Source organism: Hypomesus nipponensis, chromosome 2 (genome assembly GCF_054491055.1).
Source record: "Hypomesus nipponensis isolate SF chromosome 2, ASM5449105v1, whole genome shotgun sequence".
NCBI lineage: Eukaryota > Metazoa > Chordata > Actinopteri > Osmeriformes > Osmeridae > Hypomesus > Hypomesus nipponensis.
In genome coordinates, this window is record NC_140362.1 from 20,210,856 (window position 1) to 20,277,728 (window position 66,873).

Consider the following 66,873-nt stretch of genomic DNA (forward strand, 5'->3'; position numbering starts at 1 on the left):
TGTCAAACGCCGCCACTGAACCCCGCGCTGCTCCGCGCCATTATGAGTACAATGGGAGATCCCTGGCCCTATGGGCCCTCGCACAATCCCCCCCACAGCCAGGCCCACTCCCCTATTGTCCCCGCAACACACACACACACACACACACACACACACAGAGGAAAGCCTACGCACACACAGGCTCACACACACAAGCAAGCCCAAGCACACACACACACACACACAATGGATACTCCAGAGCTGGAGGTCCCACCAGCCACCCCCATACAAAAGACACACACTAGTCCTTATCCCATCAGAGAGGACCAGGCGGAGGACAGAGAGAGGACAGAAATAGAGGGAGCCAGAGAGGGAAAGTGAGGGAAAGGGAGTGATGGAGGCAAAGAGGGAGGTAGAGGGTGACGGGGGAAGATAACGACCAGAGATGTGGGGAGATTGAGAGAGGAAGGGCAGGGAAACTTGCCTACCACATAATTGCACATTATCAAGAGTGAGTGTGTGTGTGTGTGTGTGTGTAGAGCCTGTGTCCATATCACTGGAGGCTAATCAATCATTAGCACAACCTTTGATCTGGACATGGCGGGCTGAGACACAAGCAAGCCTGCTATGGGCCTTGTCAACAGGTCAGTACCAGCTACACTGGGCCTTCGGGCTCATTTCCTTCAATCGCCAGGCCTTCATCTGGGGAACTGTTCTAGAATTAACCTTCTGTTTCTTGTATGGCCTGCTGGGCAGTTATGATCCCAGACTCGAGCCATGCGAAATCGAGAGAAAACAGTGAACTTCCGTACCTTTGCGTACACCTGTCCTCTTTCTGCTCATTCTATAAAAACGCTGAGCTATTCAGACCCCCGCTTGTCTAGCGACGCATGTCGCAACCCTCACCCTCCTCTTCCTCCGGCTGACGCGCGTTCACGAAGAACACGAATCGTTGGAAAGCAGAGATCAGAGGAAGTCTCCGATAATGGAGGAAACACAGAAAATTATACAGGCAGAATAATAATCCTAACAGTGCGCCTCTCAGGAATTAAGTCTTTATGTAACCTATAAATATCACGCATCTACATCCGATTTATGTCCGTTCTCATTCCGTAAATGTGCCCCATCTTGGATTGCCCCACCCTAGAGGTTATCACCTAGGTAACCGGGGGTTAAAGGCAGTCATGGTCTGGTTGAAAGCCCCTAAGCAGGGGCAACGGCAGACATGAGATGAGAGATCACAACCGAGGTCGGGATTAAAGTCTTTCAATAAAGCTACTATTTATAGACTCTCGTCATTAGGTCGGCTTTTCTGTTAGATAATGACCATGTGAATGCGGACCAGTGTTTGTCAACACAGTAAAAACACGGAGAACACACACACGCACATTCAGGTATTCTGCACAGCTTTGGCTACACACACACACACACACTAGTCCAAACACACACCGGCGTCAAGCAGCAAGAGTTTTTCGTAAAAGGGCCACTTGTGGCAGGGTGTGTGTGATGTCACAGACCCCCCCCTCTTCCAAGGATCTGTTGCTCTGGGGAGGGGTGCGCTGGAATGTGGCAGGGGGGACGGGTGGGGGAGGGGTGTAGCCCCGGGGTGAGAAACGTCTGGCGGTCTGTCGGTCTGTCTGCGTGTCAGTCGCTAAGTACTAGCCTGCCGAAGAGCAGCGTTCCTGCTCAAGCAAGGAAAAGAGAAGAGAACGGCTTCAGTCACTGCTACCCCCTTACCTGAGCAACAATATGGTGTTTTAGGGTGTTTGCACAGATATTGTTTTAAAATTTATAGTGCCCCCCCCCCTAATTATTATTATTTTTTTTTTTACTTCCTAGTTTTTGGGGGGAGGGGGGCATTACTTCACAAGTGGTTGGTGTGGACGGGTTGATGTTTAAGTATTTCAGAAACGTGAGTGCGAAGTGTGCACAGCCTCCACCAGCTGACTCCTGACTTTTCAACCAATAGGAAAGACTCCTGACTTTTCAACCAATAGCACACACTCCTGGCTTCCCCTCCCTGACGGAAACATACCTGACGCATCAAAAACCAGCAGCTAACCTACTTCTTTACCAAATCACATAAACACCAGGTGAGGGGTGGTCAAGTAAGGGCATGTTTGCACCCCCCCCCTCTCTCTCTCTCGCTCATATTCATTTAGCAGGCACGTTTTCATCACAGATGCACCAACAAAACCGACAAGTGTCATATTACTCTGCTACCAAACCAGAATAATTGATATTCCTAAATCTCACAGCCTAATATAATGTTTCTATTGTGATTGGAGGGGGGGGGGGGCACACAAACACAACTCTCTGTTACTCACTTCCTCTACCCGTGGTGTACAGTACAACATCCTTGCACCAGATTTGCATTTCTGGTTCCAATTTACCCAGAAAAGTCAGGTGTTGTGCATTGAGTTTAAACCACAATGAACGAGAGGCAGAGCACTGTCTGAGATAGAAAGTCTCACCAGTCGATGGGTTCTCATTCAGAGGCAGCATTTGGACACTGATTGAGTCACTACAAAGTAGATGGAGACATTTACATGTCAATTATGCTGCAAGTGGGTGTGAATCGGCGCCAGGTGTGGGAGCAGTATTGGAAACAAAAGACAAACCTACCATTTACTTTCCAGTTATGCTAAGACAAGTGTTAATGGACAATGTTGGGCTCTCATTGCAAAACGGGGACAGGCATACCAATATAAATATATATGCTGTTAGAAAACGGTTAGGGTAGATGTCAGTATGGAGTCCGTAACATTCCGTGCAGGCCCGTGCTCAGCCTTTTTTTTGAGAACTTCCTGAAGCACGAGACATAGGGAGCACACGTTTTGAAACTTGGGACCGATTTCAGCACAACTCCAGCCTATAACAAAGAGAGGCTGATAGTTTGATGAAATATTTTCATCTGACATAAATGGGGTATTCCTGTGACCCAATAGCACTGATCATGGACCTAGCTATGACGTTCTAAGAACAGAACAAAAAAAAGTTAAGCGCGGTACACTGAACGTTCAAATCAGACCACAGTTCTCACATGTGTGCAACAGGTTTGGAAGTCTAATTCGCAAAATGTATTGGGCAGTGATTACTATTTTCAATGGTCAATGCGTAAGTGTGTAGTTACACGAGATGCCCAAGGTACAGCTCCATCCACCCCAGCCATGACGTTGCTTTGGCCACTACAGGCGTCCAAAACACGCGGACCCGTAATCAAAGTAAAGACATGTTGCTACACCGTTGGATTTCATCAAATCTAAATATTTTTGGTTTATATTTTAAAACAGCTATAGGTCGCTAATTTGAATATGTTAGCAAGCTACGGTTAAAGCATAGCCAACTTAACTCATTCCGACAACAGGTCACATCCCGTCTGTGACAGAAAACCTACACCTAAACCTAGCTAGCCTAGTTAACTTTTGACTGACTAATTAGTAAACATTGGGCCACAGCGAGCAAGCTGATTAACAAGCATTCTGGACGCTAGTTAACTTTACCTCAACCGCAATAGTTTGACAACATGTCAGACTTGTTCTGCTTGCGTGCTGGCGAGAACTTTCACTTCTCAGCTAAATAATTGACGTTAGCTAACGTTAACCGGAGAATATTTTATAATAAACAGCGGCCAACTACTTATCGGCCTGTAGTTTGCTACTTTTGCACAAACTTACCATTGTCTCCGGGAGTTTTCATTTTGATTGTTGCTTATTGTCTATCCAGCCAGATAAACTTCTCAAGTCGATTGTTGAAAGGAAGAAAAGTCTGATATTTCAGCCTTTCCCAGGCTTTGCTTTGGAATGGAAACAACGAGGGTGGAAATTCGGTAGCGAAAAACTTTCCGTTGTTATACCATTCAGGGGTCCTCCGTTTTCTTGTGATCCGAAACTAAAACAACCCGTTTCCAAATTCAACCAACCGGGGATCGAGCACAATTTCCCGAACCCCACCGTTCGCTGAGCTTGCCGATTGTTGCTCGTCCCGCGGCAACGTCGAACCGTTCAGCTCGAGTTGCAGGGGAACACCGTCAACCGTCCCGACTCAAGCCGAAAAACCTCCCCCTCTGCCTCTCTTTCCTTGTTTACAAATAAGTACTTTCACGAACTGTCCCGCTGTTGTTTACTCCGTCTCAATAGCATCTTCCTTGTTTTTGGACATCTCGTCACCAAAAGAAGCTTGATTTGCGGTAAACGCTGTGTCGACCTCTCTTTACAGACTTTTTTTTCTATTCCTCCACTCTCACTCACTCTCCGCACTCTGTGGCTACTCTCCTCCCCCAGTTCGTCTCCTCTAGCTAGGGTGTCGTGTTTCGCTCTCTTCTGCACGGGGCCGCCCACACGGACGGTAGAAGGGGGGGCTAAAGGGCGGGTCACGCCTACTCACCACGAGCCGGGGCCCGCGTCACTGCAGCAAGCGGCGTTGCCTAGGAGACCGCCACAGACACACTGCCGTAGTGACATCATATCCGCGTCCTACGATTATCTAAAAGCGCGAGAGGTAGTGAGAATGGTATTGTCATCTCCTTTTACGTCAATCACAAGGATTTTTCTTAGTATCTTTCTCAATTAATGGCAATTAGATGACTACCCACGTCCTCTTAGATAAGTTAGTTGAAACTAAGGTTGGCTGGTGTGAGGAATAACAATTTATTCATTTACGCTTTTATCCAAAGTGACGCACAGCAGGACTACAGGGGAGATTTGAACCTGCAACCTTTTGATCTGTTGTCAAATCCTCTACCGCTGAGCTATACCCAACCCCAGGCATCAGTTTGTTGATGAAAATATGTCCAAATCGGAATATGCCGTTACTATTTTGCTGCTTCCATGAACCGTGAAGCTTCTTTCGTTTCCTCTGAGCCCAACAACTGGTGTGTTTTGCTTTCTCACACACGTCCACTCTCTCATGCGCGTGCACTTAGTCATAGGGGACAAACCTCAATCAGCCAACTCCAGGAGCGACTGTCCTAGAAATGTGATTATTATTATATTACTTTATCAGATGCCTGGACTCTTAGAAGCCAAAGGTGGTGCCAACTGAGTAATTACATATAAATCCTTGTGTCCTGTCAGTTAGCGTGTGTGTGTGTGTGTGTGTGTGTGTGAGGCACCGATGCAGAGCTATGGACAACATGTGAGTGTGTCGTCAGACTTGGCAGATGAACTGTGTCTCCTCTTCTGGCTTCTTTTTACAACCACACCTGCCCATATGGCAAGGGGCATTCATTCACAGGTCAACAGGGAGGAAGTGTGTGTGTGTGCGCGTGTTCTTTGCATTATAAGTAGGTGTCTGCATACTTGTGTGTTTGTGTGCCATTTGCACCAAGGCCCAGCCATGTCAACAGGATAACAGAGTGTTGAAAAACAAAGTAAACAGTCTCCCCAGACACTGGTGTGCGTCCCTGCGGTGTGATTTACTAACAGGATCTCTCTCCTCTTCACTGACCATTCTTCTGTTGCCTCAGGAAACACTCTCTGCTGGCCCAGATAAGCATCGGGGTGCCAGGAGAGAGAGAGAGAGAAGGGAGAGAGAGCTTCTGTCTGGGAGGCGGAATCCTCCGATCCAGGAAACGTAAAGCGCCGTTCCGTCCTGGTTTCCCCTCGGCAAGAAAAGCAGAACCGTGGTCCGGCCGCCCTGGTTTTTCCCACGCCTGGAACGATATTCCTGTGTGAAAGTGGAACATTGAGGATGGTCCCGCCGTCGTCTGCTGTCTCTCTCTCCCTCTCCCTCTCCCTATCTCTCTTTATGTCACTCTCTCCATCTATCTTTCTCTCGCCCCCCACCCCGTCCTTTCTATGCAACTCTTTGTACGTCTCCTCTAAGATTTTCGACATGACACCTTTGACCGGCCAATATACTTTTATTTCAAATATATCTTTATCATTTTTTTCATGTTTTTGTCTCTCTTACTTACTCTGTCAGTCTCCGTCATATTCTTCTGTTTCCACTCCTCAGCCATCCACCTCTTCCCCTCTCTATCTCCACACTCTTTCAATTGAAGAGCTCTTCAACATCCCCCAAGCTCTTCACAAAGGAAGTATGGTTGGAGAGAGGAGAGGGAGTGGGAGAGAGGAAGCAAGCGATAGAGACCTTCACATAGATGGAAGGTGAAGTTGGGGAAAAGGGAACAGGATGATGGATGTTGAGGAAGTGATGAAACAATGACATTAAATCGAGATTACAAGTTGGGTTCCTTCTCTTTTTTGCATATCATTGTGTATCAGTGTGTGTGTGTGTGTGTTCTTTCTTTTCTGTGACCCCCAACACCCTCTCTCAAAAGGTGCTCTAGTGTTACCCAAGTGGCCGTGAAGATTCAGAAAAATCGACAGCAAAGAACATTCTGAACACTGATAAACATAGTTCTTCCCTCACACCCTCCCGCATCCCTCCTCCTCCCTCTCTCCGTCTGTCCCTCTCCTGTTCATCCACCTCTCTCCTTTTCTCTTGATCTCACTCCCGTGCCCCCCCCCCTCTCTCTTTCTCTCTCTCTCTCTCTCTCTCTCTGTCTCTCTGTCTCTCTCTCTCTCTCTCTCTCTCTCTCTCTCTCTCTCTCTCTCTCTCTCACTCTGCCACCCTCTGTTGCCATCCTCCCTGCTTTTCTACGCCTCCTTCTCCTCCGAGCATTCTATTATTTACTGCCTCTCACTTGCCTACCACTTGCTCCCTTTGTCTCTCTCTCCCTCATTGTTTTTTCAGCCACACAATGCTCTCAAGGATGGGTGCAGAAGTACTTCAATGACATTAAGAACTTTATTAAATTCGGTCTGTCTCAAGTCTGATTTGACAACAAACCTAAACTTTTATTCAATGTATGTCATCATTACAATATTCACAAAAAGATTTTGTCAGGTGCAATGTCATGAAATGTGAACATATGCAAGACAATACTCACCGCCTGCACGGCCCAGCCAGGCTCTGTGGTGGCTCTAGCATCATGTGGGTGATGTTAACTGGCTGGCTGGAACTGGTCTAGCGGAGGTGTTTAACAGGAAAAGTAACTTGTAACTTCAAGAACATCTTTTTGCCTTGCTTCAGGTTTGTCGAGCGGTCTCACTATCTCTCCCTCTTTTTCCCGCCCCTCTCTTTTTATCATCTTCTGTTCTCTGTCTTTGTGTGCCGCGCCCCATCCCTAATCGGAGTGACAGACAGACGCTCTGGAGAGAAAGACGGAGAGAAAGAAAAGAGAAGGAGAGATTTGTGGCAGCAGGGGGGGGTGGGGGGTGGATGGAGCGCTCTCATGCACCCCAGCCCCCCCCGGACACCCCCTTCTCGACCAGGCCTGCATCCTCCCCATCCCACCGACACATCCCATCTCTTCCACTCCCCCTATCCCCCTTTCCCCCTCAATTCCCCCCCCCCCCAACCTACCACAACCCCTCGACCATAAACATTGCTCTGTGAACCACAGAGGTCAGAGACGATCCCACGTTTTCCCGCACCTACCGCGTCACCAGGCCTGATGAGAGATCAAGAGCTCGTAGATCAGACCTCATGAGATCCTACCACCACGCTCCTTGTCCTGTGACTAGCATACACAGACCCTTACAACAAAAATACAATGACATAGTACACAGTTAACATAACATGATCTGAGACGAAATTATAAACATCATATTATTGGATTTACACTCCTCGGCCATCCAATCTCCCGACAGTGCCAACGCTCAGCGACCTCTTCTATACCTTGATTACATTTAGTCATTTAGCGGAAGTTCTTATCCAGAGCGACTTACAGGGCAGGGACATTCCCCAAGGACACAACGTCTTTTGTCACTGCCAGGAATCGAACCGGCAACCTTCTGATTAATAGTCCGATTCCCAAACCACTCAGCCACCTGACCCTGGATTAGTCGAATCGGTCATGTCAGCAGCCTCTGGTATTCTGGTCCGCTAGGTCCGGGTTCCCTGTAAGGCCTACCCAGCCTTTGCAGGTTTCCCCGAGTCCAGATTGAGACACAGTGGTCCTCCAGTTGATCCTAATGCATCCCAGCTTCCCCTGTTCTCTCCCAGTACCACACAGATGGCTCCCGTCAGTGTAATTACCATGGACAATGGGTGTGGTATCTCACTCGCCAGGCATACACACACACACCTGAAGACACACACACGTACACACACACACCTCCAGACGTGAGCACCTATCCCCAAAACACACATACACAAAGAGAATTAAACAACCAGCGGAAACCCAGGATGGAATAAGTAGAATGCCTGGGTTTGGGAGATACAAGACAGAGAGGTACGGTACACACAAGGTGTTTGATGACGTGAAACATGCTTGTACACTCTCACACAGACTCACAGACACACACAGCTGAGTGTGTCAACCTTGATTTCTTTAGTCACGAACATTAACCGTGATAAAGCTTACAATGTCAAGCGCTGAACGGTTGCCAACACTTGGAGTTCTTTTACTGTACTTTCCAATCATTCATTTGCGCAAAAAAAAAAACAAGGTTTGGTTTCTGATGAAAAACGTAAAATGGCGAGGATTGGGTGGACTTAACAGACCACAGGAGAAGTGAGACTAAAAGAATGAAAGAGTTTGACAGTTGAAAGGAAAACTAGCTACTGGAGTGTGTTAGGGTGGCAGTTGATGGCCCAGTAGGAAAAAAAGGAAAATAAATTGCGTAAGGAGAAAAAAAAGAGAGAGAGAGAGGCAAAGCACACAGAGAGAGAGAGTGAAGAGTGGGAGAGAAGGAGAGATTCAATGGGCTCTTTGTCATCAAAGAAGTTGTTTATTTTCAAGTCTGCCGCTCCAACCGTCCGAAATCACATTCACTCCATCTCTCTCGCTCCTTCTCCATCACTGTCTCCATCATTCTTTCTTTCCCTTACCCTCTCCCTTATATTATTTGATCTGGAGTCAGTTTTGGAACACCCAAATCATCTTGAACCAATTTGTCTCCTAAGTCAGTCAGTCTGTGTGTTTGTGCGTCAGTCAACATTCTCCAGAATTCCCCCTGCAGTTCCACAGGGCCCGTGGGCACGATGCTACACAGCAACTCTCTGTACGTCCCCTCTCTCTGTTTCTATCTCTGTCCCTATCTCTCTCTCTCCTTCTCTCCCTCCCTCCCTCCCTCTCCCAGCTGGTATTCGCACATGAGTAATGGGATTACCACAGCGAATGGGGGAGGAGGGGAAAAGAGGGAAAGAAGGGCAGAGTGACAGCGGGCAGAGGACAAGTGAGATGGAGGAAGAGGGGGGTCAGAGTGTGCCAAGGGATGGAGAGTGGGGAGGGGGGTGAAATTAAGGAGTTTAAATCTGAAGAATGGCATGAATGTGGGACGTTTTAATGATTGTACGTCTGGAATGTTGTTGCAGGGTCTTACATGGGGATGTCCAGAGAATGCACACACACACCCTGTTTACTCAGACTTTTAAACGTTCTTTTTAAAATAAAGGCTCCAAATTTACACCTGCGTTCTTCTTCCAGAGCAAGGTCAACTCATTGAAAGTGAGTTCCTATTTTCATCACCAGAGAGCCATCCTTTTTGATCTTTTCTTGGATTGCCATGGCAATGAGGGTGCTGATTGAGAGCAAAAGCGAAGTTTTCTGCCTGCAAAGTATGGAACAAGTTTGAGGCTTGGCCCAAAGTAGAAGGAGGTGCATGGTGTTTGTTGCAAAGATAGGCAATGTGAGAACCACAGAGAATGTGTGTTATATTAAACCAATGTCTGGCAGTGTGTCAAGGGTGTCATATATACAGAGGGGGGGGGGATCAGAGAGGGGGGAGGGGGAAAACGAAGGAGAGAATATATGTTGAGTTAGGACGTGACGACGTCATCGCGTGACACAAAGACCGAAAGAGAAGGACGATAAGACGGATAAAGTTTGTTCACGGGGAAGTTTGGAGTGCGTGAGTTGTGGAGAGAGACGGGGGAGAGAGAGAACGTGACAGAGGGTGTAAAGGAGAGCGAGGGAGGAAGGCAGAGGGAGAGAGAGAGGTATGCTTGGCCCTGTGACAGTTGCTATATTGAGCACAGTGTGTGTGTTGACAGTGTCTCCTGTATCTCACTGAGGAACAAGCTCTTCCTATTGGCACAGCTCAGAGCTTCCCCTTCCCTCCCTCCCTCCCTCCCTCCCTCCCTCCCTCCCTCCCTCCCTCCCTCCCTCCCTCCCTCCCTCCCTCCCTCCCTCCCTCCCTCCCTCCCTCCCTCCCTCCCTCCCTCCCTCCCTCCCTCCCTCCCTCCCTCCCTCCCTCCCTCCCTCCCTCCCTCTTCACCCCCGTCGAACCCCTCTGACCGAACAGATCTTTCCCTCCTTCAACGCACATTCTCCTCTCTTCCCCCCCCCCCCCCCATTCCCCTCTTTTTCCCCTTCACTAGACACTCCCTCGCTCGGTCTCATCGTCCGTCTCCTCGTCTGTCTCCTCGTCTGTCTCCTTTCCTCCTCCGTCTCTCTGCCCAGCACATGTCATGGCCGGTCCCAAATTAGACCGGACTGCGGTAAGACTCCCCCTGCTGTACGAGCGTGAAGCCTGGGTCAGGTACAGTCACAGGCCCAACCTTCCCTCCTCGCCTCCCCCAATCAGTCATCATCCTCAGGGGCTGAGGCCGGGCCCCTTACCTACTACCATATGAAGCCCCCCCCCACCCCTCCACTACCTCCAAACCTGGGCTGGATCACACTTCTAGCCTGGCCACCGAATGCCCTCCCTCCAAGAACAGGCTGTCATAGGATGCCCAGAATAGCTCCCAGCTTAGGACTCCTCTCTTCCCCCTCAGTGCCAGGTTGTCCTCAGATCACCAGGTACACGGTCCATTCATAATGTGCATACCCCAGTTTCTCAATCTTTCTCTCCCGTCTCTCTCTTGCTCCCCCCCCCCCCACACACACACACACATTAACACCAAAGCTATGATTCAAACTGTATGCCCGCCACTGACGCTCGCAGATGATGCCCAAACCCCCTCCACCCCTCCCCTCCACCCATCCCTTCCACCCCTCCCCTCCACCCCTCCCAGTCAACAGGACCCAGTTGGAGGGAGTGTCTGCCTGGTTTCCAGGCCGCCTGGCTCCCCAGGCCGTGGGCCCCGAAGACAGCAGGCCCGTGGGAGGTTGAGCTATGTGTCACATACAGGCCAGTGCAGGGGTGGGCTGATCTGGGGCATGTGCTGCCCTCGTCAGTTTGATGTTCCTACTGCCCTCGCCTGTGCACAACTGTGGGCGGTATTGTAATGTGTCATAACGCACAGGGCAAAACCTCTCCACATATTGTATGTTGCGTGCCTGCGTGCGGACTTGTTTGTGAAGTACTGTGTCGTGGGCTCATTGATGGTGTGGGTGTTGTAGTAATGCGTCATCTTCTTATATATTTCTTTCTTGTGCATGTGTTCCTATGTAGAGAGCAAGAGCATTGTTTTGGACTTTTTCTCCTGCCCTGTCCTTTCTGAGAAAGACACCGATGTTATTGAACACAGGCGAGTAAAAAAAGACTAAACGTGATGATTTACCTTGTTGGAGAGTTAAAGTCAAGAGTTTCCCAAAGTGTTGAGGAGAGGGTGTACAGAAGATTATCAGCTTGTGGTTAGTTGATGCTTCGAGTGTGTTTGTGTGCGACGGAAACGTGTGTGTAGGGGGGTCAGATGGCTGAGCGGTTAGAGAGTTGGGCTATTAATCAGAAGGTTGCCGGTTCGATTCCCGGCTGTGGAAAATGATGTTGTGTCCTTGGGCAAGGCACTTCACTCTACTTGCCTCAGGGGGAATGTCCCTGTACTTACTGTAAGTCGCCCCCCCCCCCCCGGTGAGGCCGCAGGTCGGAGTGTGTATGGGGAGAAGCCTCTGCACACGGTGGGTGCTGGGAGCCATGAGTCATACCTGGGTGGATGGGTGTCCCTGCTGTGTGCGTGTGTGCGTGTGTGTGTGCGTGCCCACATGAGTTGCGGGCGAACGGTTATGAAGAGGTGGCTCGAGCTGAATTGATTGGCAGGACCATAAACCAGTTTATGTCCTCGTGTGGCTCTTATTCTTTCTCTCCACACAATCCATTTTCACCTTTTTATACCACTCCTCCGCTCTCTCTCTGTGTCTCTTTCTCTCCTTACCAAGGAGAGTATTTAAGTGAATGGTAACACTACAAGCATCTTAAAGGAACATGCCAAGGCCTTTAGCATTCAGCTACCTTGTTTGCACTTACCGCGAGTTTAGCGAAAGGATGTCGCTAAGATGTTGTTGCGTCAGCTGCCCTCCTAGTAGACTGTATTGTTTGTGTGTTTCTTGAATTCCAGTGATTGCTAAATTGCTCAGAAAGACTATCCAAGTTGTTGTGAGAGGAACAAACTCTTTGAATGTTTTAAGGGAGTTTGAGTATAGCTTTGAGAGAGTTTGAGTATAGCTTTGAGGGAGTTTGAGTATAGCTTTGTGGGAGTTTGAGTATAGCTTTGTGGGAGTTTGAGTATAGCTTTGTGGGAGTTTGAGTATAGCTTTGTGGGAGTTTGAGTATAGCTTTGAGGGAGTTTGAGTATAGCTTTGAGGGAGTTTGAGTATAGCTTTGAGGGAGTTTGAGTATAGCTTTGAGGGAGTTTGAGTATAGCTTTGAGGGAGTTTGAGTATAGCTTTGAGGGAGTTTGAGTATAGCTTTGAGGGAGTTTGAGTATAGCTTTGAGGGAGTTTGAGTATAGCTTTGAGGGAGTTTGAGTATAGCTTTGAGGGAGTTTGAGTATAGCTTTGAGGGAGTTTGAGTATAGCTTTGAGGGAGTTTGAGTATAGCTTTGAGGGAGTTTGAGTATAGCTTTGAGGGAGTTTGAGTATAGCTTTGAGGGAGTTTGAGTATAGCTTTGAGGGAGAGTAATGACTGGAGAACCAGAGGTGGAAGCTCACCTGTAAGTCGCTTTGGATTAAACACATTATTTAGTCACATTTTGAATGCGATTTACTTAGTGCCGGGTAGCATAAGCTATTGTGCCAACACAGATTGCAGAAACATCTCCATTATTCTGTCCTGCTAAGAAGTGACTAAGCAGCGATATATTTCAAATCCTGCCCCTTAAACACACCCCAATCAGCCACTCATTGGCTACATTTCGTACAAAGACATGCACACCTTACACTGACGCATGCACACACACACACACACACACACACACACACACACACCTCACATGGCAACACTGGTGCTGTGGGAAACCAGATCTAGTCTGTATCACTCCATTGCTGGCACTGTCTGCTGCAAGCACACACACGCACACACAGACACACATAGACACACACACACAGACACACACTTGGACCGACTTTGGTGAAACCCTGACAGCTGGCGGTATGTGTACCACTAATATATTGTAGCCGTAACTTAGCCAATTCCACCAGATCTAATGCCATGGTGGTTACTGGTACTCAGCAGACCATGCAGTAAGTTAGCTGGGTCTCAAGTAACAGTCGTGAGTATTGAGCCGTCATGAGTATGTGACTCAGACACACAGACACCATTTCCCCATCCACACCGGCTGCATGATAATGCTAGGCCCACGATGCGACATCCAACTGACAACTACCTTCCTATCATCGAGAAGCATAATTGTACTTAGGTTATGTACTGTTCACTCATAAAGGATTGATGCTGTTTATCAAGTGCGTTCACCGCGGGAGACGATAGCTAACGCTATAAATACATTGTGTTTGTTTGTTCGACACGACTCTCGACAACAACATTTCATATATACCCAGACTTAACGTGTCACCGTGGTGACAGGATCGCATTCTCCCCGCGAGGAGTGAGTCAACGTGAAGGTGGGCGTCTGAAAGCTGCCGTCTCACTCACACCCTGTACTGTTATCCTCCTATACCAAACTGTACCATTACCAAACTATACGATCCTCCTCCTCTACCATCCACCTACTCTACCAAACTGGACTATTAAAGTACTATACCAAACTGTGCAATCCTCCTACCATACCACATACTGGGAGAGAGAGAGAGGGAGGGAGAGAGAGAGAGAGAGAGAGAGAGAGAGAGAGAGAGAGAGAGAGAGAGAGAGAGAGAGAGAGAGAGAGAGAGAGAGAGAGAGAGAAAGAGAATAAGAGAGAGAGAGATAGAGAGAGAGAGAGAGAGAGAGAGAGAGAGAGAGAGAGAGAGAGAGAGAGAGAGAGAGAGAGAGAGAGAATGAGAGAGGGAGACAGAAGGAGGTTAAGGCGAGAGAAAGACAAACATAGGCTTAATTAAACAGATGTCCTCTGACTCAACAGAGAGAGAGTGAACGGAGGGGAACAGAGTGTACTTCCCAGTCTGTTAAGTGTCAAGACACAGGATGGGACTCACCCATCTCATCTGTTTCCTCTAAAAGTTTACTTGCATCTACCATTTCACGCCAGGCTTTACCGATGCTCTACAACAGGTCGCAACCGAAACAATTGTGTGAGAGAAAACAAGACTGTTTTTAAAGGGTTGTCACACATAATATCGCAGATGGCTCCACCTAGTGGTAGTTTAGCAACAGGGCACATGGTCTGTGTTTAGTTGAGGTTGTTGAGTCAGCGATGAGTTTTATACAAATGTAAGGAAGTCATTTACGTAGCTGTTTCCAAAAATAATTTGGAACATGACACCAAAAAATAATCCAACCTTTTTCAACCTTTCGAAAAAAAAATATCCGAGACTTTCTTTTCACACATAACACTACACACAACGTTTAAAGTTTATTTTAAACTTTAAAAAAACATTTTTTATCGAAACTTTTTTCGTATTTTTATTTTTTTTTACCTTTCGAAACTTTTTTCACACACAGGAGAGGAGAGAGAGATCATGGCCAAACACAGATTAAAACGAGCCTGGCTTGAACATTTAAGAAGTAGAAGGTACAAATCTTTGTGTAAAAATTTAAGGAGTGAAAGTAAAGTTATATGTATAGTGAAGAAAAGTATTGCTACCAGGAAAATCTACTCAAGTACAGTAACAAAGTATTTGTACTTCATTACTTCCCATCTCTGTCAGTTTGAAAAGACACACTAGGCAAGGATCATCTGTACAGTTTTTGTCTCCTGTTTTTATTTGTATGAATGAAACACTTTCAGTTACAAAAATGACTTAAATGAACAACACTGTACAATGAACAAGCAGAATTCTTTTTCTCTTTTTTTTTGGTTTTTAAAGGTAAATACACTAAAAGGCTAACTTGCTACCACAAGGAAGAAGGGGGAGACAGAGAGAAGGGGTTTGGGAAAGGAGTGGGTTTTCACAGAATGGAAAACACAAGAGGAAGTATGTGAGGACAATGGACACACACACACACACACACACACACAAAGACATTCACTCGGACACAACCACACGCACGCATGTGCACTCACACTCTTACACACATTCACTCAGAGTGACAGTTGGAAGAGGGGGCAGTTTGCGACATGTTAGGGTCAGGGTTCACGCACAAACACCACCATGGGAGTTAGGGTGTGTTCTCAGCTCTCAGAATCCCCAATTTAACAGTCCTCAAAAACAGATAAGATCAATTCCAGAGAAAAAGGAAGGGGAGTTGGAAATTCAAGGGAAAATCCCCAACCTTAACGTCTCATAGAATTACCTCGTTCACGCTTAAACAAACACACACACACACACACACACACACACAGACAGTCATATACAGTCACACACCACACACAGTCTCTAGTGAAACATGAAACCACTGATTAGACCAATCTCTATCTCAAATCAAACAGGGATAGTGAACAGACTGACAGACCAGACAGACAGAACAGTAAACACACACACACACACACACACACAGATGTAAAGATGGACAGACAGAGGTTAGACAGAAAGACAGACCAGACAGAACTAAACAACAGGATAAACAAACTCAGAGAGGATCATGGGAGGTCAGCCGTTCTCTGGCTGCACGAGCCAATAGGACATAACTCAAGAAGGATCAGAACAGCTACAGAGATACCAAGAGAAACGTAATCGTCGCCATCATTATCTTCGCCATCAACATCATCATCATGGTCATCATAATTACGAGAAGCTTAAGGTTATTTTTCCAATGACAAATACTTAAAAATATACATTTTATCATCATCATCTTAATCGTCATCATTATTATTATTATTTCCCTTTGGATAGCTAAGGTCTATGCTTTGTAAACTGGATCACTAGGTGACAAGAGACTCAAGCAGAGAAGAGGTTGATGAAGGGGAGAGAAAGAGAAAGGGATGCAGAGGGTGTCTGTTGAAGAGAACAATATTATGGAGCTCTTTGGTTTTATTCTGTAAGATACGACTTTGCTGTCTCGCTTAAGAACCTTTGGACTGAAGCTGTATTGTAGAGAAGAAGAGGGAAAAGGGGGAGGGTGAGACAACAAGGGAGTGTGGAAGGAATTGGGTGGAGGAATACAGGTTGGGTCTGGTCTGCTCTCTTTGATGCTCTCTCTCTCTCTCTCTCTCTCTCTCTCTCTCTCTCTCTCTCCCCTCAGGTTAATTTTCGCATGCCGTGACATTTAAACCAGTTTGGGATTCTTGTAACTTGTTACTTGCACATTACTCGCTCAAAAACTAAATGAAAGGAATTCGATACTGATTTATGTCTGGCCAGCCCTTGTTTCTCGCTCGACATGCTTGTAAAGGCGCATTTCTCCAACACAATCAATGTTCTGGTCTTCAGAATGCACAAGAGATTGGGAATTAAACCAAAGTCTGAAGTCTGAAGCTGTCAGAAGCAGAGAAAGAGAGAGAGATAGACTGAACATTCCAAATGACATCATCTCTCTGACTGTGTCACTACATTCACCCAGAATGCACCAGGGGAAGTGAAGTGTCTGATTGGACACTTTGGTGGACAGCAGGGTTTAGGGAGCGTGTGGAAGGTGTCGGGTCCCGTAGTAGGGCATGTACTTTGGTATCATTCTCGAAGGGGGTATCCCTACTGACGAGGCCTACACTTTACACCTGATCCCTCGGACCCTGAAGACCAGACCGCGTTAACAGTCTTCATAGAGAGTGAGCGTGTGAGAGAAGAGAGCAGTGAAAAATAGTGACTTGAAGGAGATGGGTCTGAATAGGATTCATCTCCTTTTCCCAAGTACAACTCCCATAACCTCCACCCATGCACACACACGTTGAAGTTTGAGGGGTGTCACCTAGCGACCACAGTTTCAGCCCTTCCCTGGTGGCCCGCCCCACAGGACTACCTGCAGCACTGATGGACACACCAACCAGCCAATGAGCTCCCCCAACCAAAGGGAGTTAGCCAATCGGCCACGGCTGGTGGTCCAGGTGATAAAGCTTTTTGTTTGGGAGTTGGGTAAAAATGGCCAAGTTTTTTACATGTTTACATGAAGAGGGTCTTGGTGAAGGTTTGGATACTACTACGTTCATATTCTAAGACACTGAGAATTGTTTAGGGCATATTACCATAAGGTTTGAGATATTTACTCTTTAAGTGCCCTAGGGTTAAGACTCCCAATCTTCAAAACAGTAACAAAACAAACCATCTTGGCCTGAATGAAGCGATTCCAGACCAGTCCTTAGGGGTCCCCTCTGCCTGGGGCTGGTGTTCGGGCAGCAGGGAGGGGTCGGGGAGGCTGGGGGTGGAAGGGCTGTGTTCAAAGCTCAACACAGAGAGAGCAGGGGCTGTTTCTGGGTTAGGGACAGGGGTGTGGGTGTCTGTATGAGCGTGTGTGTGTGAGTGTGTGGACTGTGACACAAACGCAAAAAGCTGACCGTCAGATTACGCTCCCCTGACTCAAAATGCTCACATGCTGCGTTGCGGTAAAGGGCCAGCGCCGGGGTGCACTTGCTCACCAGGATGAGGCGTGGCCCACATCTCTGGTGTTGGAACCTGGGGTCCTAGTAGGACGAGGAGCGTTTGACCTTGGTTCTGACCCAGTCCTGCTTTGTGTCTTTACAGTCGCACAGTACACACATGCTGTCCACACGCCCCCCCCCCCCCCCCCTCCGCCTGGACCCCAGGCCCTACTTGAACCTCTCTCTTTTTTTTTAAAGCATTCATCTATTTGGTTTTTCATCAAAGAATATGAGGTATATGATGAACTATCTCTCTTTTCCACCCAACACACGGATGAGGAAAACAAATCAGACAAACGCAAAGACAAACCAAAAAAACGAACAAACCTAAGACTTTCAGAGCATCCAAATATCCATACTACCACAGTATTTAGTATGGTAGATACTATGCACAGACAGTGCCTTCTGTGTCGTATGGTAGTATGGCAATTGGGACGCACCATTTGCATCTTGGAGAAAGACAGAGAGGAGGAAGGTGTCAGAAGGAAGAAGATCTTCTTGGTCTCCCCTGCGCTCCTCCTCTTCCTCGCCCTGTCCCTCCATTGCATGAAAAGAAAAGAAACTATCTCTTGTTCTCACCCATGTCAATCTTCTCACATTTTTTTTTTTTTGGTTGTGTAGCTGTTTAAAGCTTTCAGTGTGTGCCTCCCCCTCCCCCCCCCCCCCCCCCCCCCCTCCTCCCCGGTGGGAAGTCAGGACAGGGGCAGCACTGTGGAGCGGCTACAGTCATGTCTAACTACGACTCACCACCCATACATTCACATCTCTTCAGTACGATAAGCAATTATCTGTTTGGGCTACAACTGACGGCACACATCACCTGAGAACAATGATTTGATCAAATTTAGAGTCACAAAGAAATGTGTATTCCTATGCATATCGCGTTTATCACGAGCCTTAACGATAACGATCCGTTCACACACAGCATGTCGATAATAATTCATGCGGTTATTCTTTAGGATGAGTCAAGTCTCGAACACAGTGCTGCCCCAGTCCCCTGAGAGAAGCGTACTTCCCCTTTAAGAGGCGAGGGTCTCGAGGAGGAAGAGATCGTGACCAAGACCAAAGGGGCCGTCAGCCATGTTCCCCAAGGCCCCGTAAGAACTCTACTTGCATTTCTCTGGTTTGATTTGGTTTGAGGATGTGAGAAAGTCCTTCAACTGAGCTTCTGGTTAAAGGCAAACCCCAACGCCATGTACAGTAAATCACAAAATACATCCTGTGAAGAAATGAATAAATAATCAAATAAATAGAAGAAATTATGAAAAAGGATAGACAAAATTAACCTAGCCCGAATAAATAGTACAATCAATGTTTAAATCATTGGACAAAGAAATAAAATCCAAAGAGAGATAGTTGAAATTTTTGGTCTAAAATCAAGTCATTATCATCAAGGTTTTTAAGATCTTTTTCTCAAAGTCTTTTTTGTAAGTTTTTTTTTCTTTCTTTTTTTTTTCTTAAATACATAGCGATAAGTAAGCATTAGAACATAGATCTTTTTTTCTACAAAATCTATAGAAGCACTAACAGGTACATTCCGTCTAAGAGTTTCTGTGGAGGAAAGTTTTGGTCTCAAGGGTGAGAAGCTCCACATCTAAGCTTTTGTTCATGAATGATTCTCATGGGTCGACTGTACTTCTGAGTCTATCAAACCAAATATTGTACTCTTTGGATGCAATAAGTTCAACTCTTCTGTCAATTTGGCCGAGGGCTATAAATGTGTGTGTCTGTGGAATGGTGTGGAACGGTGTCTTGCTTTGTGATCGCTAATAGATAAAAAATGCGATGTCCTTGCAAGACCTGATGTTCACTCCCTCTCACAGATACAAGTACATAAATACACACTCCTCGGACAGACTGACACGATCCAAGTTCTAAACCTTGATGCAGTGGCATGCAAGGCCGCAAGATCTCTCGGTATTTCACTCGATTTTTTTTTGGTATGGTTTGGTTTTCGTATTTGGTTTAGTTTTGCTTTTTCTCCTCTTGTTATTGGCTTTATGTGTCTTCCTTATCTGCCAAGACAGTCTGTTTATCTAATAAAAATCTGGAAGCGAAATTTTCACAGTATTTTTCCAACCACCTGATAAAAATCTCTAGCAAGACTACAAAAAAAATATGAAGCTCTTGTAGTAGGCGCGTACGTTATTCCAAATGAGTATAAGCACTAAAGTACAGTACATGAAACAGCATCAAGAGACACGGCAGAGATCAAACGATCAAACCCAACAAACAGAAAAAATAAAAACATATTCGGAATCAACAGTTCAGTGAGGTCATTAGAGTTAGCCCATCCAGGACCAGAGAAGAAGAGCTGAGTTTCTGGCAGGGGGGAGAAGAGGAACGCCTGTCTTTCTGTCCTGCCTGTCCATCTGTCCACACTGCTCCGTCCTGCCTGTGCTACACAGTACACGGGGTCATGAAGGCCCGCACAAGTTTAAAAGCTAAAGGTCACAGACAGCCAGACAGACAGACGCGTGTGGGCCTCTTGACTCTTTCGAAACCTCCTCCTGAACTCCCCCTCTGCCCCCTCGCTTGTGGTTCGATCCTTGGGTTGGTTTTTGGCTTTTTCAGGCGGTATTTTTGGTATCTTCTTACAAAACAAACAAAAAGTTGTGACACCTGCCTCTCACTTTCTCCCCCCCTGGCAGCCCTCCCCCGTGGCAACCCCTCTCCCCATGAGGGGGGGAGAACCGTGTCCCTTTTAAAGCTTCCCTTCTGGGCGTTGGAAGGGGGTGGGGGGGCAGTAGGGGAGGCAGGGGGGTACCGGGGCCAGGTTCTGAATCCCTGTGTGTTCCCATGTCATGACTGCAACCCCGCACTCACCGAAATCTGACGAAAGCTTTTGGTTTCCAAACGGTTTCCAGATCAGACTGGCGGTGCTGGTGGGGGTGTGTGTGTGGGGGGGGGGGTTTGTGGAATGACGTGAAATGAATCTGATGATGGGGGGGCGATGAAACGACACAGACACACCTGTAGGTTCTTTACTGATCTACGTGATGGATCAGAGAGCCACCTGTGACCAAACACACATTAACGGACTCATTTATCGCCCTTCGGCTTACATTATTACCTCTTCAAGCACAATCACGGCCCTATTTCATACTTTTTAAGAACAGGAGCCGCTGTCGACAGACAGGTAAATCGAGCGCGGCGGGCGTGCGGGTCTGTTAACAGAGCACAACACGGACACGGTCTAGGATGAACGACATTGTCAGGTGTCCTTCTGTGTCCTGGCTGTTTTGACCCTCAGAGAGAAGAACACACTTTCTCCAGGAAACATCTACATTCCGACAGACAGAAAGCAGAGGGACAAATCGTGTGAAATAAAAACGTCAATGTTGTCGAAAAAGCGTACAAAAGCGCTGAAGGAGAGAGGCTGCGGGAGGAGTATTTAGAGAGACGAGTAGGCAGAGGTAGGTCAAAGACTTACCAAACACATAAAGACATATAAACACACACCTCTGTCTCCTCAAGTGCAACCGTGACTCATTCAGTAACAATCATCAACAACAATCCAAAATGTCCCTAACAAAGGAATGGCAGACACAAACAGACATGATGACAATGATGGATGGCGGGATGGCAGATGGTAGAATGAAATTGGTTGTGGATGTGTGTGTGTGTGTGTTTGCGTTGCAGTAGCAGAGGTCTGGTCCTGGACAGGGTCACTATGTACACATCCTTTGGATAAAGCTTTTCTCTCCGTTTTTGGTTTTTGGTATTTGGGATTTTGGTACGGTTGTAATTTTTTTTTGTCATTGTGTGTTCATTTTTTCCTCTTCCTAAGATACATTTTTGGTTTAAAATCCTCCTCACTTCACCCGAAGTTCCCCAAAAATCAGTCCTCCTTTTCTGTTTGTCCTTGCCGCCATTCCCTAAAGATAGAGTCAAAGTTTGGTTTTTGTCATTTTTGGTTTTCGAAGATTCGACACACAACTCTGCCCTCTCTGACCCTTCCGGTTTCTTTGTCATTGGTTTCTTTTTCCAGAGAGGGAGAGCTGCAGTACCGACATCGCCCCAACGCTGCCTCCTCTCCATCAGTTTGGATAGATAAAGATTTTTGGTTTCAATCTTCCCCCCCCCCTTCTCCCTGTTTTGCTTCTTCCCCTCCCTCTCTCCTCTCTTTCATTCTGTGTATTTTTGGCATCGAAAGACCGGGAGAGAAAGAGAGAGTGAACGCAAACACTAAGAACTGGAAGAAGGGTTTGAGAGAGAGAGAAAGAGATAACTTTGGTTGAAAGGTCCTCGTCTCCTTCCTCCTTCCTTCCGCCTCCTCCTCTCTGATTGGCCCTTGGCGTTGTCACTCGATCTTGGCTCCTCCCAGAGAAGGTGGGCTGTGTGCCAATTCGCTGGAGGAGCAGGAGGAGGCGGGGCTTGAGCAGGGGGAGGGGGAGCAGGGGGTGGGGCTGACGCTGCTGGCGGACAGGAAAGGGGAGGACTGGGAGGCTTTGGCTACGGCGCTGCTGACCAATCCAGCGCCAGGATTCTGGCCCATGTGTAGGAGGGCAGGGTGGTTGAGGAAGATGGAGGAGGGAAGGCACCCTCCTTGTCCCCCAGTGCCCCCCATCAGCACCTTGCTGCCCCCTTCAAGACTGGAAAGGGGCAGCTGGCCACCACTGGCTGCTAGGGCTGAGAGAGAGAGAGAGAGAGAGAGAGAGAGAGAGAGACTCTTGTTAACAGCAGGGCTCTCACCACAATCTTGAACATGTGGATGAAATGAGGAGGTTAAGAAATGCACATGGGGGATGAAAGCATGAAGAGGCAGAAAACACACACACACTACCACTGAAACACACACACTACCACTGAAACACACACACACTACCACTGAAACACACACACACTACCACTGGAACACACACACACTACCACTGAAACACAAAAACTTACTCACTGCTATGGTGTGGAATGTATGGTGGTGGAATGGAACATATAGTGGTCACTAGCTAGTGTGCTTTAGTTCCTTCTTGACTTCCTGTCTGTGGTCTTACTGTACTTCCCTGTGTTTGACTGTAAGTATTACAGTCTTTTCATATCGCACTCTAGGACTTGGAGACAATCTCGGTCCTTACTCCCCGAAGGCCAGCCTTGAAATCTCCTTTCAATACCAATTTCACCATCACTTTGTGGTTCATTTTGGTCAATAATACACCCCCCCAGTCACTTGGGGTGCTTCACCATCTGTCTGTCTCTGTTTTGGTTTCTCACCTTCCTTCACCTTCTCTTCTCTCCCTTTCTCTCTCATTTTCTTGCCCCATCTCTCCTCTCCATCCCCCCCTCCCCCTCTCTATCTTGTCTTCCTCTCTACCTATCTCACACACCTTGAATAGTGGCCAGTGGGTTGTTGCCGAGGAGAGCTTGGTTCATCCCTGTGTTAACTCCCATCACAGTGTTCCTGTTGTGTTCCACACACACACACACGTGCGCAGAAAAGTGGAAACAATCGCACGTAGGGGAGAAACAGGCAAAGAAAAGACAGTTAGACAGGGGGCACGTAGAGAGATGACTGGATCGCCGCTAGAAACAGGAAGCAAGGAAACGCATTCAACGTCACGACTGAAACTCTTCACTCCTTTCACAAAAGTCAGCGTTTACTTTGGTTACTTTGGTTAAGCAGTTTGGTGTGTCAATGTGAGTGTCTGTACGTGACCACGTGTGTGTGTGTGTTTGTGTGTGTGTGTGTGTGTGTTTGTGTTCCCTCTTCACCTCAAGTTTGCAGCAAAATCGCTGATGTAGCTTGAAACATCTCCGTTCTTCTTACCCATACGCCACAAGCTGTGGACACAAGAACCACACACACACACACACACACAGGGTTAAAATGCACTGCTGCACCTGGGAGCAGGCTGGGGGATCAGTGTGTGTGTGTGTGTGTCAGCCACCTGTGTGTTCACGTTTTCACTACAGACTGCAGGTGAGTCGAGGAGGATACACAGCAGAGTGGAGGTGTGTACTTCTGTGTGTGTGTGTGTGTGTGTGTGTGTAGCCTCACCCTGTGTTGAGGTTCAGTGTGCTGTGGCTGGGAATGGCTGGGCTGGCTGTGCTGCGAGGGGGAGGGGTCACGGGGGAGGAGCTGAGGCAGGGGTGGGCGGAGCTGAGGCTGGAGCTCAAGGGGCAGGTGGAGGACATGGTGGTCACGGTTGTGCTGAGGCTGGTCACAGCCTGGGACAGCTGACTGGACAACTGTAGGGTGAGGAGAGCGAGAGAGGGAGAGAGAGGGAGAGAGAGGGAGAGAGAGAGAGAGAGAGAGAGAGAGAGAGAGAGAGAGAGAGAGAGAGAGAGAGAGAGAGAGAGAGAGATTAGGGTATATAGATATTTGGTAAGGTAAGTAAAGGGGTAGATTGTTGGGGCATAGGCTAGATGGACTGGGCCGTACCATCGACAGATTTAAAGTGGGGAGGATTAACCCTAACCCCATAATACAGTTGGTGCGGGGCCGGGCCATACCATGTGGGGGCTGTAGCAGGGGGGCTTGTGCGTCTGGGGGCCGCTGGGGGCCTGGCTGGGCAGGGGAGGGGTGGAGCTGTTGGGGTTGATGCGCTTCTCCTTCTGCCGACGGTTGCAGAACCAGACACGGATCACCTCCTTCTCCATGTTGAGCTGCTCTGCAATCATCAGGATCTCTTCTGAGGTAGGCTTCTGGTTCTGCTGGGACACACACACACACACACACGCACACACGTCAGACGCTGCAGCGTGCCACTCACACCTTACACTCACACACAGGTTGGCACACACACGTTGAACATGACACACACTGGAGGTAAAACACACACGCATACACGTCAGAGGCTAGACTCACACAGGCCCGTCAGAAGTCACACGCACATCTTACACACGTACAGACATCACGCCCACACACACACACACCGTGATGAAGGCGCGCTCCAGGGCCACGCGTACGTTGGTCTCAATGCTGGTTCTCTTTTTTCTGCGTCGGCCTGGCAACCCCTCGAAGCCCATAGAGGAAGAAGACAAGGAGCTTGGGCTGGGCAGGGTGCTGTCTATGGACATGATCTCTGTGGAACACACACACACACACACACACACACACACAGAAAGCACACATGCAAAGACAGACACACATACACACACACAGCATGTTAGTCACTTGGCAAACATGCACTTTGTATAACAGACTACACAATGCCTACGTACTGTGCAATATACGTTTGCAAATGGCGTCCACTTTGTGTTCAGACTAGACTCTAAATGCTAAATGTCTTTGTGCTGTGCCGTGAGCTTCGAAGCATCCGCTCTGTCACCTGCATCGTTCAGCCACTTCTCCAACAGGGGCTTGAGCTTGCACATGTTCTTGAAGCTCAGGTTGAGGGCCTCGAAGCGGGAGATGGTGGTCTGGCTGAAGTCATTCCCATACAGCTTCCCCATGGCCAGACCCACGTCACCCTGGAGGAGAGAGGAAGGACAGGGAGGAGGCACAGGGAGGAAAGGAGAGAGGTAGATGAGAGAGAGACGGGGAGGGAGGGAGGGAGGGAGGGAGGGAGGGAGGGAGGGAGGGAGGGAGGGAGGGAGGGAGGGAGGGAGGGAGGGAGGGAGGGAGGGAGGGAGGGAGGGAGGGAGGGAGGGAGGGAAAGAGGGAAAGAGGGAAAGAGGGAAAGAGGGAAAGAGGGAAAGAGGGAAAGAGGGAAAGAGGGAGAGACAAAGAAGGATGAAGGAGGCATCACACTCCCCTCAGAACTCTTGACACAAACACACACACACACACACACACACAAGAATGCAAACACACAGCACAGACACACACCTGTGTGAAGCCGAGCTTGATGCGCCTCTGTTTGAAGGTGCGCGCGAACTGCTCCAGCTCTTCCAGGTCGCTCGGCTCCTCGGGGTGAGAGGTCACCGAGGAGACAGTGGTCACACCCCCGCCCCCGCCAATCTCCACGCCCTTATCTCTCTAAGAAGGGACGGGACAGGCAGTTAGTTCTGGTACAAAAACCAGGAGCACGCTTCAAGGCCTGGAAGCCTGGGTCTTTCCTGAGAGGCCGTACCTGTGCTTGGAGACCCAGCCTGGTCGGAGCAGAGAGGAGGCCCCCTTGGTTCTGCTGAGGTAGTGGAATAAGATTTGGTGTAGATAGTAGTCCTGGGGGGAAAGAGGGAAAAGTGGCATGAGATTTAACATCTTTCTCCATCAGCTCGACTAGATTAAGTTGGGGGGAGGGGAACAGGAGGAAGGGACAGGAGGAGGGGAACAGGAGGAGGGGAACAGGAGGAGGGGACAGGAGGAGGGGACAGGAGGAGGGGACAGGAGGAGGGGACAGGAGGATGGGACAGGAGGAGGGGACAGGAGGAGGGGAACAAGAGGAGGGGACAGGAGGAGGGGAACAGGAGGAGGGGAACAGGAGGAGGGGACAGGAGGAGGGGGACAAGAGGAGGGGACAGGAGGAGGGGAACAGGAGGAGGGGACAGGAGGATGGGACAGGAGGAGGGAAACAGGAGGAGGGGGAACAGGAGGAGGGGACAAGAGGAGGGGACAGGAGGAGGGGGACAAGAGGAGGGGAACAGGAGGAGGGGACAGGAGGAGGGAGACAAGAGGAGGGGACAGGAGGAGGGGAACAGGAGGAGGGGGACAAGAGGAGGGGACAGGAGGAGGGGAACAGGAGGAGGGGACAGGAGGATGGGACAGGAGGAGGGAAACAGGAGGAGGGGGACAAGAGGAGGGGACAGGAGGAGGGAAACAGGAGGAGGGAAACAGGAGGAGGGGACAGGAGGATGGGACAGGAGGAGGGGACAGGAGGAGGGGGAACAGGAGGAGGGGACAGGAGGAGGGGACAGGAGGAGGGGAACAGGAGGAGGGGACAGGAGGAGGGGAACAGGAGGAGGGGGACAAGAGGAGGGGACAGGAGGAGGGGAACAGGAGGAGGGGGACAAGAGGAGGGGACAGGAGGAGGGAAACAGGAGGAGGGGGACAAGAGGAGGGGACAGGAGGAGGGAAACAGGAGGAGGGAAACAGGAGGAGGGGACAGGAGGATGGGACAGGAGGAGGGAAACAGGAGGAGGGGGAACAGGAGGAGGGGACAGGAGGAGGGGACAGGAGGAGGGGACAGGAGGAGGGGACAAGAGGAGGGGAACAGGAGGAGGGGGACAAGAGGAGGGGACAGGAGGAGGGAAACAGGAGGAGGGAAACAGGAGGAGGGGACAGGAGGATGGGACAGGAGGAGGGAAACAGGAGGAGGGGGAACAGGAGGAGGGGACAGGAGGAGGGGACAGGAGGAGGGGAACAGGAGGAGGGGACAGGAGGAGGGGAACAGGAGGAGGGGAACAGGAGGAGGGGAACAGGAGGAGGGGACAGGAGGATGGGAACAGGAGGAGGCGATACCACAAAGCACTTGATGTAGCACAGTAACTTTCCTGTTAGATAATGTCTAAGATGGAGCAGTTCTGGAGCGAGGACCCCACCTTGCTGCCCCTGCTGCGCCTGCGGGAGGAGGAACTGGGCGGGGGACTGGAGGGGGTGGCCGGGGACGAGCACCAGTTGCTGCAGCTGCAGCAGCTGCTGGATATCCTGCCAAGAGGGAGGAGAAGAAGAGAGGGGGGGGAAGAGACTGTGACCAACATGAACGTCTGGAAGCCCGGGGAAGGGGGGGACGGGACGGGGGGGGGGTGATGATGCGTTTCATGTCGTTTCATGTCGTAGGGGAGTCAGATGGCTGAGCGGTTAGGAAATCGGGCTAGTAATCTGAAGGTTGCCAGATCGATTCCCGGCCGTGCCAAATGACGATCAGTCCTTGGGCAAGGCACTTCACCCTACTTGCCTCAGGGGGAATGTCCCTGTACTTACTGTAAGTCGCTCTGGATAAGAGCGTCTGGTAAATGACTAAATGTGATGTAAATGTTATTGGAGTTGCTGCTCATTTGTCTGTGTGCCTGGCGAACATAAATAACTTTTGATTCATCTGGATGTATCATTTTTGTACGAGGAAAAATCATCATAAAATACAATCAATGCATAACCATAACATAGAAATAAACGTTTCACGGATTTGATTGTTAAAAACAGCTAGAGGGCCAATTGATCCTTCCCAGTCCTGTAGCCTCTCAACCAGGAAGCAGCCCCTGATTGGTGGTGGGTACCTGGGCGGTGAGCTGGATTGGCTGGGAGAGGGTGAGCTGAGGTGGCGGGGGCGGGACAGAGACACTTTGGCCTGTTTGTTCCTGCGTGCTCTGTCCCTGGGACTGGCTCTGCTGCCCTGTCTGGCCCGCGTGCTGCTGCTGCTGCTGCTGCTTGACCTGCTGATTGGCTGCTGCGGCTGCCTGAGCTTGCTGATTGGCCTGGGCTGCGGCGTGGGCGGCGTGGGCGGCGTGGGCGGCGCTGGACTGCTGCACGGCTGCAGCCAATAGCTGAGCCTGAGCTTGCTGGAGGAGGAGCTGCTGCTGTGCTGGCAAGAGAGCCGTCAGCTGGGAGGAAGAAGGGAGAGGAGGAGAAGAGGGGAGGAGGAGGAGGAGGAGGAGGAGGAGGAGGAGGAGGAGGAGGAGGAGGGGAGGACAGGAGGAACGAGAGTAGAAGGAGGAGTAGAAGAGGCAAGGAGAGGACAGGAGAAGACAAGATGCGGAGAGGACAGGAGATGAGGTGGAAGGCGGGAGAGAGGAAAGCAGAATTCAGAAGGAAAGGGGGAAGGAGGAGGGAGGAAGGAGGAAGGAGGAAAGGGGAAGGGGGAAGGAGGAAGGGGGAAGGAGGAGGGAGGAGGGAGGAAGAAGGAAGGAGGAAGGAGGAAGGGGGAAGGGGGAAGGAGGAAGGGGGAAGGGGGAAGGAGGAGGGAGGAAGGGGGAAGGAGGAAGGGGGAAGGAGGAAGGGGGAAGGAGGAAGGGAGAAGGAGAAAGGGGGAAGGAGGAGGGAGGAAGGAGGAAGTAAGAAGGAGGAGGGAGAAAGGAGGAGGTAAGAAGGAGGAGGGTGGAAGGAGGAAGGAGGAAGGAAGAGGGAGGAAGGAGGAGGGAGGAAGGAGGAAGTCAGAAGGAGGAGGGAGGAAGGGCCGGAGGCGAAAGAGAAAAGTTCAGCTAGAGCCGCAAGCAAATCCGAAGCAGACCTCAACTCACTCACCACTGGACGGTGCGGATATATCGCAGATGTGTGTGTGTCTTACCCCTGCTATCTGGGAGCCAGTCAGCATGAGCTGTGGGTGTTGCTGGAGGCCTGTCTGTGAGGGGGCGGGGCCATGAGAGGGGGCGGGGCCATGAGAAGGGAGAGGAACCGGGGCCATCTCTCCACAATCCTCCATCTTACTCTGAGACGAGGAAACAAGGGATGGAGGTCAAAGAGTGAAAAGGAGAAATGGATGCCGGCATTTCAGGTGAGCAGAGATGAAGGGTCGGGAGTGGGAGCGAGGAGACGTTCTCTCTCCTCTGATCCTCCTCTCCTCGCATGGAGGAGGATCAGCTCGATCTGGGTCCGTTTCTCTCCGGAATGTTCTAACTGCTGAATGTTATTGCTTTGCATAGCTGAGTGGGGAAATGCAAATGTTGCACATTCTACAATACAGACACACTAAACACACACAGATGCATAGATACACACGCACACACACACACACAAGTCTCTCCCTCACCTCGCGGCCACTGACGGTGGGAGAGAGGGGAAAGGGGTTGATTTTCATTGGCTGAACCTGTAATGTACAAAAAAAAAAAAAAAAAAAGGATTAACATGCGTCATTCCATTACGACCGCAACACCCAAGAACACCAATTCACAGAGATTAGATTAAGGCGCCAAAAAACGCCACGGGCGCAAAGGCTCTGAAACGTGCCGCTAAAATATAGTATGTGATGGTTGCATTTTATGTGCTGATTGGCAACACAATGGTCTGTTTTGTGGAGATACCGAGGACTTGTGGTGCATTGTGGGAGAGAAACCCAAGCAGTAGACCAGCTAACACACCTGATGATTGGAGTCGGGGCCGTTTGGTTCTGAATCTGTGTGGGAGAGATAGGAGACAGTGAGACACGAATAACACACGCTTGCTTGCCGCAAACACGTATGAACATGCACTGCCCAAACAACAACTGCGTGTTCTGTACGTGAGAAATCCACGCATCCATATGCACACACACACACACACACAAATCCGTGTATAAAGGTTCAGTCTTACCTGTGCTCTCCATTGGAGAGTCTTCTCCTTGTTTCTCCACCTCTATTGGCTTTGACATCCTTATTTCTGTGGGGCCGAGAGGGAGAGAATGAGCGGGAGACAGAGCGACACAGACAGAAACAGAGAGAGAGATTAACTGCACAATAATATGCACAACCTGTCAAGCTGGCTAGTCCATTCCATAAGAAAAGGTCAGCGAGAGAGAGAGAAAGAGAGAGAGAGAGAGAGAGACAGAGACAGAGAGAAAGAGAGAGACAGACAGAAAGAAAGAAAAAGAAAGAGAGAGGGAGAGAGAGAGAGAGGGTGAGAGAGCATCAGAGTGTGTGAGAAAGAATGAGAGAGAGTAGGAGTGAGTCAGATGGAGAGTCTGTGGCAGCTGAGGAGACAGTGATGGAGGTTGGAGGCCCTCCAAGTTCACAGCGACACGAGTGAAGCGGCCTACAGTCATTCGTTCTTTCCTACCATCACCGATCACTACCACAGGGGTTAGTCTGAGGTGTTTGCTCATTCTAAAAATAGTCTGAGGTTTCTTGGTTTTAGGTTTTGAGTGGGAGCACCCCTCCTATAGAAACCTCTTGCAACAAAAAACGCTGTTACTCACTGCGCTGTCAAGCTAACCCTGCAACATCACTTCCTTTATCAACACAACACTTCCTGGTGGCCCGGGACAGCACCCAGACACCGAAAGTGAAGAAGAAGAGAGTGGGAGTAGGAGGAGAGAGAGAGGGTCACCGGTTGAGAAAGTGGGGCCAGTGGAAAGATGGGGGGTGGAAGAGGGTGCGCTACAAGGAATGTGGAAGTAGGAAGGAGGTGTGTTTGTGAGTGTGTTTGTGTGTGTTTGTGTGTGTGTTTGTGTGTGTTTGTGTGTGTTTGTGAGTGTGTTTGTGTGTGTTTGTGAGTGTGTTTGTGTGTGTTTGTGAGTGTGTTTGTGTGTGTTTGTGTGTGTTTGTGAGTGTGTTTGTGTGTGTTTGTGTGTGTTTGTGTGTGTTTGTGAGTGTGTTTGTGTGTGTTTGTGTGTGTTTGTGAGTGTGTTTGTGTGTGTTTGTGAGTGTGTTTGTGTGTGTGTTTGTGTGTGTGTTTGTGTGTGTTTGTGTGTGTTTGTGAGTGTGTTTGTGTGTGTTTGTGAGTGTGTTTGTGTGTGTTTGTGAGTGTGTTTGTGTGTGTTTGTGTGTGTTTGTGAGTGTGTTTGTGTGTGTTTGTGTGTGTTTGTGTGTGTTTGTGAGTGTGTTTGTGTGTGTTTGTGTGTGTTTGTGTGTGTTTGTGAGTGTGTTTGTGTGTGTTTGTGAGTGTGTTTGTGTGTGTGTTTGTGTGTGTTTGTGAGTGTGTTTGTGTGTGTTTGTGTGTGTTTGTGAGTGTGTTTGTGTGTGTTTGTGTGTGTTTGTGTGTGTTTGTGAGTGTGTTTGTGTGTGTTTGTGTGTGTTTGTGAGTGTGTTTGTGTGTGTTTGTGTGTGTGTTTGTGTGTGTTTGTGTGTGTTTGTGGAGGGGCAAGGGGTAAGGGGAAGCAGGGGGCCAAAGAGATAGCAAAGCACAGACATTTACATGTATTAATTTATTTAATTTAGCAGATATGTGGAGAGCCAGCACTAACAAATGACCCTATTCTTGCGATCAAGGACCTTAACAGATGTTTAATCTTAACAGTTGTGTGACCAGTGCATCTATTGTCCAAAGCGTGCGCATCACCTCAGTCTTTAACCCCCTTTCTCTTTCATTCTGAAAACCCAACTTCCCTTTTGTGAAAACATGCAAATAATACCAACGACCAACTAATTATATCTGCCAGCTGCATGGTGAAAGATTCTCTACATCCCCCACTCCTCTCCTTCTCCGGTCCTCAGCCTTTTCCATGTTACAGAAAAGAGCGAGGAGTTTGTCCGTTTGTACAATATTTCGATCTGCTCGTGTTTACAGCAAATTGCAGATTTTCTGTATATTGTCAATTTTCTGCATATTGTTGATTTTCGGAAAATTGTAGATTTACTTCTGTACTTTTTCACATGTATTCTGTTGTTACTTTTGATTATTAAACAGTGTAATTTCCTACAAGGATTAATAAATTACTACACCGCTTCTCTTTCTACTCTCTTTTTACTTTGTATCTGTTTATTATAAAGTGTATTTCCTCTTTTTATTATCACCCCGGGAAATTCGATTGGGACACACCCAGTTGGTGGGTTGTGAAGTTATCCAGAGAAATACATGTTTGCAGGTCCAGTCTTGTCGGCTAGCCTATGAAATACAGAGATTGAGTCAATATCAATTGGATATCAAGTATAGTCCAGTTATGTTAGACTATAAGACGTTGCGGCATAAAATGTAATGTTACATGTGTTACAAAGGTCTACATAACTGTCTGGTTTCAACTGGACTCTGCCACTCATGTAGTGTGGGACTGTGTTACGGGCAGCACGGCCAATGCAGGTGTGCTGTGCACGGCCAATGCAGGTGTGCTGTGCACGGCCAATGCAGGTGTGCTGTGCACGGCCAATGCAGGTGTGCTGTGCACGTTTCAGCGCTACGTAGTAATATTTTCATCCTCTAGGGGGCAGTGAAAAGACACGACGGAACCCCCAGGGTCTAAAATAGGGGTGTCAAACACCGGTCCTCGAGGGCCGCTGTCCTGCATGTTTTAGATGTTTCCCTGATCCAGCTCACCTGATTCTAATGAATGGTCGTTATAATAACCCATTTAATTGAATCAGGTGCGTTCGAGCAGGGAAACATCTAAAACATGCAGGACAGCGGCCCTCGAGGACCGGAGTTTGACACCCCTGGTCTAAAAGAAGGGATGAGCTTCCATTGACCCCCTCGAAGGCTGATTTGAGATCAGTTTCCTAGCTTGTCTCAAAACAGGCTCCTGCTCAGATTTACGAAAGCTAAGCTGATTCCATATCTGTGGCGTGGACAGCAGATGCATACGAAGGGAGAGCAGTTTCCCCTGCAGTCACGGCGTAATGAGCTTTCAGAGGGGGTTCGTTCTGGCATATAGGGAAGTGGTGACAGCCAGGAAAAGCCCTCTCCTCGGGCGAACTCTTGACCAAACACCCGCATCAGCACTGCACTGACCACAGAAACTCCACTAATTAGACCTTTTTCCTGGGCTAACCTCGGCAAGCCACAGATGTGGAGTGAGAATGGGGTACACCGGCTGCAGTTTTCGTCGACTATTTATATTTTACACAAGTGGAAGTGTGCGGTCATGGTTCAAGACACTTCATACATTTTTGAGGCATTAAAACAAGAAGAAGAGATGAACACATATGAAGATATGAACTGTAGACTGAAGTCTGTGGCCACTGGTACCCCTGCAGTGATGATATAATAAGTAGTACAGCAGCATATTTCTTCTTTTGAACTGTCAATAGGGTAGTAACAGACATCATAAAGTTTAGTTACACAGCCAAGTGATTCTAGCATGTGCTTTGATAGCCTTACACTATTTTGTGGTTGTGTGTTGTGTAGTGAAATACAGCTGTTTGTGGTTGGTAATGCATATACAGTCATTTTGGAGGGTATATCATAGTGCTCTCTCTCTCTCTCTCTCTCTCTCACTTCCCTTCGCTACTTCCCTTCACACGAGGTGAACACTGAGCGTTAAACCCAACACTTACTGTCACTGCAACTATTAATATTATTCTCTCTCCCTAACACTCACACACACTCAGGGACACACTCTAACAAACACACTGAGGTATGCATGTAGTTCGGCACGTAAGTGCATGTTATATGTTATGCACACCCTAACCCATGTTTAAATTCAAATAATTTAGAAGAAGGAGTTTAGTCTGGATTGTTGTGTAAAGAGATGTAGGATTAGGTGCGACACGGGTTTAAGATTGAAGAATCATGAGTTAACTGTAAACGCGAATCGATTTATTTAGTAAGTGAACTGGTCTAGTAATGTGTGCTCCACACAGAGTGGAGGTGAGGTGGGGTTAGGATAGGTCATCCCTTATCCACTCACTTCCTGATTCATGGCAGCACCTCCGGGCCAGGGGTGGTCTGGGAACTGGAGTCTCCAATTAACCTTCATTTTTCCACGTTTTTTGGATTTTTGAGTCAAGTTGCTGGATTTTTCTCCAAATAAACAGACCTTCCATTGTCTTTTGGAGAGCGTGAGAGTATTTTAACTGTTCCGTAGGACAGCTGATAGACACGATATTTGACTTGGTTGACAATCATTTTCTTGACATGAGCAGAATTGTGATATTAGTATGTCAGGGTTCTAATGAGTTTGCATATGATTAGCTATAGACCCTATGTAGTTTACTATGCAAGCGTGACCAGCATGTGTGTTTCTGGACAGACAAATTCAGGGCAGAGCAGTTTCTCTCACAAAAACACATCACTCACAACATAAACGCGAGTCACAGCGAGATAATTTTTCTCACAGATTTTACTACGCATAAATTCACTCAGACTGAAACACACATAGGCAAACAAGCACAAACGAATCTTCAATAATAAATTATCTGATTGAACATTTGAAATGAGTGTTGCATTTTACATTATTTAAAAAATACATAGATTTGTGGCAAAGGATTGTAAACTGGCTATCTACAGTCTTGCCAGTACACCCACAATTCACATGAATGTGATGACAGACTTACTGTCATTTTATTCTCATCATCAAAGTATACCTTCAGGTTCTCTCAAGAGCTGAGAACCATGCCAGATTACACCTGAAGCAAGGATGCGTTTTAGCCTGATGCAACAGTGGCATTTGCAGGGGTAACTGACCAATTCAAATACACTGAAAGTACAGCACATATTCTCTCTCACTCTCTCTGTCTCTCCAACACACACACACACTAACACACACACACACTAAATGCAATGAAATACGGAAAGTACAGCAGACGCCCTCTCTCCAACACACACACACACACACGCTAAAAACATCACAACACTTGATGTCCAGCACTGTCAGCTCCAAAACGAACACACCCTAATGCGCACACACACACACACACACACACACACACACACACACACACACACACACACTATGGGCCAAGCTACGTCCTCGTCCATGGTTAAGATGCACCTGACCTTTCCCTGTGCTTGTTGCGACAGACATTCATCCATCGCCCCATCCATCCCTCCATCCCACCCCTCGTTCTTTGATGTTCCCTAATTAGCCTGCCTCGTTAGGCTCAGCGGTGCTAATCAACAGCCTAGCCTGGTCCATGCGCACACACATACACACACACACACACACACACATTCTCTCTACCTCTCTACCTAATGCTGCAGAAAGCTTAATTGGCCTAGGCTATTGAAGGCTCTGAGAGCTGTAGAGACACTCACCTGGCAACCACACGTTAGATAACTCCATCACTGCCATAGCTGCTGCCTTGGTCATGTCGCTGTGTGTTTGAGTGTGTGTGAGAGAGAGAGTCTGGGTGCTGGGTGGTGGTTTGTGACTCCTCTCCTTTACTCACTCCCCTTTCTCTCTCTCTCTCTCTCTCTCTCACTCTCTCTCTCTTCTTTCTTTCTTTCTTTCTCTCTCTCGCTCTCTTCTTTCTTTCTTTCTCTCTCTCTTTGTTTCTCTAACTCACTGTAACCAACATCTACAATGATGAGAGGAGACAAAAATCTCTCTGACTGCCTCCTTACATCCCTCCCAGCCTCTCTCTCTTTCTCCCTCCTTCTCATCACAGTCCACACCCCCACACAAGCCCACATGCACATCCTGCAACTGAGAGAGAGAAAGTAAGAGAGACCAACAACAAAAAAACACACAAAAAAAACTACAGAACAGAACTAGAGGAAGTACAAGAAAGGAGCAGGAACTTGCTGAGCAAAGCGAGCGAAAAAGGAGACACAGATCGAGGTTTGAGAGTGGGAGAAAAACAAGTGAGCGAAACAGTACAGATTAATGAGATAGAGGATAAGAGGAGAGGGGGTAAGACTGTGCCGGTGGAAAGTGTCGGCGTGGCTGGAAACAGTCACTCACTCTGAGGGCTCCGGCACAAACACGCCTGCCCCAATCTGGTGTGTCAGCCGCACCACTGCCGTACACAAACCCAGACTGACGTGCTAACACTTACACAAACTTGCATTTAGAAATGGATCGGTCTCTGCATGAGAGAGTGGTAATTCTGATTGTTTTTGTCATCCGCTGCCAAATCGCTTCCCTCTCTCGTTTTTCTCTTAATATCTAGCTCTCTTTGTTTGTCTCTTGTTCTGTCTTTGCTGCGGTTACCTACATGCTGCCGCCTGCGGACGGTGCTGTGTGGCTGTGGGGGTGTGTGTTCTTTGGGGGGAGTGAGACATCGGTGCCCCGCCACACACACACAGAACCCGCTTCTCAGCGGAAAGAAAAACCATGTAGGAACAGCGTGACGGCTGACCGGGCTGCACATCACTCGCGCCGTTCTACTTTATGCCGCTCACGCTGGAAAAGCGATGCTTTGTCAGTCGGCAAATATCAACGAGAAAAAAAGCCTTTATTTTTTTATTTTTTTACGTAAAGTTTTCTTGTGAATGATTCAGTGGCTATTTGTGCGAGAGGTACACTTACAGCCACAACCCTTGGGCCTGTGTTTTTCCTACAGTTCACGTATCAACCACCGGGTGGCAGTATTGACCCTCTATAATATAGAAGGTTAATATCTCTTCGAGACCGGGGAGAACACACGTGCGCTGGTGCTTTCTGTAATATTCTCGCCTTCTTTCCTCTACCTCTCTCGTTGTTGACTAATTCAAAAGCTAGAGCAGGAATTCTCAAATTTGACCTCATAAATGTGTAAGGTGGTGATTTACAATTGACCATTGTACTACATAGCCGATGGATCTTCACACACAAGAGACCTATACACACACACACGTAGCCTACACACACACACACACACACACACACACACACACACACACACACACACACACACACACGTAGCCTACACACACACAAACACACACACACACGTAGCCTACACACACACACACACAGGTTGCGTTGCTAAACTATTGACAAAGACAGTGAATTTATGTCAATTTTACAAAGGAGCAATGAACGAAAAGCCATGAGTGTTCACCATATACGACATGTGTTCAAGTATCTTTGTGTGTGTGTGTGTGTGTGTGTGTTGTGTGTGTGTTGTGTGTTGTGACCCCACAGCAGGCTTGTCCAGAGACAGTGACAGACTGTGTGTGGGGAGGAGGTGTGTCTTAAGGTCAAAGGTGGTCTGGGCAACCTGGCTTTGGCCATGACCCTGGTCCCCCCCCCCATCCCCCTCAACACGGAGGAGGATGTGTCTTTGTGTGTGTGTGTGTGTGTGTGTGTGTGAGAGAGAGAGAGAGAGAGAGAGAGAGAGAGAGAGCGAGAGAAGGGGGAGGGGGCGGTGTGTGTGTACTGTGCATGTGGGAGTGTATAATTGTGAATGCGTCTGTCACCGTGTGTGTGCGTGAGTGTGTGTGTGTGTGTAGTGTCCATGGCCAAGGGGGGCCTTCCTGCCTCAAGGAGGTCTAAGCCTTGGTTTCCATGGTAACGGGGCCCAGCGACACTCCAATTTTGCCACTTAAGGAAGAGCTGGTGCAGGACCTTCCATATTTGGGCATGCCATTATCCCAACTCTAATGGTTGAGAAATGGTTGATTGAGATCCAGCAGAAATGTAATTTAATGAACTTGGGATGGGACGGTAAGAACGAAAATACGATTTAACTGTTTGGTAAACGTAGAAGGGGGATGAAATAAGTATAGCAATGTATCCCCCTTTTACAAACAGTATGGATATTATCACTTATTTACTCACCACAAACACACATCCACACACACACACACACAGAATCTGATAGCGTTACTCCAGGGAAGGGGGATGGAGGGAGGTTCGGGCCTCCGGAGTGCCATCAATCACTCTACTGTCAAAGAGAGAGAGGAAGGGAGGAGGGAGGAGGGGAGAATGATAAAGGTATAGAAAAGGGGAGGGGAGAGAGGGCAGGGGGGTTTGGAAAGAGAGGGAACAGAGGGTGGAGGGGGAGCTAGAAGTATGGGGATGAAAGGATGTATGAAGAGTAGGTGAGGTCGGTCCAGACTGGGTCAATACAGGCTCCTCTCTCTCTCTCTCTCTCTCTCTCTCTCTCTCTCTCTCTCTCTCTCTCTCTCTTTCTGTCCATCACCATCTATATTTCTTCTACTCTCTTTCTTTCTACCCCTCTCTCTCCTTGTTCTCCCTCTCGTTCCCTTTCTCTCTCCACGGCCCTTCTCCCCTATATGTGCCACAGCCCCAGGCGTTTAATATACATGGTCACACCATCTCATAAATCATACCCACTAGACACACACACACAGATAATGGAATTATCCATTTAAACATGGACATTGTACTGTTTCTGTCTCTGTTACACTCATGGAAAGCTTTCATTGTTTTGCAGTTTTCATTTGACTAAGAGCACATACAGACTTCTGTTCTCTGGTTGTGAGCTTTGGTTTCTATGATCATGCAGTTGTGTGTTGGTGCGTGTGTTAGTTGGTGTGTGTTGGTTGGTGTGTATGTGTCCGTGTCCGTAGGGAAGTGTAGGATTATGAGCAGCAGGTGCCATGGTGGCAGGTCTGGAGAGGGAGAGGTGGCGTATAGGAATCAGCAGGGGTGAAAACAAAGTCACACTCCTCTCTCCGCCATGGGACCAACATCTCCACACACACACACACAACTTCAAACTGCCGCCGCACCTCTCCAACACCTATTCTTCTCCCTTCCTATTACCCTTCCAACCCTCCTCCTCCATCCCTCCATCCCTCTCACACCATTTCTCCTCTCCTCCACAGGGGGTGGGGGGGAGGGGGGGGGGCTCCTGGCCGTGGGGATCCTCTCAGCAGTCACACCTAGCGTGTCCAGACAGACCCGGCGGGCCGGCAGGACAGGTGCCAGAACAGACCCCCCCCCGCCCACACACACACACACACACACACAAACCCTCAACCACGCTTCTGTCCTATGAGGGAGCTTTGCTACTGGAGTTTTAATTGGAGGATAAGAGCACATGGAAAGTGAGTCAAAATGGCCGCCTCTTTCAGGTATACATCACTCCGTCCATCCACACATCCTTCCACCTCCCTTCACCTCCACCTTCTCTCTATGTCTTCCTCTTTCAGACCATCATCATTCTTCCTTCTTCATCCTTTTCTTGTAATCAACCCTTGTTTTTCCTTTTCTCTCTCTCTCTTTCTCTCTCTCTCTCTCTCTCCCTCTCTCTCCCTCTCTCTCCCTCTCTCTCCCTCTCTCTCTCTCTCTCTCTCTCTCTCTCTCTCTCTCTCTCTCTCTCTCTCTCTCTCTCTCTCTCTCTCTCTCTCTCTCTCTCTCTCTCTCTCTCTCTCTCTCTCTCTCTCTCTCTCTCTCTCTCTCTCTCTCTCTCTCTCTCTCTCTCTCTCTCTCTCTCTCTCTCTCTCTCTCTCTCTCTCTCTCTCTCTCTCTCTTAGCAAAGGCCTGCTGGTCAGCAGCAGCTGTGACATCACCGGACACTGTTCAGCACTCTGATTGGACACTTGGCCGCGTTGCCAGGCAACAGCAGTGAAAGGTCTCAGTGTGTCTGTGTGTGTGTGTGTGTGTTTATGTCTGTTTATAGATGCATGTTTTGAAAGGTGTGGGAAACATTTTTATCTTTGTGCTTTCATGTATAAAGGTAAACTTGTCAAAAAAGACGGATTCTGTGTGTGTGTGAGGAATGCAGTCTGTACAATGACGCTACTTATCCAGTAGGGTGAGAAGGAGAGAAGGTTCTGGCCCCATAATCAGAAAAGAAGATTGCGCAAGTGTGTGTGTGTGTGTGTGTGTGCGTGTACGTTTGACTGTGTAAATTAACTTGCAGGTTTGCTTTGGTGTACGGGCTAGCCTGTGTCTGTTTGGGTGTGTGTGTGTGTGTTTGGGTGAGTGTGTGTCTGTTTGGGTGAGTGTGTGTCTGTTTGGGTGAGTGTGTGTGCGCATGCTTGTGTGTTAGTTCTCGTTCGGTCACACGTGTGCAAACGTGCATGCGCCACGTGCTTGTGGATACACGTACATCCACTCGTGCACGTGCGCACGCACGTGTGTGCACGTGTGTGTGTGCACGTGTGTGCGAGCGTGTGTGTGCACGTAAGCCCCGGGGAGCGGGTGGTTATTGTATCTGACACAGCGGCTCTTTCTAGCGCCTCATATTTCTGGGCCGATCGATTCTTCTGACTCCCGACAAGACAATAATCGCACCTCCCTCTCTCACTCCATCACTACCATTATTACTGACCTCCCCGGGGAACGCGGGGGGCGGAGGGAGGGAGGGAGGGAGAGATGAGGACAGACAGAGAGAGAGAGAGAGAGAGAGAGAGAGAGAGAGAGAGAGAAGAGAGAGAAAGAGAGAGAAGAGAGAGAGAGAGAGAGAGGGGGGGGAGAGAGAGAGAAAGAGAGAGAGAGAAGAGAGAGAGAGAGAGAAAGAGAGAGAGAGAGAGAGAGAGAGAGAGAGGGTTGGAGGGAGAGGCTTAAGCAAAAGGGGGGAGAGTTTGTGAAACGAGTCTATGGTGATGGGGGGGGAAATAAAAAGGAAGGATATGTGACGGAGAGGAAGAGAGGACAGGAAGGGAGGATGAGAGGAGGATGAAGGTGGAAGGGGGAGGATCAGAGACAGAGGACGGGACAAGGGGGAGAGAGGGATGAGGTTTAGGAGAAAAGCAGAGCAAAAAAGACCAGAAAGTGACTTCTAAGTGAAGTGATGGAGTAAGAGAAAAATGAGAGGAGGAGAGGAGAAGTGAAAAACAAAAAGGGCGACAAGGTGTGGTGTGCAAAAAAGAGGGGTGCCAACGCGGAGAGAGAGAAAGGAGGGCAGCAGGGAAAGAGGAACGAGGGCCACAAGAGTAGGACAATAAAGGAGAGAATTAGAGGAGGAGAGATGAAGGATTCACACTATCTTCTTCTAATAAAAGCGCCAATGAGAGAGGAGGGAAATGGAGAGGGAGGAGGGAGGGAGAGAATGGGCTGTCAGGGGCCAGATTGAGGTGACACACACACGCACACACACACACACACAAACCCCCCTGAAAAAGAACACACACTCACACACCAACACAAAAATCCCAGAAAATGTATACACACACAAAAATCATAGACGCACACAGTCAAACTACACATACACTCACTAAAAACCCAACACACACAAGTTGCAATATTGTGGAGGTCAACATACAGAAATGTTATTAAATTGACAAGAGTACAATGCTTGATTGGCAGGAGGACTCTTGAGCTGTCATTCAGCAGAGAAGAATGAAGAGGGTGAGCACACACACACACACGCACACGCACAGGCTCTCAACCCAGTGAGACATGTACTGCCTACATACCTGCAGTTTACAGACAGTGTGCGCAGACACACACTATCTTGTGTGTGTGTGTGTGTGTGCATGGGTGCGTGTGTGTTGGTGTGTGCACGCGTGTCGCACACAGCTGTTGTTGTTTCCTTTGAATCTAAATTACAATTACTGTAATTGGCTCTCAATTCAAGGGATTGCTGTTTGACCCCCTAACCTCTCTCTCTCTTGCTCCCTCCCTCCCTCTCTCACTCTCTCTCTCTCTCTCTCTCTCTCTTTCTCTCTCTCTCCTTCACACATTTCCTCTTTCTCTCTTTCTGTTCAGCTTTTCCCAATCAATATTCCCCTTTCCCTTCTACCTCTATCAGTACATCATCTTTTTCTGGATGTAATCCTTCTCTCTCTATCCTTCCCTCCTTCCCTCCTTCCCTCAATCCCCCTCCCTCATCCTATCTCGCCCTTTCTCTCTGCCTTTTTCACTCCCTTCATCCTATCCTTTCACAATCAGTCATTTCTCTTTATCATCTACCCTTTTCCCTGGTTTCCCCATTTTCTACAGGTTTTCTTTCTTTCCTTTTTTCTTTTTTCTTTTCCCCTGCCATCCCTCCATCTCTCTGATAGTCAGAGAAACAAGGAGAGTTACTGTGTTCTTTATTTATGTTCCATTCATTATGAAAAGATATCAGAGCCATACAGTTACAACGCAGGGGACATGTTGTGCATTTGGAAGGGAGAGAAAGACCAATAGAAAGAAAGAAGGAGGGGGGGTAGAGGTGGTAGTGATGGTGTGTTGGGTGGGTGGGTGGGTGGAGGAGGAGGGGAGGGGGGTAGGAAATTGGTCTGGCTAGCGGAACAGCTTTTCACCCCTCTCTCTCTCTCTCTCTCTCTCTCCCTCTTTCTCTCTCTCTCTCGCTCCCTCTCTCTATTCTGCTTTGTATTCTGCAGAGATGACAGGGGGAAAGCTTTATTGCTCCGAGTTTGTATCGATCGGGGCCCCTCAAAGGGGGGAGTCTGAGGGACGCGCGTTGCCGGCCCTTTTCCAGCGACCGCGGCTCCAAAGGCCCCCACCTCCAACCCTCCCCTTTACATCTCCAGCCCTCCCACTCCTTCCTTCCTTCCCTCTCTCTCGCTTCCTCGCTCTGAAATTCAAATTCAAGGCTCTTATTCTCAAAGGTTAAGATAGAGAGAGGCTTCTGCCTGCTGCCTCCCCTTGACTGAGGGCCTGAATGAAGCTGAATCTGATAAGCACAGCACACCAACACAAACAAGGGGAAAAGCGGGTAAATATATAAAAAAGGAGGCATAAGAGAATACATCAACTCCGGTCTTCCTTTCTCTCCGCCTCATCTCTCCATCTCTCCTTCTCCTTTGCTCACCACCCCCCCCCCCGCCACCCCCACAACCCCTCTCCTCTCCTCTTCACCTCGTTTCCCTGTCCTAGCACAAGTCCCTTCTCCACCTCTTCTTAAAGAGAGGTGGGAATGATTCCTTTCGCAGGTGAAGTAAGAGCAGGTCCGAGCATGCAGAACCACAAGGGTTCTTCACAGAGGGTTCTTCCATCCCCAGAGTTCCTCTGCTCCCCACGTCTAGATGAACAATGCTACCACCAAGTTTAAAATATAGAAGGACATGCCTGCCTTTTTTAATATCAATCGATTATTGCGCGTGTGGTTCAAATGATGATTTTTTTTTTTTTTACCAGCGCTTTCATAATATCCAAGGTGTCTTTTTGTCGGTTGTCTTTGTATCCCGAGAACAAAGACAACCGGTCAGAGGCTGAGATGATCAAACACTCGACGAACACAAACACGGCCTCTTTATCCGTTAACGGCATGCGTGGCGCTCTCGTCTCGCAGGGGAGCGGAACAGATTGTCCATCAGGGGGGCGCGGGGTTCAAGTCCATGACCGGAGGGGGTGAGGGGGTGAGGGGGTGAGGGGTGAGGGGTGAGAGGGAAGAGGTGGGTTAGGGTTAGGGGTCCCCTACTCCCGAGGGGGGAGGGATCCCTGCTGTCTCTCCCCTCCCCCGAGCGATCCCCCCCAACACATACACACACACACACACATACACACACACGACTACTGCCCCTGCTGCTGGCTCTCTAAGCCCTGTTAAGGCTGATCTCACACATGTGTAAACCTGAACCTAGCCTCCGGACTCTCTCTACAGCCCCCCCCACACCCCCACCCCCACACACACACACACACACACACAGGGTAACACACAACGCACACGTCAAGGTTCTCTCGGAAAACACGGCGGTTACAATTAGCGCCTAGTGTCTGCGCACCAGCACAGACGTTTCACCGACACATTTCTCCCATGCAGAACAGCCTCCCTCAGCCCCAAACACAGCTGCCACAGGGCCTCTCACTGATGGGGATGGATATGTCATATTACAGTAAACATATATCGTATATAACGAATATCGTTTCTGCTGGTCTGATTCTGAACCGTGGCTGTGACGTGTGGATGAGATGTGTGGATGAGATGTGTGGATGAGGTGTGTGGATGAGATGTGTGGATGAGATGTGTGGATGAGATGTGTGGATGAGGTGTGTGGATGAGATGTGTGGATGAGATGTGTGGATGAGATGTGTGGATGAGATGTGTGGATGAGATGTCTGGATGAGGTGTGTGGATGAGATGTGTGGATGAGATGTGTGGATGAGGTGTGTGGATGAGGTGTGTGGTTGAGATGTGTGGATGAGATGTGTGGATGAGATGTGTGGATGAGGTGTGTGGATGAGATGTGTGGATGAGGTGTGTGGATGAGGTGTGTGGATGAGATGTGTGGATGAGGTGTGTGGATGAGATGTGTGGATGAGATGTGTGGATGAGATGTGTGGATGAGATGTGTGGATGAGATGTGTGGATGAGGTGTGTGGATGAGGTGTGTGGATGAGATGTGTTTAGATGCAATGTTATACAATGTTACGCGTAACTATCGACATCATACGGGCAAAAGTAGGTATGCGTGCGCACACGCACTTGAACACACGGGAAATGAAACGTAGACACACACATGGAAACACAGATGTACGTAGGACACACCCACAGGGAGAAGTTCTCTGCTTGGCCGGATGGATGTATTATTAAACCATACAGAGTTTCGTATGGATGGAGAAGTGTCTAGCATATGTATGTTGCAAGCAACTGTGTTCCATGTCTTCATGTTTGTACAGGCACGGTATACCTCAGTATAACAAATCTCTCTCAGTAGACCATTCACGTCTGTAGGCCTGTCATTGGAATCACGTTGAACGTGTTCATTTATCAGACGCTTATCCGAAGCAACGTACAAACACAGGACATACAGTGATACGCTGGAGCGAAGCCCGACACCACAGAGAAGTGACACGTATCGGGAGCGCGGGGCGTGCGTGCCCCACTGACAAGAGGAGAGAACTGTTCAGAAGTTGAACGTGGTCGCATGGTCGGCCGCACGGCTGACTCCAGACCAAGTCGCGCCCCTGGTGGTGGGAGGGGCTCCGCTGCTGCGGTCACGCTCCATCGTTGCTTAACCACAACACGACCGCTGAGTGTGTTTACACGTGTAGGGCGCCCGGGTAAGGAGGCCGACTCCCACGGTAATCGATGAGAGCGAGAGGAGAGGGGGGGGGGGGGAGGGGGGGAGTGTGTGTTGGGGGGGTGGAGAAAAATCGGTAAAGAAAGCAGGTTATCTCCTGTCATTAGGGGAGGGAATCCCTTGACTGGGGGTGGGGCGGGTGGAGGGAGTTCATTGATAAAAAAAAAAAAAAGGAAAGAGGGGGTGGGGGGGATTCTGTTTGGCATCGGGAGAGAGCAGACAATTATCTGTATTGATTAGAGCGGGGCCAGTACTGTGAAGACTGAGAAAACTATGACAAGATCAATAGAGAGAGAGACAGAGAGAGAGAGAGAAAGAGAGAGAGAGAGAGAGAGAGAGAGAGAGTGAGAGAGAGAGAGTAAGAGAGAAAAAGATGCGGAGGGCCGATACAGTGATAGACAGACATAAAACAATACACAACAAGAGGCCAGAGAGAGAGACAGAGAGAGAGAGGTAGAGAGAGAGGAAGACAGAAAGAAAGAGAGAGAGAGAAAGAGAGAGAAGAGAGAAAGAGAGAGAGAGAGAGAGAGAGAGAGAGAGAGAGAGAGAGAGAGAGAGAGAGAGAGAGAGAGAGAGAGAGAGAGAGAAAGAGAGAGCTTTGAACATGAAAGGGGGTATGGAGGTGGGAGTCTTGCTGGGGGGCCTCCTTTTGTCCAGGCCAGCATGACAAAAACCAAAATGGTGGAATGCCAGAAGAACATACAGCTGACAACCTGAACTGAGTAAAAACATCCTCCTGCCACACACACACACACACACACTAATCCCTTATCAGACCCCACTTTGCGGTCCTGGGAGTAACTCCTCCCTCTCCCTGCTCTCTCAGCATTGCTGACGACCCCAGGTCCATCGCCAGGCAACCCAGACCCACCCCGGGATGGAGCCAGGACAGGTTGACACACACACACACACACACATTTTCTGATCTCAGCTGTTTGGTGTGATAAAAGACGATTCAAACCTCTTTTGGTGGTTATCAAAATATTACTCATGACTAATGTGTTATTGTCAACTCTACTCTAAAAACAACCAAACTGATAGATAGATAAATAAATAGGTCGGCGAGTGGACCTAGATATTGGGGAAACCTTTGGTAAGGGCAGAAAATGTCAGATTTGACAAATAACCTTTTAAACATGGAACAGATGTGGGGAGTTATGAGCCACATGCACAGAGGGCATCTCAACTGTCCTTTCTTTCCAACAGGAAGTGAATAGATAGGCCCCGTATTGTAAAACATTACTAGTGTGCCAGCGCCAATAAAGTGGTTTTCTGTTTTCAGACAAATCACAGGGATTTATACACAAATTCAATCTATTTTTGTTGGGGTGAGATGTTTGCAGTAAACATAAATTGAGGTGGTGGAAAATATATGTATAATAAAAAAACAACATGAAGAGAGGGAGAAATGACAGAAGATTCAGAAGACGGAGAGAAAAGACGGAGGTAGAAAAGGAGTGAGAAAGGGAGGGGAGATGCATCGAGAAGAAAGAGCAAGCGGGAGAGCTGGAGGGGAAAAGTGTAAGATAGAGGGAGCAAGCGAGAGAGAGAGAGAGAGAGAGAGAGAGAGAGAGAGAGAGAGAGAGAGAGAGAGAGAGAGAGAGAGAGAGAGAGATAGAGAGGAAAGGGAGGTAGGGAGGGAGAGACAGAGAGAGAGAGAGAAAAGAGAGAGAGAGAGAGAGAGATAGAGAGAGAGGGGTAAATAAGTGAAAGAGGAAGCAGACAGCAGAGCGGATTACAGGTGTACGGTTATGCATGCATGACATCACAGAACCCCTCCCCCAGCCCCAGGGAATGGGCACCTTGGAAACGGTCGCTAGGGGAACAGACTACTGATAAAGAGAGAGACAGAGACAGAGAGAGTTGTGGAAGGGGATGAAAAATTAGACAAGGTGAGGAATTCAAAAGACTAAAGCCGGCAATGGAAAGCAGGGATAGAAAGTGTTAGACAGAAAAGGAATAAAAAGCTTGACAGAGAGCATGACAGAGAGAAGGTAAAGAGAGAGAGACACAGAGAGAGAGAGAGAGAGAGAGAGAGAGAGAGAGAGAGAGAGAGAGAGGGAGACACAGAGAGAGGGAGAGACAGACAGAGAGAGAAAGAGAGAGAGGGAAAGAGAGAGAGAGAGAGAGAGAGAGAGAGAGAGAGAGAGAGAGAGAGAGAGAGAGAGAGAGAGAGAGAGAGAGAGAGAGAGAGAGAGAGAGAGAGAGAGAGAGAGAGAGAGAGAGAGAGAGAGAGAGAGAGAAAGGGGAGTGAGTAAAGGAGAGGAGTCAGAAACCACCAGAGAGAGAGAGAGAGGGGGAGCGTTGAAAAGAAGAAAGATGATTTCTGCAATCTGACACAAACCCACTCCTCACCAGCCTTAACACTTCTCATCTCTTCCTGGGGGGATGAACATGGAAACTTCAAACATTCACCTCTCGAACCCTGTACTCCCCTTCAGACCCATGTACTGTGACCCCCTTCTCCACAGTCATTTAGTGGGCTAAGATTTAGTGCACTACCAAGGGAGCGCGATAGTAAAAGTCTCACTGTATGACAGGGAGGCAGTACTTTTAAACACATTCAAGATAAACTGAGAATCTTTATATCAGACAGGGAAGGTCTAGAATGACTTTGAGCGGGATCTCTCATGTTATCTAAACTATCGTTCAACAGTACCAGAGCATTCGAAGCTCCGAAAGATTCCTGTTGTTATAGATTCTTTCCTGTACCCTACTCTCTTTGTCTGGGGGGTCCCTAAGGATCCGTGAAGAACCCACTCACAGTGTTGAGTGTGAAGCGTAGACACAACACTTGTGCACACACACACACATGTGCGTACACACACACGTGTACACAATGCAAAATTGTAACAGTAGCTTACAGTACCTTCCTCGCCGGCATAAAATGTGGTTCACAAATACACACAAACACACTTACACAAACCTTGTGAACTCCCTTGAACTTCAACTATTTTAAGATACTTAATATCCCTATGAAATGACCCATGTATTGCAACGTTTTCTCAAAGCCATAAAATATACATATCAAATACTTTATGCAGTATAGATTTGATATGCATACTATCTGATCAATATCAGCTTGTGAATAATACATGGGGTGGCCAGGTTTGACAGTACGATTTGAAATGGAGATGTATGCTAATGGCCAAGCCTAGGCAGGCTAACCCTGAACCCCTCCACATGCCAACACTTCTCCTCCCTTACCTTCTCTCTCCATAATGCATGAACGGACTGAATATATATCACTCCACACACACACACACACAGAGATGTAGGTGAACACTGGCCTGCACACACACGCGCGCGCGCGCGCGAGCGTACACACACACAGAGACATACTACCTATTCGCACTTATGTAATACACACAGATAAAAACACACGCAGCTTCTCAACTAAAACTATTGATTTCAATGTCAGGTCGGTGTCTGTCCTTTATTTTGAAAAGATCTTACTTTGAATCGGCTTGCCAATTTACCAACCACACTCAGCATAATCCAAACTGTCGAAATCCAAAATTTCGATGACATCAAACACATCTGTCCAATACAGTTCCCTCACAGCTCTAACAAAACACAGAAACCGCAAACAGAGAATTTGTTGAACAGTTTACAACAGGCTGGCTTTGAACGAGCCCCGCACTACAATGGGAACTGTTGGTTTGTTGTTGCTGAACGTAGCTCGGTGCGTGTTGGTCTGGAGGTGGCTACACTTGCCTCTGTCTGGTGACTAATCACCTGTGTCAGCTAGGCTTCAATTAACACACACACACACACAGGGACAGAGGCAGGTAAGGAGGGAGATAAATATGTTACAGGCCTTGCCAAGACAAGAAGAGGTGAGAGAAGCAAGAGGAGAACAAAGAGAATCTGTAACTGATGTGTGTCTACTACAGTGTTATTGTGTGCAAACGTGCGTGTGTCCGTACCAGACCACTGTCCACGTATCAGCGCTTATCTGCCTTCAGCGTCCATATTTCTAGTCAAAGCTTACACCCTTCCTCCCTCGCCCTCTCTCTTCCACCCTCCCTCTCTCCCTGCCCCCACCGGTCTTTAACCTTGGCCTCTGCCTACAGTAATAAAGTCAACCACCCTCCTCTTTCCCCCTCCTCCTTCTACCTTGCTCTCCTCCTCCCTCTCCATCCTCCACCTCCTCCTCCCTCTCCTCTCCATCCACATCCTTCCTCCCTCTTCATCCTCCACCTCCTCCTCCCTCTCCTCTCCATCCACATCCTTCCTCCCTCTCCATCCTCCCCCTCCTCCTCCCTCTCCATCCTCCACCTCCTCCTCCCTCTCCTCTCCGGCCACCACCTCCACAGTCCACTGTTTCCCTCATTCATAGTAAACACTATTGATTTTCAGCGCAAAAAAAAAGCCATGAATTTTAATGCCCCTATCTGTCCCCTTCTCCATCTCTTCCTATCCCCCTGATCCCCCCTCCCCCATTCCCTCCCTTCTTTCTTTCCTGAGGGGAGGATAAAGAGATGGGAATCGGGAATGCGCGCGCGTGTGTGTGGCGTGCGGGCGCAAACGTGTGTGTTTGTGTCAGCCGCATGTGTGAGTGTAAGGTGGGGAGGGTGCATTTCTCATTTCCCAGCTGTGCTTCTCTCACACCACAACCCCTCCCCCACCCTCTCCATCCCTCCCCCAACCTCTCCATCCCTCCCCCCTTTCTTTCTCTCCATCTCTTCTGGGGGGGGGGGGTCATACACACACACACAAACACGGCTGATCATCACACACAGATAGTGTGTTCTGTCCTCTTGGTGTACGTACACACACACACAGACGTCGCTAACGCCCCTTGGTCAAGGCCGTGTGTCTACGAGTGTGCACATGCACGCACACAGATAACGATTTTGACCAATTTCACTGGCTTCTCACACAATGCAGCAACACCACCATATACAGTAGTCCATATATGAAACAACGTCACTTTCCCTTGATTCCTCTCTCCTCACCTTCGTCTGTTTAACTCTGTCGCTCCCTGTATTTCTGTCTTTCTCTTGCTTTTAAACAACTGTCTTTACTTCCTTTCATATATTCCTCCTACTATACCCCTTCTTCCCTTAACCACGGCAACAATCAGGACTTTGTCCGCTCTGTCTCTCTCTCTCTCTCTCTCTCTCTCTTCTACTCTGTGTATTGATTTAGCTATAAGCGGTGTCCCGGTTGCGACAGGGCATCGCAGACAGACAAAGGCAGACTTCATCAACGACCACTGAACACTAGAACATATCCTCAATAATCACTCCATCACAAGAGCGGAGAGGGATGAGGAAGATGAGAGATCTCAGACAGAGATTATTAGGGGGCTATATGAAATGTTTTTTGTTGAAGAATTTTCTGCTCATTATACAAACTTCTGGGGAGATTTGCAATCATGTGTAACATCAGAGTATGTTCATGTGAAAAGCAGACCACTGTGAGTTGTTAGTTAGTGTGTGTGAGAAAGTGTTTATAGCCTACAGTAGGTGTGTGAGTGGAACAACCTTGTGTGTGTGCGTGTGTGTGTGTGTGTGTGTGTAGTTTCACCTCCTTAATCTCCTGGTCCTAATTCAGCATGTACGTTCAGCCGCCTAATGTGATCTGACGAGCGCCCGCCGCTGCAGCCGAGCTAGCTAGCTAGCTAGCTCGCTGGCCGCTAATGAGCGCAGCTTAGCAGAAGGGGAATCAAAGACCTTCATCAGCAAACCTAATTACTGTACACCTCATTAGGCTCTGCTCTCTCTCTCTTCTTCCTGGGCCAGACTACTGAGATCTATGGAAATCTCTGGAAACTTCAGGCAGAGAAAAATGGATGTAGTGAGTCTGCCAACAGGCTTGTGCTTGCCACAGAAGTCTGACTGTCTACTCTATTAGCTACAGTAGTTTGTCTGTTGTGTTAGCTACGGTCGCCTAGTCTGTGTGCTGTGTTAGTCTCTGTGTGCGGATTGTGTGCGGCTGTGTGCTGTGTTAGCTAGTCTCTGTGTGTCTGTGTGCGGCTGTGTGCTGTGTTAGCTAATCTCTGTGTGTCTGTGTGCGGCTGTGTGCTGTGTTCGCTAGTCTCTGTGTGTCTGTTTGTCTCTGTGTGCTGTGTTAGCTAGTCTCTGTTAGTCTCTGTGTGTCTGTGTGCAGCTGTGTGCTGTGTTAGCTAGTCTCTGTGTGTCTGTGTGTCTCTGTGTGTCTCTGTGTGCTGTGTTAGCTAGTCTCTGTGTGTCTCTGTGTCTCTCTGTGTGTCTGTGTGTGTCTCTGTGTGTCTCTGTGTCTCTCTGTGTCTCTCTGTGTGTCTCTGTGTCTTTCTGTGTCTCTCTGTGTCTCTCTGTGTCTCTCTGTGTGTCTGTGTGTGTCTGTGTGTGTCTCTGTGTGTCTCTGTGTCTCTCTGTGTGTCTCTGTGTGTCTCTGTGTGTCTGTGTGTCTCTCTGTGTGTCTCTGTGTCTTTCTGTGTCTCTCTGTGTCTCTCTGTGTCTCTCTGTGTCTCTCTGTGTGTCTCTGTGTGTCTGTGTGTGTCTGTGTGTGCGGCAGAAAGCAGCAGGTGTGGGGACAGCAGGTCTCCTTGTAGTTGGAGCTGTTCTTCCGTTGTCCCCCTCTTTTCCTTGGATCAAAGCACTTCCTTTCAATGTTGTTCCTCCCTCGCTCCCCTCTCTTCCCCCTCCTGTCGCCTCCACCCCTCTCCCTCTGTCATAATTTGACTGATGATTACACCTGTCACTCAAGGCAGCATGTGGCCAATTAGGAATTGGTCCGACAGGGGGGGGGGGGGGGAGGGGCCTGCAGGGATTGTGTTGTGTTCTGTCCATTTCCTTTTATCGTTTTTTTTGGCCTTTTTTCTTCACTCTCATTTTTACTAAACAATATTTCCTAACAGCACTCCTCCCCTTTCACCAACTCTCCTCCTTTCAAAACACCTTTATCTCTCTTTCTCTCTCATTCTCTATCCTCCATTCCTGTGTAATCACAGAGTCATTTAAACTCACTTTTATACACTACCTCTGACTAGCGGTTAAGAGTGCAGCCATGGCCCCGGTATTTTATGGGCCTTAATGTGTCCTACAGTCACTTTGGCAACCCTGTCATCGCTCTGCGCACCACCGCAAAGAGAGGTAGAAAGGGAGGGAGGGAGGGAGGGAGGGAGGGAGGGAGGGAGGGAGGGAGGGAGGGAGGGAGGGAGGGAGGGAGGGAGGGAGGGAGGGAGGGAGGGAGGGAGGGAGGGAGGGAGGGAGGGAGGGAGGGAGGGAGGGAGGGAGGGAGGGAGGGAGGGAGGGAGAATGAGCGAGATGGAGTGAGAATGACGACATGAGGGAAACGGAAAAAGGAAGGAATGGGAAGACAGAAAGAAAGAAAAGGAAAGAGAGAGGTAGGGATGGAGAGGACAAGAGAGAGAGAGAACCATGGTGAACTCAGCCACGCTGAAAAAGAGGGGAACGAAAGAGAATGAAAGGACAGGGAGGGCGGAGGGACAAAATGGACAGAACACGGTATAGTCAAAAGAAAAGGGAGAGAGAGGTCACTTAGTCACTCCCCTTCCACACCCGCGGGCCCCTAACCCCCCTGCCCCCTCCACAGGCAGACAAAGAGACACAGGGGTGTACCCCTTGTACAGGGCAAGGAGGGGTCCCCTTCACTCCTTCTCTCCCTCCGTTCCTCCCGCCCACTCGCCTAATCTCTCAAGCCAACTACAGATTACAGTTGGGCTGGATGTGGCTGGTGAAAATAGGCACTAACAGATCTGTTTGAAGGAACTGCTTTTTTTGTACAAGCCAAATACCTCAATCTAGAACCAATAGCCCCTGGTTTCAAATCAGCAAAGTAATAAAACATATACAATTTGTGATTTTCCCCCAAAACAGACGCTACTTGTGTTATTGTGCGCACACCCTGACTCTCCACAGCACCGAAGGACTGGAGAGAGAGGAGAGAAATATGGAAGAGCGAAAGAAATAGAGGAATGCTGAAAAGGATTGTGCAAGCAGATGAAAGGGGAAAGTACAACAATTTCAGAAGAGTAGGCTCCTGCCAGGAGGGGAGGGGGTGGGAAGGGGAGGGATGAAGGGGATAAAAGGACAGGAAAACGTGAAGAAGCTGAGAGGTAAGATTAAACATTATTTTTCCCGAAAGGTTGTTCTTGGTGTGTGTGTGTGTGTGTGTGTGTTTGAAACTGTGTAATACTGGATACTCTCCACATACCTGCCGCACTTGCAGGAAGAAGACCCTCGGAGAAAACCTACACACTCGCTCACAAACCGGGCCCTCGCTTTCACTCAGGCAGACTGAAGGACAGCCGTGGAACCCCAAAGGTTAACAGGACCCCTTCATTATCATAAATCTTATCAGCTAAATGAAATGGAGAGAAGGACCTCTGATTTAGGTGTCTTTCGGTTGGGGTGGGGTTGGGTGGGGGATGGACCCAATCAAACATCTGGATTTTATTGGTCTTTTTTATTATCTAAATGTACCAGCACATGAACAGGGTTGCAGGGGTGAAAGCCGGCAGCAATCAACCCCAGAGTCAGAGGAAGAAGAGGGGGAGGAGCCTCGTCGCTAGGGTTACAAGCCGACGGACATCGCCACTGGCCAAGAGGGCCCTTTACATTTCACTGCAAACATTTGTTCATTTCTGTGCTGTAAACTGCCAGGGTTGTATGGTGCAGATGTAGAGAACAAAACAACAATCTCAAGATATTGGAATAGTCTTCAGACTAATGAAAATAGCACCACAATCAACAGAGTTAACCGTACTGTCAACAAGGCTGGAAAGGCTGGTTTTACTCTGCCCGGGTGATTTGTGTGATTGGCCCCGTGTGGTGTATCACTCTAGTCCACCTCTCGGACTGACCGACCACGACCAAACACACACACACACTCACTCACACACACACACACTCAAGTCTCAATCTATAGCTCCACGGGATGCTTTGCCACTCTTTGTGTAGGTCAAGTGTGTCCTTCAGAGGTTGTTGCATGTGTTTGTGTTTTAGCAACAGAGAGGAGGGCGAGGGCGAGAGAGAGAGAGAGAGAGAGAGAGAGAGAGAGAGAGAGAGAGAGAGAGAGAGAGAGAGAGAGAGAGAGAGAGAGAGAGAGAGAGAGATAGGTGACCACAAGCAGGACAGTAGGTAGTAGTAGTGTATCCCTGGTGATGCGTTGATTAGAAGCCTGACCCCCACCACCCCCACCCCACCCCCCTCTCTCGCCCCCCTCTCCTCCGACTCCCCCTCCCTCCACCCCCCTCTCTCGCCCCCCTCTCCTCCGACGCGCCCTACCTCCATCCCCCTCTCTCGCCCCCTCTCCTCCGACTCTCCCTCCCTCCATCCCCCTCTCTCGCCCCCCTCCCCTCCAACTCCCCTCCCTCCATCCCCCTCTCTCTCCCCCCTCCCCTCCAACTCCCCCTCCCTCCATCCCCCTCTTCTCCCTGGTCTTCGGGGGAAGAGGGCTGATTAAGTGGCCTGCTCACCCAGCCGCTGATTAGGAATAATGCTGGGCTGCATTTCACTGGACACACAGACTAGCCACACCACAGTCAACATCATTGTGTGTGTGTGTGTGTTTGGAGGTGTGTGTGTGTGTGTGAGTGAGTTAGAGAGAGGAAAACCAACGTGGGTAAGAGAATGAGAGCATGTGAGATAAAAACAGGGAGAGAAAAAACACTGTCTGCCTCTTTACCTCACTGTGTATAATGGGTTAAGCTACTCAGCTATACAGTATATGATCACAGAACCTGTTTGGTAAGTGCATAATCATTATAATCATCTATTACTTTGTGTGAGAGCATGTTTGGCATGTTTTAGCGAGTGTGTGTTTGTATGTGTGTACAAGCACACATGTTAAAGGTCATATTGTGGCTAGGGAGAATGTGTTGTGAACAAGTTTGTGTATGTGTGTGTGGGTGGGGGGGGGGCTGTGGAGGGAGGGCTTGTTTGTGTAAAGGTCATGCTGCGGTGAATGTGTTTGCGGGTGAACTATGGTAGATGGTCATGCTGCAATGGTGTCTGTGTATGTGAGAAACAGAGGGCAAGAGAGAGAGAGACAGAGAGAGAGAGGGTGAGAGAGAGAGACAAAGAGAGAGACAAAGAAAGAGACAGTAAGAGAGAGAGAGACAGTAAGAGAGAGAGAGAGAGAGAGAGGGAGGGGAGAGAGAGAGAGAGAGAGAGAGAGAGAGAGAGAGAGAGAGAGAGAGAGAGAGAGAGAGAGAGAATATGTGTGTGTGTGTGTGTGTGTGTGTGTCTGAGTTCAGTAATTGGTAATAATGGTATAATGGGGGGGAAGGGGCAGCGTTGAGTTGGTTGCCAGGCCCGTTCTCCCATGGAGAAACTCGATACCTCTCACTGGTGCTAATGAGGTCTGGGACTTCATCAGCATTAATACTACATTAGCAGGAGGCAGACCACGACACAAACACACACACAAACAAACATGTACACAAACACACACATTCAGACACATACATCAACACACATACAAACATACATACTCATGCACACACACACACACACACAAACATACACACACACACAAATGTGGACGCATGAACATGGACGTAAAACACACACACAAGCTATTACACGTGTGCATTTGAGCTTGTGTTTCACGCACCAACATTGGACTCATAGCAATAGTGGAATCCAATCACAGTACTTCTACACATACATGCATACTGCCCATTCACATGGAGCCCACTCATACCCTATGAATTAGAGAAGGGCCCTGACTGTATTTGTATGGCTATAATTTCCACTGGGTTACATACACATACAGTATAATGACCATACATATAGACATACTGAACAGTGTACAGTTCATTCTCAATACTCATATGAACCAAGGTTAATGGGTAGTCTGTAAAAAAAACGAGAAAGAAGCGTTTGGTCTTTAGGAGGTCCGTGGAGCATTCAGCTAACACAGAGTCTCACTGGGAGCTCCAAAAGGAATGTGAATCATACTGGGATCTGTTCATAGGGATCCTCTGTGTTACTGATGACCGCATAAAAGGGTGCTCTGGACACAGACAGACATTAAAGGGTGCTCTGGACACTCAGACAGTCTAATTTTACGCCATGATGGAGAGATAGAGGGAATGAAAGAAAACCAGAGGAAGAGAGGCAGAGAGAGAAAGATAATTGATTGTCTCGTGGAGGAGAGCTAGAGAGAGAGAGGGAGAGAGAGAAAGAGAGAGAGACAGAGAGAGAGAGAGGAGGAGAGGACCAGAGGGAGGGAGAGAGGTAGCTTAATGCAATAAGGCATGTAGTATTGACATCTTTCTTGTGTCTATTGATTCCCCATTATGTTCCTAACAAACCCAGGTTGACATTTTGTCATTTGCAATCATGTTAACACTGTGACGCGTGTCCTCCCCACAACGCACCGATCCACACACACACAGAAACACACACACATGCAGTTTCCCAAACACACGCCTCCACACAAACAAATCTGTAAACACATAAATAGGCTCACATGATTGACAGTGGAACGCTCACATGCATGCATGAACACACACACACACACACTCAAGGGGCATGGACAGAGGTACGGAAAACTCCTCGACACCCTTTGGGTGTACACAGAGAAATCCTGACACACAGATCAATGCAAAACTATACCGTGTTTATTGGAAAACGATAAAATATGTTTTATGAAGCACACTTAGATACACTGATCAGTGGAGCATTTAAAGCACATTTGATAAGCCCAGACACATGGATTTATAAAGTCCATCCGCATAGCCCACACAGGGAGAGCCTGAGGTGTGTGTGTGTGTGTGTGTGTGAGCAACTGAGAAGGTATATGGGTGTATTAGAGTGTGTGTGTAATGGTGTGTGACAGAGAGTGTGTAGCATAGGTAATGTGTGTTTATATGTGTGTGTGTGTGTGTGTGTGTGTGAGTGCACATCTAAAAGAGACTACAGTATCAGTACTATCCTCTCAGATCATATAAACCTCAGTCTGAGGTGTTCCTGCAGGTCCTTCACATTAAACTTTCATACACCAGTTAGTGCTGATGGTTTAAAAAACACTTTACACGCACTCCCACCAACCCACCCACCCACCCACCCACAGCACAACCTCAGACACAATGACATTAAATATAGAACAAGCGCTTGTATCAGGACATCTAACCAGGTGGAAAACAGGCCAACACCCATGTAACATGTTACATGATGTATCCCAACCTGTGTTGTTCTGTGTGTTTGTAACCCCCACAGGAGTTAGGTGTGAGTGGTGTTCTCGGAACGTGAAACAGTAAAGACAAGCAAAAGATTCCGCGCAGGAGTGGGGGGGGGGGGGGGGGGGGCCGTCGTGGGTCTTGACACTCTTTTGCTCTTGTGACCTTTGACCCTCAGACAAGGCATCCGCCAATGAGCTCGTTCATGTCCTCCACTCAAGTGCACTCCTGACAGAAAATGGCCCTGACCATTATAGTGCACTGTTGAGATATAATGTGTGTGTGTGTGTGTGTGTGTGTGTGTGTTAGTGTATGAGTGTGTGTGTGACTGCGCAAAATACTTCACTCGACTATAGGGGGCATTCACGCAACATCAGTGACTTCTCAAGGACCTCTAGCCCTCAGAGGAAGAGACTCCGTAATAGACTAACAGCCAAGAAGCTGGGGACTGGATCTACCTGGCTGTCTGTCTCCCGCCAACAGCACGAGCATTATACGTTACGAGTCCTTATTATCATATCAATGTACGAAGAGCGGTAGCGCGCGTGCAAAGGCCATCAGTTTCCTCGCTGATGCAGATGCTGTTGTGGGACAGCCCTAATGGCTCATGCACGGTTTACTCTCACCTCTCCCGCTCAAACTGGGTTTTCTTCCCGCTACTCATTTTTCACCCTGTCATCTGCTTTTACTTTCACCGGCTTAGCTCTCTTTCTCTCTCTCTATTTTTTTTTATCTCCCCCTGACAATCGCCATTTTTCAACCCACGGAGCGCCTAACTCCGCCTTCTTCTTCCCAGCATATTCGCTTCTTTTTTTCCCTCTCTTTCTCTCTCCTCTCTCTCCCTTCCTTGTCTTTGGTGTGCAATCTCTAGAGATACACACCAGGTAACAGGTCCCTCTCATCCCCCTGCATTCCCTTCTTTTCTCGATTTCTTTCTCCCTGTCCTCCTCCCCCTCTCACACATCACCAACCAACGTAAACACCTCCCCAGACACACTCAGTGCACGAAGGATGAGTGAAACTCTCCACTTGGGAATCAAATGGCCTCGAACAGATCTGAAAATTAGAGGTTTAGCTTAGAAGGCGAGGCGCTTCGGATGGGTGTCTGTCTCTTTAAGAAACCAGCCGTCGGCCAAGGTGCATACCGAGCCATATTTACGCACCATTACGCACTGATACGCGTGATATGTATACGCGCTGCTGAATTACTTTAATACAGCAAGGCATCGGAAAATAACAGCCCATTACCTCTGAATGCTATTTTCCATCAGCTCCCTCCTCTAACATCCCTCCCTGGCTGTTCGCATAAACGGGGAGTGGAGGAAGTATTATTACGCATCCTTCCCCTCCCTTGATAAGAAAATATTTTGAGACATTGCCGCACGTCGGAGAGCCCTCCAGCTGCAGGGGTCGACGGAGCCACACAGTGACACACCGACAGCCACTAACACACGGAGACCAGGGCTGGCTGCCCCCACCATGCGTCCTCTTATTCCGCTTCAGCGCAGATGAAACACAGACGGCGCCCTCGCCTCTGTGGGCGCCCTCCCCCTCTCTGCATCCCATCCTCTTGTCTAGCGACTTGCCAGCCAGTCTGTCACAGTAAACAGACGAGCGTCGGGATATAGAAACGGTCCCTGGAAGGACACTGCTAATGGTCGCAAAGATGACAGCACTATCCTCACACAGAAATATCCGCTACATCAAATCACGCGCAGGGTAGCCTAATGGCGTTGGCCTATTCAGTAAACTGCAGCCCTGTATAAATATGAATTAGAACACACACGAATATAGCACAGCCTCAAAAAGATTCAAATTAAACGGAACAACTGTTATCTTTTCCTTGTTTTCCTCCAATCCGCCCATCTCCGTTCACCACTCTCTGTTTCTATCTCTCCCTCTCTCTGCTTTCACCGGCACAGGAATCGATCTCACAGGATCGATAAGTTGGCATGAATATTCCCTGCCTGCCGAGAGTCTAGTTCGGGGGAGTCGGGGGTTGAGGCACAGGCGCAGGGAGTGGAGGAAAGAGAAAGGACGGAGACGGAGAGAAGAGATTAAAAACACGGAGGAAGAGGGACACAGCCGGGTGATATTGTAAGGATGATCCCCGACGATTCCACCGTGATGCACCACGCGCACGTGTTCTTTGAAGAAAACGGGAGACTATATAAGGAGATTTAACGCAGTCATCGACAAGCAAACTGGACATCTGTGCACACAGGCTGCATAATGTAGACATTTAAAGGGAGGTAGTAGAGAGGAGTGTATTTCAGCCTTCAAACCGGAGATGGAGGTTGATGAACCTGTGAGTAAGTGTGCCCAGCAGCCAGCACTTTCCGTTCAAAGAGCATTGTCGGCACCGGGAAGAGCGCGACGTGAAGTCTCAAGGTGGGGCGGGTATGCATGACTGAGTCTCACCGACAGGGTGAAAAAGTGGCAGGAAAAATTGAAAATATCTTACCGGAGTTAGAACGTGGGGCCAGCGGGGACTTGAGACGCCAGGCGTTGAGGTCAGGGGCAGTTCTCTGAAACACGAACGGCACCGGCAAGGGAACAAACATGATCTTCTTCCGTCCTCTGGTTTTGTTAATAATCTTTCAGAACTGTTGAAACAAGACCTCTTCTGTATCTTCGTTCGTTGTTCAGGTAGACAGCGTTTGGAATATATTTGGTATCGAGAACTTAAAACATTCGTTATTGGTTGACGTGTACACAATAAGGTTGTGCCGATATAGTTCTATTTACATTTGTGTAAGTCTGCTTCTGGTTGGCATGACTTTTGGTGTAAATGTGCATAGAACAAATAACCGGTGCCCCTCAGTGTGGAACTATTAATGAAATAGCCTTTGCCACATTCCAGACAACACACAGACGGATAGAGAGAAAACCTGACCTTAGCTTATTGTTTGCTACCAGAAAAAGTTGTCATAGGCCAAAATAAAGGCATAGTATAACAAGCCCGTTGTTAAGGATTCTTTCGACTGATATCGGATGCAAGTGTACAGTAAAAAAAAAAAACTGCAATGCAAAGGCTGTATTGTCTGAGAAGCCTTCGAACTGTTCTGACAGGATTGTATCCTTAATCTCCTTTCACTGTACGATGTTTTCCTATATTAACGCATGGAAATAGTCACTGTATCCTAGAGCCATGTAGCGTCACTAAAGCTTTGGTATTCTCTTTGAAAGAAGACAGTTAATATCGTTACATTGCAAGAACACAACATGTATAGTCGCGCAGACAAATAACTGTCAAAGGCAAGCAAATATAATAGTCGTATTTGGATTTGCGTAATATTTGGTTATCTATATTTGGTGTCTAGCAAAACGCAGTCTCTCCCTTGCACGAGGCTATACGCACACATTCATTCGAGCTTACAAAGCAGCAAATTGTGTTTCAAACACATAATCGCTTCATTACGCTAATCAACTGAAATAAATAAACATTAGGAGAAGCTACACAACGTGCGCGCTTGGCCTATACGCTCCTCCTCCCTCGCTCGCTGTCACAAGGCAGTAATTAAAACGCAATCAATCGATAAATAAATAAATAAAGCAAATAAATAAATAAAGGTCCGTAAGAACGCAAAAAAGCAAAATCCGTTACGTTTCACGTTTTCTCGGAACACTTGCCTATCTTTCCGTCCATCCGTCTGTGTGTCTTTTTGTCTGTATGTTTGTCCCGGTTATTTGGGAACCCCAATAGCTCATTCGACCCAGCTCCCTCCAGTATTCTAGCGATCTGCCACTACGTTGCCCGCAACATTGAAGCGAGAGAGCACCCGCTACTACTCACACATTACCACCCCACCCCCACCCCCTCCTCCTCCCCATCCTACCTCCCTCTCTCCATCCCTCCCTCCCTCTATCCTTTCCACCCACCCTCTTTCCCTCGTTTTCACTACCGCTGCAAAAGGTATCCTGTATTGATTTTTGGGATTTCTCCTCCCGTTAATAATACCAGCTATAATGATGCGAATGGTGATCATTGCATTAGTGCTTGTCTGGCGAACTGAGATCAGTGATAAGTGAATGGTCCATGCTATATTGTGCACTAATGACACCTATGCTATCTTATCTGAACACAGACTGAAATAAAGTTTGCATAATATACACGTCGTGGAAACTACTTGCTTTTTTCTGCTTTTGTACAGAAATTGTTATTTATTTGTTGTTATTTAATCTGTCTGACTAGTATGCCTATTTAGAAGCACTGGGACTTTGCTGAATAACCTTTACCAAATTCAACAAATTAACGCACGTTGTTAAAAATTGTTTAAGAAGTAACGTGTCCTAGGGCTAAGTATTTACACTATTATTTTTATTATTTATCAATTTTCATCAATCAGACATCTAAAAGCCTCGTATTTATCCGAACATTCAAAGCTACAGTGAGCTACACTCTAACCACCATGGGACAGTTACAGGTAAGTCATGGAAACAGATATCGCGCATTCAAGTGTGACGGTATAGACCGGGCCCGGCAGGTGTGCCTCTTATATCCTCACCATTCAAACATCCAGTCTCCTCCTTCCTTCCTTCCTTCCTTCCTTCCTTCCTTCCTTCCTTCCTTCCTTCCTTCCTTCCTTCCTTCCTTCCTTCCTTCCTTCCTTCCTTCCTTCCTTCCTTCCTTCCTTCCTTCCTTCCTTCCTTCCTTCCTTCCTTCCTTCCTTCCTTCCTTCCTTCCTTTCTTCTTCTTTTTTCTTGTTTTCATTCCATTTTCCTTTGCTTCCTTCTTTTTTCTTCTTCGTGTATTCACTCCCTGCGTTTCCCCTTCCTCGCGCCAAAACCAATATGTTACCAGCTGTCAATTACCAGGCTGCATCAGTCCTCGCCGCGCGCTTACAAACTAGATTATTGTCGATATAGATTTTTAAATAGAAAAATCTATACGTTAAACATCACAATCAATACGGGCGAATCGATGGACCTGAGCCTGACCCCTCCTCTACCTGTCTGCACAGTCCGACTTGTAAAGACCTCTTTATTACAATTGGATCTAGGCCTATAACCGGACAGGATACATTTTATAACATGACACTTAATTATGGTTATCAGCAGTTAGAGCTGGCTAGCAATAGCTGGCAATAAAGTAAAATTTGATTTTTTGAACAACATTTATCTTTATAAGTGGCTAAGGGAAGGTAGGCTAGGTAAAGAATTATATAAATGCATGAAAAGTGTGAGGCGGTCTCTCAGCTGTCTGTGTTCGAAGACACCACAATTGTACAACCAGGTTTCATTGTCCTTCTTCCGCTTCACGTATGACAGATGACATCCACAAGTCCAAAGAGAGGAGGGAGGTAGAGAGGGGGGTGGGGGGGGGGGGGAGCGAAGAAGCGACTAGTTGTCCTTCACGCACCCCCCTTTTTCGACAGAGGTAGCCGCGCGCGCCCCTATCCCTCCTCCCTATACTCCTTCCAGACAAAAGCAATTATTTCTTGTAGAATGTAGTGTGGTTGTGCGCGTCTGTGGAAGAGAGGGATGGAGGGAGGGTGTGTGAGATTGAAGGAGGGGAAAATAAGATGGTGTTGGAGGGGAGAGAATGGTGGGGGGGAGCTAACACCTACAGCATCCTTCCCCATCTTCCACGCACTTCTCCGTCCAACTCATATTTTTCTTAATCTGACATGCAACGATATCAACTCCAGTACACCAACTTACACACTCAATATACTGGTTTTATTAGACAAACAATAAGTTACACTATGAGCCATGGGTTAGAGTAACTCAGTCTCAATTCTAGTGACTGTACGCAAACTTGAAGATGAAACTTGAGAATTACTTGTTGTTCCCTGACCCTCTCTCTCTTTCTCTCTCTTTCTTCATTCTCTCTCTCTCATTCTCTCTCTCTTTCTTCATTCTCTCTCTTTTTCATTCTCTCTCTTTCTCTCTCTCTTTTTTCTAGATTCTCTGTTTTTAGATTCATGCAAATCCAATACCCCATTTCACAATCAAGTGACCATTTAGAAAAAAAAAAACTACAATGTTTAGACCACCAAACTCTCGTGTTTGTCTCTGTTCATCTGCTTGACCCAGCCCCGGCCCCCTACCCTGGTCATCTCTCTCTCTTTCTCCCTCTCCCTTTCTCTCTCCCTCCCCCCTCTCTCTCCCCGGGGGCTCCAGCTCCAGTCTGCTCCCCAGGGACTCCAGAAGACCCCGGGGTCTCAGAGAAAGAGCCCCCCTGGGGTAGTTGGGGGGGCATTCCAGCCCAATAACCCCTGCCGGACCACTCTCACCGGGGGCCCGCTGCTGAGGCCGATTGCCCATCTCCCCATCGGGCCAGTCACACAGAGAAATACAGCTCTCCCCTCCTTGACGCCCTAACCTATTGTTGCACTGATGAGACTACTGAGACCAAAATGGAGGAGCTGCCATAGGCTTTCTAAGAAAGGGTGATGCTGTTCCAACTATGAAATAACAGGATGTAATAACGCCGTACAATAACAGACACATTTGGGAATCGCGTCTGAGGTTTTGAGGTTGTTGTAGGCTATTAGCAGTAATGTTCTCTGACAGGATGCTTCAAGTGTTTAATTATGACACAGTCATTTATTTTGTGAAATAAGTATGTGTGTAATGCTGGTAAATGATTTGAACTGATGGTATTAAATAAATCCTAAATGTCGATAATGTATATTCCTTTTCCTTTAAAAAATTAATAAAAAATGGGCTACCCCTATTTAAAAGTGTAATTCATATATTGTGTCCAAGATGTTACTAGTGTTATGAAGAAAACCTGCGAAAAATCAAGGTTGAACCAACCAAAAGGTATTAAATACACCTTAAATTATGTTTCAGTTCACTAACAGGCTGCTGAAAAAGGTTTATCCATCCCATAACATCTATTAGATCTATAACATGTATTATAACTTAAATGTGCAATTTTACTAATTAGGAGCAGTGAGTTTTTTTCTCTCTTTCTGTCACAGTCTTTTAAAATGAAATACATTAATTCATACAGCAAATTCACTTGAATTACTGTGAATATAATATAAAAAAATAAATGTACTATATTAATTCTTGAAGGAACCATTTTGCAAAGCCCAAACATGCAGCCGGGAAATATGATATCAATTTAATTAAATGGAATCAAGGAATTAATTTCCGCAGCCAAAAATAGCTCAAATTAAATATTTATTAAAAGCACCACAGCCAAGCAGAAACAAAATAAGCGATTAGAGCCAATAACTGCCACGCACTCAGCTGTGCCTTCTCGAGAAATTTAAAAAAGAAAATGATGTGCATCATGAGGATAGAGTATTTCAGCATTTGAATATGTCATCCCAATATAAAAAAAAAACCAGGGATGTACGCAGCAAGCAAGGCCCCAAGAAGTCATTTCCACCACACAGGATTTCGTCCGTGTGCAAGTGCATGCGTGTGGGTAGCGTGTGAGAACCTGTGTATCTGCGTGCCCATCCGTGAGCGTGTTTGCGTGTGCTTGTGGTTTTGTGTCACATGGTTATGGTTAAATGGTGATGTCATGTTGACAAACGAGCTGGTTGAATTAAATTCTCACTCATCAATAACGGCGTGGCCCGAATCAATAGCAGTCAACAGTCGTGATAGTGGCTCTGTCAGTGGAGTAACAAGAACCCATTAGAATGGACAACACTCTCTCACTGTCACGCACAGCTCTCTCTCTCTGCCCACACCAAAACCCAGACCCCAGACTCTCATATCCTCCACATATGTAAGAGATATCACAACACAGACAGGGGAACCGAGGCAGAACCCACATTCACCCAGATCTTACTTGGACATGATATATAGATTTGTCTGTACGTTATGGATGAGATCCACAAGAAGATGTACAAATGTAGAAGCTGGTCGTACGTGGTGTGTGTGTGTACGTATCTCAGTGTGTGTGCGTATCTCAGTGTGTGTGTGCGTATCTCAGTGTGTGTGTGCGTATCTCAGTGTGTGTGTGCGTATCTCAGTGTGTGTGTGCGTATCTCAGTGTGTGTGCGTATTTCAGGGTGCGCGCGCGCGTGGTTTGTTTAGCTTATGTATGTTTGTCAGAGTGCATTGGCCAACATTGTGTTGGTAAAACCATGGTCTTGAATAGACTGATGTGTGAATGTGTATACCATATTTAACACTCCAAGGACACCGAGGGTGCCTGTCTGTGGATGCGTGTGAGTTCTGTTTTCTTTATTCTCCGTGTGGAAGAATGTCAATAGATGTAGAATCACATGCAAGCACAAAGCAGCAGCCTACATGAAAACACAAACACACACCTACGCAGGCAAACACACACACACACACACACACACACACACACACGCACACACACCCTATATCGTGAGCTCCAAACCTTCCCTCCCTTTCTTCATCTCTCTCCCACAGTGAATAAGCACCAATCCGTCTAAAGTCCCTGTTCTTTCTGTATTCCTTGTCTTTTTTATTAGTTTTTATTAACTTTTCCTCGCTCTCACTGTCAGCTTTCTCAATAATCAATGCTGATGTATTGCCAATATCCACCCCAGTCCACCGTGTCATCTTTCACTGAGGCGATGTTATTGGTGGAGATTGGTCCAATAATAATGATGTTTATTATAGATATTTATTATCTGGATTGTGGCAGTGGTGTAGGGCCGCCCTCGGACAGTGGCACGACACATAGTATTTAGACACCGTGTAACACACACACATACATTTCATACATTCATCTGGGGTTCTTTAACAGGACATGGGCTGCTTAAACCAAATACAGAGAGCCTCTGAGGGGCTATTGGCAACGTTAGCGTGATGCAGTCGTAAGTGTTGACGGTGAGCCGGCTACAGACTGGCTAGGATCAATGTCTGTTTCTCTGTCCCTATCTGTTAGTGTATGGAACCAGTGACTAACATATGGACGTCCTGCTGGCTACACACTCGAGTACTCTAGGAGCAAATTAGGTAGGGTACGGGGTGGGGAGGGGACTCACACACACACACAGGCACACACACACACACAGCTTGGTCCGGGCGACTGGACAGTCTGCCCCTCACAGCCCCCCCCCCCCCCCCCAAGCGTCTGACCCCCCATCCCCCCATTGCCCCATCTTGGAGCCCAGCCCCCAGACGGTAATCCAGCCCAGCGCTCCTCATCCTTTCATGTATTGATTTCCTCTCTTGCGCCACGGTTACATGTCGCACCCACGTCATTGGGTCCCGGCTGCCGCTCCGGCTCCCTTAAACCATACTAGGGGCGCGGAGAGGAGAGGAGGAGAGGGGAGGAAGGGAGAGGGGTGGCTGGTAGGAGAGGAGGAGAGGGGAGGAAGGGAGAGGGGTGGAGGGGAGAGGGGTGGAGGGGAGAGGAAGGGAGAGTGGAGGAAAGGAGGTGAGAGGAGAGGGTAGGAGAGGGGAGGAGGGGTGGGGTGGAGGGGAGGAGAGGAAAGGAGGGGAAAGGAGAGGAGAGGGGAGGAGGAGAAGAGAGGAGAGGAGGAGAAGAGAGAAGGGGAGAAGAAAGGACAGGGTAAATAAGCCTCTGCAGTATTTCAGCAAAGCAACCTGCGTTTTACAGGGATGTAGAAACAAATGGGGCGAACCAAAAATGAAAGGTCTGGCCTCTGGGTGTTGCAGGGGGGAAAATTGTGGAAATAACCAGAATGAAGCGCTGGAGTTGAGGGGGAGAAATTCATCTTGTGAAATTCATCACTCTGTTACAGTAGGCCTCTGCTGCGCAGTCTTACCCACAATTTCAGTCAGAAAATACAACACTGTATTTGTAAAGAGCAATACAAATAATTGGGTTTTGCGTGTGTGTGTGTGTGCGCCACGTAAATGTGAGCGGGCTGTGTGCGTGTGTGCTTATTTGTGAGAGGCCTGTCTGAGTAATAAGATTGTGTGTTCTCTGCCTGTGTGTGTGTGTATATGTGTGTGTGTGTATGTGTGTGTGTGTGTGTGTATGTGTGTGTGTGTGTGTATGTGTGTGTGTGTGTGTGTATGTGTGTGTGTGTATGTGTGTGTGTGTGCCTGATGAGGTTGTGAGTGTGCTGAGTCCGCATGTTTTCAGTTCTCATCTGGAAGAGCGAGTGAGACAGTGAGAGTGACCATTGGG

The 66,873-nt window shown here is 48.1% G+C and overlaps 2 protein-coding genes across 4 annotated transcripts in view; both read right to left on the minus strand.

The window, feature by feature from the left end:
• The window catches only part of erfl3 (Ets2 repressor factor like 3), a 40,051-nt gene extending 35,740 nt beyond the window's left edge, over nucleotides 1-4,311 (minus strand). The window contains 1 exon segment of the mRNA XM_084667943.1: nucleotides 3,657-4,311. Coding sequence (XP_084524069.1) covers nucleotides 3,657-3,678 — 22 coding nt within the window. The 5' untranslated portion in view covers nucleotides 3,679-4,311.
• Nucleotides 4,312-21,970: 17,659 nt separating this feature from the next.
• On the minus strand, nucleotides 21,971-60,619 carry pou2f2b (POU class 2 homeobox 2b). 3 transcript variants are annotated; one of them, XM_084671031.1, is made up of 16 exons: nucleotides 59,290-60,619; nucleotides 29,822-29,887; nucleotides 29,611-29,645; nucleotides 29,283-29,333; nucleotides 28,821-28,961; nucleotides 27,814-28,137; nucleotides 27,139-27,244; nucleotides 25,731-25,822; nucleotides 25,487-25,636; nucleotides 24,987-25,128; nucleotides 24,592-24,740; nucleotides 24,169-24,366; nucleotides 23,714-23,904; nucleotides 23,428-23,496; nucleotides 23,043-23,116; nucleotides 21,971-22,350 (listed from the first exon to the last, which is right to left on the minus strand). In XM_084671031.1, exons 1-16 carry the CDS (start codon nucleotides 59,387-59,389, stop codon nucleotides 22,022-22,024), a joined length of 2,217 nt encoding a protein of 738 aa, XP_084527157.1. In that variant the 5' UTR covers nucleotides 59,390-60,619; the 3' UTR covers nucleotides 21,971-22,021. The 3 variants fall into 3 exon arrangements, with proteins under 3 accessions (XP_084527157.1, XP_084527146.1, XP_084527166.1); XM_084671020.1 differs by having other exon boundaries at nucleotides 25,487-25,638; nucleotides 25,727-25,822; XM_084671040.1 differs by lacking the exon at nucleotides 59,290-60,619 and adding an exon at nucleotides 35,132-35,186 and having other exon boundaries at nucleotides 29,283-29,339.
• Nucleotides 60,620-66,873: the final 6,254 nt, after the last annotated feature.

What these genes read in the sequence shown, in the direction of transcription:
- pou2f2b (XM_084671020.1), bottom strand. Translation starts at nt 59,389, where the DNA reads ATGTTTGTTCCCTTGCCGGTGCCGTTCGTGTTTCAGAGAACTGCCCCT. An exon ending in CCACCGTCAGTGGCCGCGAG is followed by an intron (nt 28,962 to 29,282) that starts GTGAGGGAGAGA and finishes TCCTCGTCTCAG; the next exon opens with AGTAAGATGGAGGATTGTGG. An exon ending in CCTGCTACAGCCCCCACATG is followed by an intron (nt 23,905 to 24,168) that starts GTATGGCCCGGC and finishes CTCACCCTACAG; the next exon opens with TTGTCCAGTCAGCTGTCCCA.